At 61.2% G+C, this 67,377-nt stretch overlaps 2 protein-coding genes across 8 annotated transcripts; one reads left to right on the plus strand and one right to left on the minus strand.

The window, feature by feature from the left end:
- Positions 1-5,103: 5,103 nt before the first annotated feature.
- Positions 5,104-39,162, minus strand: NADSYN1 (NAD synthetase 1). 4 transcript variants are annotated; one of them, XM_080817653.1, is made up of 22 exons: positions 39,031-39,078; positions 37,277-37,337; positions 35,024-35,748; positions 34,496-34,612; positions 32,872-32,925; positions 32,388-32,477; positions 27,280-27,331; positions 24,324-24,412; positions 24,090-24,207; positions 23,323-23,454; positions 20,272-20,346; positions 19,492-19,616; positions 18,926-18,974; positions 18,451-18,553; positions 17,869-18,037; positions 17,386-17,521; positions 16,624-16,730; positions 10,851-10,982; positions 10,288-10,357; positions 7,334-7,462; positions 6,733-6,893; positions 5,104-5,696 (listed from the first exon to the last, which is right to left on the minus strand). In XM_080817653.1, coding segments are annotated over exons 4-22 (2,289 nt in total). In that variant the 5' UTR covers positions 34,498-34,612; positions 35,024-35,748; positions 37,277-37,337; positions 39,031-39,078; the 3' UTR covers positions 5,104-5,200. The 4 variants fall into 4 exon arrangements, with proteins under 4 accessions (XP_080673779.1, XP_080673778.1, XP_080673781.1 ...); XM_080817655.1 differs by having other exon boundaries at positions 5,447-5,696; positions 6,717-6,893; positions 39,031-39,068; XM_080817652.1 differs by lacking the exon at positions 35,024-35,748 and having other exon boundaries at positions 39,031-39,161.
- A 94-nt stretch (positions 39,163-39,256) lies between these two features.
- Positions 39,257-57,311, plus strand: DHCR7 (7-dehydrocholesterol reductase). 4 transcript variants are annotated; one of them, XM_080814954.1, is made up of 9 exons: positions 39,257-39,562; positions 45,128-45,257; positions 48,375-48,478; positions 49,017-49,239; positions 50,556-50,646; positions 51,414-51,627; positions 53,251-53,455; positions 54,182-54,313; positions 55,997-57,311. In XM_080814954.1, the coding sequence occupies exons 3-9, from the start codon at positions 48,381-48,383 to the stop codon at positions 56,459-56,461; spliced, it is 1,428 nt and encodes a 475-aa protein (XP_080671080.1). In that variant the 5' UTR covers positions 39,257-39,562; positions 45,128-45,257; positions 48,375-48,380; the 3' UTR covers positions 56,462-57,311. The 4 variants fall into 4 exon arrangements, with proteins under 4 accessions (XP_080671080.1, XP_080671081.1, XP_080671083.1 ...); XM_080814955.1 differs by lacking the exon at positions 39,257-39,562 and adding an exon at positions 41,082-41,149; XM_080814957.1 differs by lacking the exon at positions 39,257-39,562 and adding an exon at positions 41,500-41,850.
- Positions 57,312-67,377: the final 10,066 nt, after the last annotated feature.

The following is a 67,377-nucleotide window of genomic DNA, read 5'->3' on the forward strand; positions in this document are numbered from 1 at the left end:
AAGCAAGCATGAACGCGGGAAACAGCAGAGGGAGAGGGAGAAGCAGGCTCCCCGCTGAGCAGGGGTCCCGATGTGGGACTCGATCCCAGGACCCTGGGATCCTTACTGGACCCAAGAGGCAGACGCTTACCCAACTGAGCCACCCAGCTGGGGCACAAAATCATTATTTTCATGGCTGAGTAATATTCCATTGTGTGTGTATCTATATCTCCCCCTCGTCTTCTTTATTCATTCCCCTCTTGATGGACATCTGGGCGCTTTCCATCGTTTGCATATTGTGGACACGGCTGCTGTCGCACGTGTGCGTGTCCCTTTCCAGCACCACGTCTCTATCCTTCAGGTGAATACCGAGTAGTGCATGGGTGGGTTGAAGGGTAGCTCTGTAGTTCCTCTCCTTCTGAGGAGCTGCCATCCTGTCTTCCAGAGTGCCTGCCCCAGAGAACCTTCCCACCAATGGAGTAGGAGGGTCCCCTTTCTCCGCATCCTCTCCAACATTTCTTGATTCCTGACTTGATTCCTGCTGCTGATGCCCCGAGGCCTGTCCCGCCGAGGAGGGGTGGCAGCAGATGGCGGCGGCAAGCCCGGCTGCGTGGTCTCCGGCAGTAGCCGGAGCCACACACCAGGTGGCCAAACCGGGTCCTACAAGGAGAGGACTCACCGTCGGGACACGTAGGAACGTGTTTGGCTGTGGATGAAGACGGCGGCTGAATATAAGGGAACAAAGAAATGAAGCGGTTGGTCTCAAAGAAGCGAGGCTGCTGGGCGTCCGCAGGCATCAGGAGAGGGTCTGGCAGAGTACATCCCCCGTGCGGAGGCACTGTGCAGGAGCTGCTGTTGCCAACTGCGCCACGTGTCGGGAGTGGAGGGCTCAGGGGATGTAGTGGGAGAGACTAGGAAAAGGGTCCTTTGCCCACACCGGCACGCACAGTCCGAGACCTTCTGTTGTCTGTGGAGTACGAGGGTTAGACCAGCCGAAGGACTGAAAAGACAAAGAGGGAGGAAAGGGGGAGGAGGGGAAGTCCCTCACCCGTTTGGGCAAAGGCAGTCCGTGGGGCTCCCTGTGGACCTCTGGATGGTCTCAAGGAACAGTCCCAGCTGGAGTTCGTCACCAAGGGAAACTCCCACAAAATTCTTAACCTGGGGATACAGTGTCAGAGCAAAGTGGCCCCCATGAAGGCCACCAAACACGGGGCGGCCTGATCCCGTGGAGCTGGTGGCGTGGGTGGGGAAAGAATTCAGACCGAGGAGATAGAAGTTTAGTGAAGACACCACAGGGGAGCAGCACGCAGGACAGCGGAGGAGAGTGTCTGCCACGAGGTGGTGCCGAGGGGCGAGAATCGGGGGGACTGTGAGGGAGTGTGTGATCCTATGGACGTTGCCCTGTTTTGGTAACTGGGCCTGGTTGGAAGAGGTCTGCTGGGTGCTTAGGGCCTCTGGCCATTTCCGGGTAGTCACTTCACGAGCCGGTCAGCACCCAGCTGTGGTCACTGTGGGCCGTTCGCTTTGATGCTTATCTTTCCGTTGCTCCAGCTGATTGCTGGAAAGCGGCCCCTACGTTACGTCCCCCCCCTTCTGTTCAGGTCACCCGGGGCTCTGTTACCGTCCGTCTCTCAGGGCTCCTCTTTCTGGCGCCCTTCTGCTGGCATTCTGGGCACTGGGGTACATGGTCGAGGCCCTGCTGATGTCCGTGACTCTTCAGGAACTGGAGCTCCTCTCACGCACCACGTGTGCCGGGCCCCTGGGCCCTGTGTCCGTGCTCACTGTCCCCCGAGCCCAGGGACAGGGTGGTGTGTGCCTCTGCCGGGATCGGGGGGGCTGCGCTAGGCTCCTTGGCCTCGGGGCCCCCCAGCGAGAGCAGCCCTGACATCCCGCCTCCAGTTCTTGGGGCTGACGAGGCAGTAATCGTCTTTGGGCAAGTCAGGGATGCGTTGTCTGGTTTTTCGTTCTTTACCATAAAACGTCCTCAGATCCGCTCATTTTCAGTACAGATAGGCTATATTTGGGTGTATGTACGTCCGTATGAGCTGTCGCCATCGCCCTCCGCTTCGGGGTCCCAGCCCTTCCCGTCACCGAGGGCGCTGCCGTGGACGTGTTCGCGTGTTGTCACTTCCCGCACGGGTGTGACGGGGGTCCTAGGAGTGGGATGCAGTTCCCCGCGTGTCGCCCCCGCACCCTCGCACACACACAGGTGAGGAGGGAGCGTTGCTGCCACAGGACATGTGGATGTTCCAGGACGCGGTGGTCTTTGAGGATGTGGCTGTGAACTTCACCCGGGGACAGTGGGCTTTGCTGGACCGTGGTCAAGGCGGCTCTACAGGGACGTGCTGCTGGGGACCCGCAGGAACCTGCCCTCCCTGGGAAGCGCGGCTCCGCCCCGTCTCTGGGGTTGTAGGGAACGAGTGTTCCGTACAAGTGTCTGATCTTCCTGGGGCCGAGGCCTGGGAATACGATGGAGAAGAGACCGACGTGGTCCAAGCCTGGTGTCCCGAACTGCTCTTCCCGGGCCGACCACACTCAGAGCTCTGCCCTTGGAGGCGACTTGCCCCCCATACCTTGGACCCTTCCTCGGGTGGTTTCTGTGTTTCGTGCCTCCCTTCTCCTAACAACTCTGTCTTTACCACATTTTAAAAAAGATTTTATTTACTTACTTGACAGATCACAAGTAGGCAGGGAGGCAGGCGGGTGGGGGAAAGCAGGCTCCCTGCTGAGCAGGGAGCCCGAAGCGGGGCTCAGTCCCAGGACCCTGAGACCATGACCTGAGCCGAAGGCAGAAGCTTCACCCACTCAACCACCCAGGTGCCCCCATACCTTCTATGTCTTTAACTCACGTGGTGGCCCTTTCTTTCTGCTGAGTCCCAGAGCTCTATCCTACGATCTCATAAGCTGTGGATACCCAAGGTTCCTAGAGGGCAGAGACTGGGTCTCCCCAACTCCCACCACGTCTGCGTTCAGCTCAGAGCCTGACCCAGAGGGGACATCCAGCAAATCAGTTTGCGGGAGGCAGACAGGAGTGAGCCATGCGGATGCTCACGGGGCCCAGCCCAGGAGGGTGAGGAGGAGAGGACGAGATAAAGTCTCCTCTTCTGTCCCCTGCCTAGAGCCAAGAACAGCAGGAGGCCGCTCACTGGGGACATTGGTGGGTGGGGCTGTGGCAGGGGGTGGACTAGAGGGAAGGGGAAGGCGGAGACAGAGGGAGGGGCCAGGAGGAGCGAGGCACCTGGTTACCGGCCTGAGACTGCATTTCTGCCTTTGCCTGCCCAGGGGTGCCCAGAACCCACCAGTGAGGGAGCACGGCAGGACCCTCCTGAGCTCAGTCCTCCCAGCACCACCTGTGCTGAAACGATGCCAGCAGTGACATCCCAGGGATGGCCCCGTGAGTGGACACTGCTAGCCACCCGCTCTTCCCCTCCATCATGGCGGTCACGGCCCCTTGTGGGTTGGTGGGAAACCGCGTCGTCATCTGGCTTGTCCGTTTGTCCATCAGGAAAAACTCCTGTGTCTCTAACCTCAGTCTCTCCACGGCGGACCTCGTGCTCTCGGGCTTGCCGACCGCGTTCCGCGTGGGACGGATCCGCAGGCCTTCCCTCCAGCGCTGCTCTCGTCCCTCTGGGATCCGGACGACGCTGAGCTTCTCCTGTTTCACTGGGCTGGGTATCACGACGGCCATCAGCTTCCAGCATTGTCTGTCTGTCCTCTTCCCTATCTGGTACCGGTGCCATTGTCCCAAGCACCATTGTCCCAAGCACCAGCCATGGCGAGCGTCGTCCTCTGGCTCCTGACCTTTGGGATGAGTATTCTGCAAGGCTACGCCTGCCGTCAGCCGTCCCCCCACACAGCTGGTTTCTGCTCTGCAATTGCTGCCATCCCCAGCGTGTGGACTGTCCTCTCAGTCACGGGCGTGTCTAGCCTAATGCTGTTCTTCCACGTCCAGCTGCTGGACCCCATGCTCACATCTCCTGGATCTCATCTGTCGTGACCCCCGCGGGCCCTAAGCTGGGGGGCTGCCAACGGGGTCAGGGACAGCACCTCTGGCGTGGCCAGAAACCATCCCTAGTGGAGAAGGACCGCCCTGGGCACCCCAGGGTCACATCGGCTCACAGAGCAGCTGGGACTGTCGGGTCTTTATCTCTGGACCCCCAGGTGGGGAATCGAATTCTCCTCCAAGAGTGAACCGCTTCTTGGCTTTAGGAACGGGCCCTGGCAGTGTCTCAGAAGCACCGGGAATGAGTCGGGGGTCCGGAGCTGGGCAGGGGGAGACCGGGGCGCTGGCGTGCGCAGGTGGGGCCCTGGGAGGGGCTCTCTGGGGCCTCTTTCATAGGCCACAAAGCCCGCTCCTGGGGGCGCCCCCTGAGGCCCCACCTCCTCACGCTGTCCCCTTGGGGTCAGCATTTTTTGGGGGGGACTCAGACATTCAGACCACAGCAACGGGCGTCTGGGGGTCTCTGGGGCTAAAGCTTTTTGGGAAAGAGCAGTAAAATGGCTTTGCTTCCTGTGGAAAAGGCCATCTTCAGGGTGGCTTGGGTCAGGAAATAACAGGCCTCTGGGGCTGGGGGACGAGAAGTGGTTTTGCTCCTGGCTTGGGGGGGGGCGGTCCTGGACTCCAGGGATGGACACCATCTTGTGGGGGCAGCCTTTGGGGAAGGAGAGAAAGGTGTCCCTCCGCTTGGGCCCACATCTTGGGCGCAACCCGATTCATGTTTTGGGGGCTTTGCTGTCACTGTGGGAAGCTGAGGGGAAGGTGGAGCACAGGCTTCGCCGGCCCAGAGCCTGTCGCTGCACCCTGAGGAGAGTCTGCCTGGGACGGGAGGGCGGAGCCCTCCCAGAGCCCGGGCCTGGACCAGGGCATGCGGGAGGGCTGTGTGTTGCTTGGGGACTCACCATCCGCTCTTCCTGCCTCTCAAACACCTCCTGGTCCTCTGTGGGGGGCCCCCGGGCTGCAGCTAACTGGTTCAGGGATGGGCGTTATGACCCAGCAAGGAAACACAGGCACTGATTTAAACCAGGGAGTTGGCAAGGCTGAGGCCACAGGGCCCTGACGTGGAGCAGGAAGGGAGCCAGCAGAGGCAGAGGAGCGGAGCAGGGCAGGGGGAGGAGAGGACCAAGTTCTAAGGACACGGGCATACCCTGGATCCAGCCAGACCTGAAGCCAGGCAGAGCCCTGTACTACCCTCCATGTTAACCAATAAATTCCTCTCCTTGCTTACAAGTTTCTTTTCTTAGGGAAGGCTTCTGGCCAGGGAGAGCAGCAGAGACCCCCGACTGCCCCCTCCCCAGCACTTGGGGGGAATGTGAGTGTGTGTGGCCCACCCCATCTCAGCTTCACTCTGCAGCAGGGAGGCTGTGATCCCCTGGGGCTTAGGGCCCAGAGAGAGGATTCGGGGAACCGAGGGGGACTTGGAGGGGGTGGACGAGGCGGGCTCTTCGTCCCACCACATACGCAGATTCTGCTCCCAGAAACCACATTCTCTTTATTTGAGCCTTTCTTGAAGGCACTAGAAGGGACAGATCCCTCTCCCGTGAGATATGAAACAAGAGGCTGGTGTGGTCTTCCAGCCTGGGGGGCTGGGTCTCCACTCACAGGCCCCGGCGAGGCCCATCTAGCACACGGCAGCCTCGCGGGAGGGGTCCTCTGTGCAGGAGCGGCGTCAGTCCACCCCGTCCAGGTCCTGCTGGCCTCTGCTCTCAAGCTGGACAACCTAGACGGAGAGGTCTCGTGAGTGTCCACGGGACTGAAACCCAGCGGTTTGCCCTGAATGAGGTTGCGGTCACGGGACTGGACAAGCAGCCTTGAGCCGTCCCCACGATGCGCGAGGATGCGGGAAGGACACAGAGCATGTGTGCTGGACGAGTCTGGGTGACGGTCCCTGCCGCAGGAAACCACAATGGACCGTATCTCTGCCCACGTGTGTCTTCTGAGGGGTCGACACCTGCATGGCCTCTGAACCCCACTCCTGATTTGGGGGAACCCATCGGGGCCATCCTGGGCACTTTTGGAAGCCAGTGGCGTCCCCGCACTCTGCCCACCAGAGGCCAGTGACACAGACAACCCCCCAGGCGTGATCCCCGGAAATGTCTCCAGACAAGGCCTGCTATCCCCCGGCGTGACCCCGCCCCCGAGAACTGCAGGCTAGACATGCAGTCTGACTCGGGGTGACTCCTCTGGATCCACGTCGTCTACGCAGACGCCTCCCTCGACCACCAGACAGATGGTACGTCCACTGAGCCCGTTGCGATCGCTGGCGCAACACGGCCCTCGCACCAGCTCATCCTGGTCGGTGTATCGGGGCTCCCCGCAGGCCAGCCTCCCTCCCACGGGCTACAACTACCTGTACCAGGGGGTGCGGCCCACGGGCACCGGGCTCCAGCACTGGGCTTGGAAAGGGCAGGCGGGCCTTGCCTTGTAAGCTGGTCTCACTAATCCCTCCTTCGCCACATAATCACTAACCAGAAAAGGAACGGCGAGGCCGGGTAGCTTACAAGACGCGAGCCCAGCTGGATGCTGCAGCGGCCTGGAAGCGACAGCGAGGGCCCCGTCCCCATGGTTGCTCCCGTGAGTAACATGGCGGGAACAGCACATGCCTGACGCTCGTTCCTTGGCGGACACGAGGACAGTCACGACAGCGCCGCCCACGGAAAGCTTTCCAGCCCTCAGCGGGAGCCAGCTGGCATCTCCGGGACGGACGCCAGACGTGGGGAAGCTCCCGCGTCCAACTCACCGCATCCTCCACGCACCGAAACTGCCAGGGCCAGCCGGCGCGGTACAGGAACGGCCGCAGGTCAAACCTGTTGTCGTCGGGGCTGTAGCTCTCCGCGTGGTACGCGGGCGTCAGCGTGGTCATTTTGTGTCTGTTTGCTGCGTACTTGGAGAAGAAGCGCCGCACCCTGTCAGCCACCTGGTGGGCGAGGACAGACGGGGCCACGGGTCGCGGGGCGTAGGGACCCAGGCCGGGACTCCTGCTCACCTCACATCGTACACACTAGCACCCCCCGCATGCCAGCCGCCCCCCCCGGCAGCCACAGACGAATGTCCCCGTCCCAGGGCGGCTGGGGGGCTGTCCCAGGTGGGCTCCTGCCCCAGGACACCGTGTCCGTGGAGCTGAGCAGGGCACACGGGAAGACAGGTGGCGAGAGGATTCCAGGCGACTCCGTGGGGACCACCACGTGAGCCAGACAGCGGGCAGTGGCCCTACGCAGAGGACCCGACAACTGGGCGCTGGTGTCACGGGCGACAGAGCGCCACCGTTCCAGGCTACGCAGGCCGACTCGCTGCCCCCAGCCAGACCATCCCCGCGGGGACCGAGTCTGCGGCTCCCTCTGCGGACTGCCGCCGTACCTGCCGCGGGGAGCACACATCCTTCCACATGGTGACGAGCCTGCAGAACATGCTGTAGGGCCCGGCCTTCGCGACCTTCCGGAGCCGGCCGTAGACGGACAGCTCCGCGTACGTCATGCCCATGTCTTCCTGCCGAGGAGGGAGAGGCAGCGGGCTGGTGCTGGAGGCGAGCTTGGGGTCCCCGCGGCTGGTGGGCCTGGGGCCGGGGGAGGGGCAGGTCCCCACGGGGCCACGAGCAGACGTGCGGTCTCACTCCCCCTCACTGCCCGGTGCCACGGAGCCGGCGTTTGGAGAAAGGACCGGCCTGGTTCTGAGGGCTGAGGGACTGAGGTCTGTCCATGCTCCAAGCCCCAGAACCTGCAAACTGTGGGTTTATTTGGGAAAATAAAGGTTTCTGTAGATGTAATGGAGTGAAGGAGCTTGAGATGAGCTGGCCCTGGACGTGGGGAGCCTTTGTACGAGATGGAACGGGACGCACGGGGAGAAGCTGCATGAAGACAGGATGGGGGATGCAGCCGCAGCCCAGGAAGCCCCGGGAGCTGGACGAAGGACCCCCCCCCCCACCCCTTGGAGTCTCCCGGCAGGAAGCAGGGCCTGCAGATGACCTGATTTTGGCCTCCAGCACAATGAGAAAGTTCCGGTCCATCGTTTAAGCCGCTGGCCTGGGTGTTTGGCTCCAGCAGCCCCAGGAGGCTGATGCCAGGACCAAGGTCAGGCAGGGCAGCCCGACAGACCAGCCCTGCGCCCTGCCTCAGGGATCCTGCTGTCCCTAAGGATGGACGGCTCAGCACAGACTCCTGGGTCATGCTGGCCATGGGACGCCCCTCGCACGGTTCAAAAGAGCCAGCCTCACACGGAGGCATTTCCGAGTATTTGCTCTAATCCCCCCTCAACTCCCACTGTGCCCCAGAATATACAACCAGAGCCGACGACAGACCGACGGTGGCACTGGCCTTTCCGGGGAAGAGCAGGACAGCCCTCACCTCCATCCAGGGTCTGCAGGACCCTCAGTGACCAGGCCCTCCTTCCTGCTCCCCACCGCCCACCTGGTCTTCCTCAGGCCTCAGCCCCAATGTCACCTCCTTGGGGAGGCCTGTCCTGCCCCCATCCCAGGGACACAGTCACCTTCGGGGCACCCAGGTCCATGTGTGGGCAATACCAGGAGACACCTGGGGCCCTCATGGTTACCTCCCACTCATCTGTCCCGGAGACTCACACAGATGGCAGGACCAGCTAGCTCAATGCCGAGCCCCAGGGCCCAGCAGGTCCCGCCAGGCACCTCCGTCAGCACCCGCTTCTGCGTGAATGTTTTCCAGTGCGACACTTGAATTCTCTAGATTCAACAGTAGCACTTGGAAGCTTTAACATCCTTTTCAGTGACGCACAGAACTGAACCAGCAAACCAACAAGGAGATGGAAAACTCGAACCCTACAAACAACGAACCCTAAGCGACCTCTCTAGAACATTCCGCCCAGGACCGCAGAGCACACGTTCTCCTCGAGGCACACGGGACGTTCTCCAGGACAGACCAGATGCCAGACCATAAAACTGGCCTCCATGAATTTCAGAACACTGGAAAAGCCCACTTCCCAACCGTAAAGGAAAAGGGCGACAGACTCGGGGACACATGGAAATTTCAGAAACCCCCAAATACGCAGGACTCCAACCGCATGCTCTCGAGTAGCCGACAGGTGAGAAGAAATCACGAGGGAAGTCAGACCTCGCCCGGAGGTGCATGAAAATGACGAGGCATAGCACAGCGCCCAGGGTGCAGGGGCGCGGTGGTAAGGGGGGATTTATTCAGAGAGAAGCCCTCACTTCGCTCCTCGTGCCCCATGGGGAGAAGTGCGAGGTGACTGTGAAGCACGCGGTGGAAGACGAGAAAGAGAAGACAGAAAGGGGCTGGAGGACGTCAGGTGCTTCCCGACACCGGAGATGAGCCAGCGGCTCAGGAAACCCAGAAAACAATTCCGTTCACGGGAGAACGAAGGAGAAAACGTGCTTAGAAACGAATAACGAAATAAGTGCACGTTCACGCTCTGAAAACTGCAAGACGTTGAGGCCGTAAGAAGCCCAGACCGAGGAGGGAGACTCGCCACACCAGGCCTCAGAGGCCGCGTTCTCCGGGGGCGACACCCACCAAGCCCAGCTGTGTTCTTGGCACGCCTGCCGTGGAGACCCAAGCTGGCGCCACGTGTGCGGCAGAAGACGGACACTCAAATGGGCATCCAGGGGGCCCAGGGCAGCTGGAATATGTTGAAAGAGAGGGACAAAACGGGAGGACTCCCACTTGCCGACTTCAGAACTTCCTGCCAAGCTGTGGTGGCCGAGGGGGCGCGGCCCTGGGGGGGACGGACACGCGGGTCAGCGGAGTCTGGAACTGGATCCACACACAGACCCGATTTCCACCCGGATGCCGAGACGCTTGCGCGAGAAAGACCGTCCTGGCAGCAAACAGCGCCGGGTGCCAGACGATCAAGTGTGATCCCTTCCTCACACCACACACTAAGACGAACCAACCAGGTCACGGACTTCAAAATGCGAGCACACGACAAACTCTCGGGAGGAGCACAGGTAACTCTCGGTGGCCACAGGCACTGGCGGCAGGACAGTCAGTTGTGACAGACTCTGCAACGGCCCACGGCCACGGAAGCGGCACCCCGCTGCTGATGGCCCCGACTGCCCCTCCTGCCTCACAGGCCAGCTTCGAATGGAGGGGACAAGACCGGTTCTGAGCTCGCACCCCTCCCACCTGCGAGAGACCTTCCCCACTCTCCCCTCCTCCAGGGCGTCAGCCTCAAGAAGGCCGGACCGAAATGTCAAAGCAGCAGTGGGACAGGCACCGAGCCCTGGGCTCCCTGGTTGCCCGGGCAGTAAGGAGGCCGTGGGGGAGCCCAGCTCGGACTCGAGGATGCAGGGACATGGGGAACGGGGACAGAGCCACCAGCACTACCTCGTCCGTCTGGGACACCTGGCCGTCAGTCAAGGGCTCCAGCTCTGCGGTGGCCGGTGCTGCCAGGATGCTGTGGCCAAGACGCACAGGTCAGTCGTCATGGCTGCCACAGTGCTTGTGGGCACAGGGAGATGACCCCCACACCAACTGCCCCACGCTCAAGGGCCAGCCTCCTGCAACTCCCCTGTTGACCCTGAGCGGGCTGGTTGGGCTGGGCTTTCCTGGGGAGACGGACGTGGATGTTGGGGGGCTTCACAACCTGGGGCAGGAGCTGCCGGCAGAGGCTACCCCGTGGGGTTTCTCCGCCCCGGCACCATCCACATTCAGGGCAGGTCATGCGTCCTTGCGGGGCCGTCCTGGTGGCATCTTCCCACTAGGTGCCAGGGGCGCACTCAGTCGCCATCACCAACAAGGTCTCCAGACATCGCCCAGTGTCCCCAGGGGCCACCTGGTCACGGCACCCCACGTGCCCACTGAAGGGCGGAGCTGTTTCCATCAGGCAGGAGGGAGCTGCGGAATGGGGTGATGGTGGGGCACGGCCCCGTCCCGCGGGAGGCACTCACGCCTGCAGGGCAGGAAGCTGGAAGTGTTCCACGCAGAACTGGACAAAGGCCTTCAGGTCCGTCTTGCTGATGCCACCGATGGGGTTGATGTCTGCACTGGAGCAGTCGTACTTGGTCAGGTAGCCGAGGAGGCTGCGGGAGTGAGCACGGGGTTTTCCATGGGGCTGACCTGAGGGGCCACAGATCCCGCCTGGGCTCCGGCCCCTCGTCCACGCCCAGAGCCAGAGCTCGGCCGCTCAGAGCCGTCCGCAAATGGGCAGAGCCAGCAGATGACCGCAGGGCGGTACTCGGCAGCCCCGAGAAGGCGTGGGGGCCGGGAGACAGGCCTGGGAATGCTGAGACCCGGCTGGGAGCTGCGAGTCTGAAGGGGGAGCGGCAGAACGGGAGGGCGTGGGGAGGAGCTGAGGGCTGAGTCCTTAGGAGCCCGTGAGGGCCGGGCCGGCTCTCCACGCCCGTCAGCACCCCCCCTGCACAGCCCCCCCCTCCCCCCGCGTCAGATACCTCCTGCGGGGCAGGGCGGTCCCGAAACACACCCTCATCCTCTGCCCAGAACCTGTGAACTTGGGACCCCAAGGGCATCAGGGACTCAGCTGATAACCGCAAGTGAGGTCCTTATCCTGCACTTTCTGGGGGGCCCAAGTGCACTCACAAGCATCCTTACAGGTCTAGCACGGAGGTGGGGGGCAGAGCTGGGAGCTGAGAGGAAGGTGGAGATGCTGCCCTGCCGACACCTTGAGTTTAGTCCGGTGAGATCTGCACTGAACTAGGGCCCCACGGATCGGCGAGAGGGCACTGCGGGCTTGATCCAGGGACTCCTAGTTAGTCGTGACCCACGGCCTCCAGAGCACGCCTCCCTCTGCAACCACGTCTGGATGGCAGGTCTCCACCCTATCCCCAGATCCCCCACCGCCCCTACCCCCACCCCACAAAGTGTTTCCTAACCCCGCCACATGCCCCGGGACCTCCTTGCTGGTGGCCTTCCGGGCCCGGCCTCTGCCTGTATCGCCCGAGCTCACAGTTCAACTCTAGCACGGACACAGCCGCTGGCCCTGCCTGACCGTCCTGCATCTGGTCTGGCCGCAAACACAGCTGTCCCACGAGCACGGGGTTCCTCCACCCACACATCTGAGCCTCTCCTGCTGCTCAAGAGAAAAACCCAGCTCTCATTCCTCCAGACTCCTCCCGGGGAGCAGGGCCTCGGGTGTAAGAGCCCCAGGGCACCAAGCAGAGGGGCGGGTAAAACCTGGTGCCTCCTTGAATGGGGCTCCCCCTGACCCCGAGGTGTTCCCTGTCCTGTTGAAGGGTGGCTGAATGGGGACAGGGTCTTCTGGCCAAAGGGACAGTGGGCTCCATTCCACCACCTCTGCTGGCCCGCTCCGAAACACACTGGGAGGTGACCGTGTCGGGGACAGACCCTGCAGGTGAGACCCCCTCGGGGCAAGGCTCTGGCCTGGTCTGGGTCTCAGCCGGGAAGCCTGGAGGTAAGTCCCGTTAGCGCACAGGCTAGACCTCAGGATGGCTTTGCTCAAGGAGGCCCTGTCCTGGGCTGAACGTCTGGGTTCCCCCCAAAGTCACAGGCTGAAGCCCCACCCCTCACTGTGACCATCTGGACGTGGGTGTTCGGGAGGTCGTGCGGTTAACGGAGGTCACAAGGGTGAGGCCCAGATCCCCTAGGCCCGGCGTCCTCACCAGGAGGGACGTCAGGCCTCTCCCAGGCTGCCGCGTCCGCAGGCCGGGGAGGTGGCCCTGCCAGGGACGGAGTGGGGGCGCGCTGAGGGCCGGCTGCTGCCTCGGGGGGCCGGGCTCTCACCCCAGCTCACTGTCCCGCTGTGGCGCCCGCGGGCGGGGACAGCCCACTAACAGGTGGGTTCACAAGCTCCAACAACCCACGCCTTGCACGCCCGTGAGCCTGGGTACCGCCCTACGGCCCCCGCCTTCCCGCTCTCCCCTGCCCCCCAGGCCGCATCTGCTGGGCCCACATCTGGTCCCCTCCGGCTCGGGCTCGAGCCTTCGCCGCCAGCTCCCTGCCCTGGCCTCCCCGCACCCGAGCAACACGCAGAGCAGCCCCTCCGCCCGCTCCGGGCGCCTGTCCTCTCGGTTCTGCAGCCCCGGCGGGCGGTTCCCCCTCGTGCCGGGCACCTGGGCCCCCCACCCACTCCCTTCTCCGTCCACGTTCAGCCCCATGGCCCAGCTGCTCCCGTACCTTAAACGGCATTTTGCCGTCTACCGGTTTCCAGATGTGGGGGTGCGGCTCGCCCCTGGACTCCAGAGTCCTGTCTAACTGCTGACCACACACGTCCACGGGAGCGTCTGGAGAAGTGTCAAAGCCGACATTCCCCACACGGGACCCTGACCTCCCCACCCGCTTCCTGCGCCAAATGCTGGTCCAGCCTCCCAGGGGCTCCGGTCGGCACGGCATCCTCCCCCCACGTCTGGTCCACCACCAAATCCTGTCGGCTCCGTCTGATGCCAAAACATACTAGGAGCCAAGCCTGTCTGGCCGCCAGCCCACGCCAGGCCGCAGGAACCGGATGGACAGGAGGCGCACCTACAGTGCCCGTGCATCCCCGACCGGCACCTCCAACAGGGCAGACCGCCCTCCCCGTGAGGCCTCCGGACTCCCCCAGCCGCTCTTGTGCACCCATCTATCACTTCCACCCTGCCGCTGGCCCACCAAGGCCCTGACCTCCCCTCAGCCTCCTGCGAGGGGGACAGAAACCCCCAGAGACCTCAGTGCCTCCTGTGGGCCGTGCTCTGTGTGGAGAAGCGTGCGCACTGCGTCCTGGGTGGGGGGGGGGCCTGCTTGCACCACCGGACGTGGCTGGCACCCAGATTTGGGGAGTGTCCCCACCCGTCCCCTGACAAGAAACAGGGTCTCCCTGTTTGGAACGTCTTTGTTCAAACACTGGTGTGTGCTGCCCACTGCTCTCCTTCTGGGAGCGGAAGCTCGGTTTGCACCAGGGGAAGGCACCTGGGGGACCAGCTCCGGGCACTGAGCCTCTGACACACCTCCCTGTCGTCACAGGTGTTGCTGGGGAAGGACGCCCGTCAGGGACGCCCCCATGGGAGACAATCTGGAAGCCTGGGCCTGGTTTTCCCCACGTGCCTTCTGCTCTGCGTCCTTGGCTGGACTCGACCACAGCCATGAGTACCACCCGAGGCTCCGTCTGTCTCCCAGCGAGCACAGGGCACGGGGCTGGCAGCTCACGGCACCAGGACCCGGAGTCTGCGGGTCATCTGTCCTCTGCCTCGTGCTCACCCCTCATCACCTCTCCTTGCAGCTCCCCGGCTCTCACGTCCCTCTCTGCCACCGTCGCCTGGCCCCCGGCTCCACACAAGGACGCAGCTGGGCACGGCTGGCAGGAGAGCGTGACTCCACCTCTGGTGCGGCCTTGGCACTGGGGCTCCCGGCCTGGCTCCCTGACCCGTCTTGCTCGCTCGTCACCGCTCCCCTCAAACATCCGACGCCTGTCCTGCACCCTCTCTCGGCGGGTGACCACCTCCTGTCTCGCCAAGGACGGTCACGGCCCCGACCCTGTGCCACCCCCACCCGCGTCTGTGCCGTCTTCTCTGCAGCCTCCCGTTGCTCTGTGGACCCACGAACCAGGCTCCCAGGAAAGCCACCCCCACTCGGCCACCTGCTCTCACCTCCCGTGACACCGAACAGCTGTCCGCCCAGTCCCCCTTCCTCATCAGTCACTCTGTTCCCTCCCTGCTAGACCTCTCTCGCCATCCCTGCTAGACCTCTCTCATCGTACCTTAAGAAAACACCCTCCCCTTCTCACTGCTCCTGCCAGCTACCACCCGACACCTCCCCTCTCTGGCAGTGTGAAACTTCTAGAAAGAGCTGACCCCCGGTCCCCTCACCCACCACTCTCCAACCTGCCCCGACTGAGCTCCCAGTACCTCCCTCAGACAAGACGGGCTGTGCAGAGAAGTGACGATCGCTCTCTGTTCTGGTGGGCTCTCACCACAGGACATTTGCACAGGCCGTTCTCCTGACTGCATTTCCCTTCCTCCTTTATAAACCAACTTCTCAGAGAGGCCTTCCCTGGCCACCCTGCTTAGAAGCCCAAATTCCCAAACTGCCCCGTGCCTACCCTGGTTTTCTCTGTAGACTTTCCACTTCCTACACACAGGATTAGTTTTCCTGTTCCCTGCCTCCATCCGCTAGAGTAAAACGGGAGTGACTCTTCTGTTCTGTTCACGGCACCAAGAAGAGCGCCTGACAGGTGACCCACGTTTCATCAATTCCTCGAAGAGTGAGCAAATCGGAACGTAATGGAACCGAAGTTAGGATGAAAAGTCACACTTAACGGAAAACCCACACGGCAGAGACTGTATACCGGAGGTCCCCCCCAGGATGCGAGCAACGGGGAGATCATAGATGGGGACACAGCGAGGGACAGTCGTCGCAGCGGGGACAGGAAACAAACGACAGAGGAAGGACAACTGAAACGTTTCTGTGGCTGTAGACAGACTTCTACGACCTGCAGGGGCCCGGCAGCAAAAAGGGATGAAAACAGATAAATATGTAAATAGGCACCATGGAGAACCTTTAAGCCCCTAGAAGCCCACCCCCCCACCCTCCCGGAAAGAAATCACTGTTGTTGTTTGCTTTGATATTAAATCCCAGAAAACAACGGTAAGCGCTGTGACAGGGAATGTGCAATAAAATCATTACAGCGGCAGCAGCACCATATTAACGATGACAAGTCAAACCCATGTGCAAAGGCCAACAGAGCAAAACACGCCACCGTTCCCCAAGCCGCGGGGTTCAGCACATGCACCAGCTGTCCACCCCTCCTGAAACATCACTTCCTGACAGAAGCACTGATGGTAACAGAAAAGCAATGAAAATTGACAAAATGTGCCTGAGAACGGTGAGAATATGTTTTACCAGCTAGAGGGTGCTAATCTCCGTTTGTCGTAATTAGGAAACAGGATCAAAAAAGTTCAAAGTAATGTTTAACGGAGAACACATCTGTGGACATTCAAGGACGTAGGAAGATTTAAGACCTTCACGCCACAGATAGGAAGAGGGATGGATGAGCAGGTGAGTGGACAGATGGGCAGATGGACGGACGGATGGACGGACGGACAGATGGGTGGGCGGATGGACAGATGGACTGATACACAGAGGAACAGACGAATAAATGACAGAGAAAGTTCCTGACGTCCTCTGCTAACAAGGAGCAGTGAGAACACCTGAGTGAGGCCCCGCCTGAGAGAAACGGAGAGACGAGGCTGGAGCAGTGCTCCCGGCCTCCGCCGCGCACACGAAGGTTCAGCTGAAATTTATCTGAAGAACAACAGGGAGCCTCTGAGTGTTTCTGAGCAGCAAACGATAGGAGAAGTATGTCAGGTCCCCGTCAGAGATGAGCTGTCTGCCTGGGAGTGGGAACTGGACACAGCAAGGACCTAGCACATGCCGGAACCGCCCAGGAAGAGAGACGGGTGAGACCCAGCAAGGTGGGGCGGGGAGACTGATTCCAGACCCAGAGCAAAGGGCCCCAAGCCGGGTGCAGGGCCGGGCCGGTGGGCAGGGAGCCAGAGGGAGACAGTGTGGACCTGTCTCTACACCCGAGTCGTCGGGAAGCGCTAGAGCAATGACGGCCCGTGGGTACCAGACGTGGCCTGTGCCGTGGGGTGATGTGACCCCCACACCATGCATCTCACAGACTCAGTGAGAACAGGCAGGGGCCTGGAAACACCATCCTGGGGAGCGCGCACCCTCGGAAATCTGGGGCACTCGGGGGTCGGGCGCACGCACCTCTCATCCACGTTGGCCGATCCGAGCACCAGCAGTCCTCCGCGAGCACCCCGGGCCCAGAGGCTCAGCTGAGCGAACAGATACGCCACGACCATCCTTAGCCGAGCCTGGGGGACACGACGGGAAATGTCACCCTGTGCTGGACATGGCGGGGGCACGCTGGCTCCCCCCTGCCCCTGTACAGCTCCAGGGAAAGGGGCTCCAAGTAGCGTAGACGCGTTCTAGCGTGCAGAGGAAGCAGAGTCCTCTGGGCCTGACCACCGCCACGTCACTCACGCAGGCGCGACGGGTGAGATGGACAGAGCCGGAGCCCGAGCCAGGGAGCCGAGAGCGCTCGGGGTGGGATGGGCCCCCTGTCACACCCCCTTCACAGCTGGCACGCAGGAGGAGGGAAGGCCGCTGTGGCCAGAAGGAAGGGACAGAGATGGAATAGAGTGCGGCAGCTACAGCCAGGGACCCTCCACCAACCGCCCGGCCGGGCCCCCGGAAGCAGCCCAGGAGGGGACGCGGGGGCCACTCCCTGGAGATGCAGGAAACACACGCACGTGCGCGCCACGTCTCACCAACTCACACGCACACGCTTGTGCATTTGCACACACACACGCACACGCGTCCGCCCAGGCAGCCCTCACGGACAACCCCGCGGCCTCCTGCTCTCGCACATGCACACACGGGGGCAGGTGCAACCTCGGCCGGGGGCACGAGGTCCCCGTGCTCCCTGCGGCTCCCACGTGGGGACGAGCACCCGGCCGGGAGGCTCACCTGCACGTTCTGCAGGGCCAGGTTCTCCCTGCTGCTCCCCCCGTGAGCTGCGAACAGAGGCCTTCGACCCGTCACCAGGCTAAAGATGCCCACGACGGCCGTCACCGCGGGCTCGATGTTGAGACCAATGTGGTGGCTGCCAGGGAAAGGACAGGGGTGCGTGGGGCATGCGCGCGCGCACGTAACACACGCAAGCCTGGATTCACCGTCCAACCAGGTGAAAGTGTGCGCTCCGCGGGCAAGCTCTTGGGGCTGCATCCAGTTCCAGAATGCGCCGCGCCCGGGACACAAGGATGACGGGAAGGAGACACAGCGAGGGTCTGGGGGATCTGAAATAGTCTCCCTAAGCCCTGGCTCAGGGAGACCCTAGGAACCTGTTCAAGCCCGGATGCGCGTCTAGCCAGGAGCGTGGGCTTGGCTGAGGCTTCCGGTGGCCCTGGTCCCGCCCCAGAGCCCCCACCCCACGCCCGCCGCCTCCTGTACCTGCCGATCTGCTGGGCCAGCTCCCTGGCTCTGCCACACGTCTCCTGGGACGAGTTCTCACTGGCCATGTAGCAGGTGGTCAGCACGCGCCCGCAGAGGTCCCGGGGGTCCTGGGGGGTGTAGCTGAGCTCGTCCACGATGGTCCGGATGTCAGCCAGCACTTCCTGGTCTGAAAACCGCCAGATGACGGGAAGCAGGTGGCGGCCCCCCACTGCGCAGTGCTCAGAGCCCAGTCCCTCCCTTCGCCCGGGCAACGTCTCCCCATGTGGAGCTTCCCCCTCGTGTTTCCGGCGTGCTCGTTAAGGGGATGGTCGACGCAGGGTGCACAGGGGAGGATCTCGACCCGGGTCTGCCTGAGCCCAAGGCCCAGGCCACACGGCCAGTGCCCAGCGGGCTTGATGGACACGGCCACGTGGATCCGAGCCCCAGGGAGGGGCTCTAATGGCCTGCTGTCCCCAGGTCCTGTTGTGCCACCCGAGCACGTCTGCAGAGCCCCCTTCACCCACGATGGCCAGGACCCGAGGTCCCCCTCAGCCCAGTCCCCACCCCAGAGCCTCGCTCGGGCCACAGGATGCTACCTACTTCCCTGCTTCACGGCCTCGCAGACCTGGCGGCACATGGAGTAGACGAGGCAGGCGGTGGCCGCGCTGTCCACCCCACCACTCAGGGGCAAGAAGAACCCGGCCTGGAACGGGCCAACCAGGGGTGAGCAGAGCCTTGGCAGGGGCCGCGCACCCCAAATTTAGCCTCGTGCCACCCACAGACACGGGGGGCAGAAAGGCACACGTTTCAGACAGATCTTCTAGAGGGAAGGGACCTCTCAGTGTGACGGGCACGTGGGACTCGTCCTCCGCAGGCAGACGGCAGACCCACGGAACCACTGGGAGATGCTGTCCTGTCACGCTCAGTGTCACCAGACAGGACCCCAAAGATGGAACCGAACCTCCACAGGCCCTTTGGCCTTTGCCCCACGTAGACTAAGCAGCTGACGGAGGCAGCGGGAAGGACAGAAGCCCCAGCCTGCCACAGACTCGGACACAAACACTGAAAAGCTTACCTGGCGGCTGCGTCTCAGGAAGTCCCAGAGCCAGCACGCGGGTCCGAGGCTGCGGAGCAAAGGGGCGCGTGAGGTCGGGAGCCACTGACCCGGTCGGCAGTTCACCTGGGCCATGGGCCGAGGTAGGAGCAGCGCCGGGGGGGACTGCCGGGGGGGAGGGGCTCCCGATTCACCGAGTCTCTGTGTTAAGCACTTCATGGGAATTAACGCATTTTTCTCTCCAAACTGCCTTGGGAAGTAGATGATTATCTTTTGGCCCCATTTTCAAACAGAAAAACTGAGACACAAAAAGGAAAGGCCAGGCAGGGCGTCTGTGCCCAAGGCCCCGGCACGAGGAAGCGGCCCGGATGGGCGAGGAAGCCAGGCCGTCTGGCTGTGCCCCCACGCCCTCCACCCCGACGCCGCACGGCCTCCTCGCGGAGCGGTCACCCTGGGCACGGTCTGGGAACCAGGAGCCCACACGGCTCCGGCCCCCGCCCCCCTGCAGGGTGCAAACCACTACAGCGGGTGAGGGGGGTGCCCTGGGACCAGCACCCCCCCCCCCCGAGCTCACACGCGCGGCCCACCTGATCTCCTCCTCGGGACTATGGTACTTCCACTCGATGGGCTCTGACGGCGGCTCTAAAAGGTCCTCGCGGCACGAGAGGGCGAAGTCCACCTTCACACGGGGGTAGGGGCTCACCTTGCTGGCCTGCGGATGGACATTCACGACAAGGTGACGCCGGTGTGGCACCAGGCCCGCGGGAGTGCGTGTCAGATCTCGGCCGAGCCTTCGCTCCCAGCGGGACGGCCGGAGTTGAAAGCAGTCGGGACTGGCCGGCGTTGGAACCCTCGTGCGTCGAGGGGCCGCTGCTACGGACAGTCTGGAGGTCCCGCAAAGACGAAGGCACGGAGTGACCACGCGGCCCAGCAGCTCCCTGCCCGAGCGCAGGCCCAAGAGAAGCTGCTCGCACAGAAACCCGTACACATGTTCACGGAGCGTCCGTTCATCAGACAGAAGGCAACACGGGCCACGTGCCCTCCGCAGGGGCCGGGTCATCACCGCAGACACATTCTCTGGACGTGCTGCTCCGTGACACAAGCCAGACACGATCCCATCCATGCGCCACGCCCACAACGGGCAAACCCAGAGGCCGAAAGCAGGCTGGTGGCTGTGCGGGGCGGAGGGGGCGCAGAGGGAGCCTCGCGGCTGCACGTCTGTGCTGCTGCGCCGAGCCGAGGGCTGCGCCTCCCTGCGAACACGCCAGAAGCCCCACGGCACGGTGCGGCACGGCGACAGCTCAGTCACCCGCTCAGGAAGAGTCCCTGGGGCGTCGCGGAGCACCCGTGGGTCTCCGTGGACTCACCGCCAGGTTGCGAGACGAGATCTCCGCCCTGTGGCTTCGGACGTCCTCCAAATCCAACGTGGCGGTGAGGACCTCCTGGAGAAGGGTTCAAAGAGGAAGCGTGATCCCTGCTCCTCCCACTCGCGCGGCGGACTTGGCCGTGCCCACAGGTGCGCCACATCGCACACGAGAGTCACACCGTCCAAGGCGGGGACGTTCCCGGGGGCCCAGGGAAAGGGGACGGCCAGTCCTGCAACTGACCCAACGCCCTTCCCTCTCACTGTTGCCACCACAGCCTCCAGTGAACTGAGACACGCGGCAGCGGTGCCTCAGTCACGGCACAGGACCGCGTCTGCCACGTCTGCCACGTCCGCCACAGACTTCTGAGATGCTCAGGAGCGAGGGTTCCTTCCCTGCTTCCCACGGGCTGCGCCGCAAGGAGACGGCTGGAGCTGCTGCCGCCGCCCCACGACCAGGAGGAGAGGCAGCCCCAGATCCAAGCCCACACAGAGGAAGCCAGGCTGGAGGACGGCGGGGAGCTGGACCAGAGCCCCGGCGAGCCACGCGCGGGGCCTGGAGGTGCTGCCTGTGTGATCGTGGTGACGTGTCCCTGGCCTCAAACCCAGATGAGACAAGAGTGTTAAGAATACAAAAATATTGGGGCACCTGGGTGGCTCAGTGGGTTAAGGCCTCTGCCTTCGGCTCAGGTCATGATCTCAGGGTCCTGGGATCGAGCCCCGCATCGGGCTCTCTGCTCAGTGGGGAGCCTACTTCTCTCCCGGCCTCTCTGCCTGCTTGTGATCTCTGTCTGTCAAATAAATAAATAAAATCTTTAAAAAAAAAAAGTTAAAAAAAATACAAAAATACCACAAAATAGAAAAAGAATAAAATTTCAAAAAACAGCTAAAAAAAAAAGATTTTGATTCATTTATGTCTTTCTTTATGAAAAACACCTCCTAGTCAAATTGCATCACTGGAACATGGTCACTGCACAGAAGCCGGGGCAGCGAGAGCCAGTCCTGCGTGCCGCATGACACGGGGGGCTGTGGCCCCCCCACACTCGTGTGAACGGGGCTGTGGGCAGCTGCTGTCGTCAACACCAGGCCTGACCCCAGCTGGACACACCCACAGAGAGAAAGAGAAAATGGAGCGCATGTGTCCTTTGGTCCCCCTGTCATTTCCCAAAGTGATGGGCCACCAAAGCCACCGGGATCTCCACAGGACAGAGCCAAGGGAAGTGTGAGGCCACAGAAAACAGAGGCCAGATGATGTGAACGTTTTCGTGAGAAGCAGCCTCCAGTCCACCTTCCCCAGGACGGGTCAGCGTCCACCGAAACGCCTGAGGGAGGCGTCCAAGGAGCTAGCCAGCCCGCGAGGTTCAGAAGAGCCTGAGAAGCGCGTCCTGGGGAGGGGTCAGCAGCTCTGCCGCTCTGTGCGATGGCCCTGTGTGCCACTCAATTTTTTCTGATCATTTTAGTGGATCACGGAGGAAGTGGCAGGACTGCACGGCCTTTGGTCCGAGGACCGCAATGCCCTCTCTCCCTGCACACTTGAACAGAATCAGAGAATTCCAGCCCGAGAGCCCCCTTGGGGAGACAGGAGGCAACGGCCCTCGGGTTCTTGTGTGTTTACGAATCAGCTGGGCGTGTGCTTAAAACACAGGTCCCCAGGGTCCAACCGTGAGGCCTGGCTGAGGCTCAGAGCCCGCAGGGACCCGCACACCTGGTGTTCCTGGTGCCGGTGACCCCCCGGGCGCTGCCAGTCAGTCCCGGGTCAGGTGCCCGCGGCTCTGATGTGCGGCCCAGCGTGTTGGCCACGTTGACCTGGCCTGAAGACAGCTGGGCATGCCGGTGGGACAGAAGAAGACGCGCTGCCTTCTGTGAGAACTTGACCTTCCTGCCAAACCCTCCCGTCTCCATTGTGACTGATGCAGACACCTGCAGGCCTCTGGGGGCAGTGTCACACAGCAAGCGCGGCCCGAGGGTCAGCTGGGAGGCAGGGAGCATCCCTGCTGCCGAACTCCGGCCCTGCACCGGCCAGGAGGCGTCGTGGGGTCGCCGGCTCCGCTCTGAAGCCCAGAGCGGTTTTATAAGCACGGCCCTGCCGGCGACCCCAGCAAGGCCGCGGAGGTACCAGACATCACCTCCCCGATGCGAGCCCCAGCAGGGCTGCGGCAGTTTCCGCTGTGAGCTCACACGCGCTGCCGCCCCCGCCTCTGAATCAGTGTCTGCCCCCCCCCCGCCCCCGTCCCCACAGGTAGGCAGGCAGGTGGCTTCCGAGTGAAGATGGCAGGCGCCGTGGGAGGGCCCGCCGGGAACCCGGGGCTGACGATCCGGGCCTGCGGCGGGACCCGCACTTGTGTCTGTTTCTGGCAATAATAGCCATTTCCTTTTGTTTTGAATTTAAAAGCAAAAAACCAAAACCAAAAGCAAGAGCAAACAATTCTCCACAAGGACCTTCTCTCAGCCGCCTCCACTGCGAAGGACATTCACGTCCAACGTGGCCGGACGGGCTAGCGGGACAGACGGCGCCCAGACCCACGTCCTCTGGAGGAGGGCGAGTGTCCACCAGCTCCGTATGGGCCCACTTGGCTCGCCCCTCCCTGGTCCCTGTGTCCCCGGACTGCGGTGACGCCCCTCTGAGCGCACCCACGGCTCCCGTGCAGACACGCCCGCCCACGGCCGGCTGGCTGCGTCCACTGAGACCACACAGCCCCACGGTGACAGGACCCCTGGAGGAGCATCGGGGCTCCCAGGACGTGGGGGCAGGGGGACACGGGGGCCGGATGGCATCGGGCCTACAGCTAGCACAGACACAAGCGTACCTGGCCATGTGGGGAACAGTGAGCGGGTCTCAAGCTCCCCGCCGAGCTCCCCTGTGCTCCGCTCCTGAGACGCGGGACCTGCCAACGACCCCCCTCGCTGTGGGGACCAGGGCCGACGCCTGCTTATTCCCGTGGAGGCTCCGGTTCCACATCCTCCCAGGGGCCCCAGGGTTCCCGCTCTGCTGTCAGCACAGCTGCCTCCCTGCCCCAGTGCGGTCACCCCCAGGGACACACACGAGCTTGCTTACCACGTCGTCCAGGGAGAACTGGGACCCCTGTGCGAAAATGCAGCCGTTCATGGCGATCAGGGCGCAGCCGTCATAGTAGAGCCGGTCCCCGTCACAGCCCTTCTGGTTGGCCAGCAAGTAGATCCCACCATTCTGGAGGACACGCGCAGCAGTGGGACCTCACCTCCCCGTCCTCAGCCCTCCCGCCACGCCACAGAGAGCACCCCTGCAGGGAAACCGCACGCACGTCGTGGGCCCTTCCAACGCCCGTCACCACCCCCGGCCCCCAGCCCCCCAGCGCCCTCACATGACCGGAGGAGGTGGGAGTCCAGGGAAGACAAACCCCACACGGCAAAGCCGACACCCGAAGCTGGCTTCGCTGACCCCAAGCCTATCCCGTGACTGTGCCCTGCTGCCCAGCGAGAGAGGCCACCTCGAGGGCACTCCCCGTGCTCTGGCTCGGCGCCAACGAGCCCGCGGCACTCCTGCAGCCAGCGTCGCGACCCTGGGGACAGGTCCGGATGCTGCGGAGTGAGCCTGCGGCCGCTGGACGCCACGAGCCGGGTGTCCTGGCAGCGCCTGCCTCCCTGCTTGCTGGAGTTCAACGAGGTCTGACGGGTGGGGCCCCGGGAGAGCAGTCCGCGCACAGCTGCCGAGCCCTGGCTGTAACCACGGGCACTGGCACCCGCCGTGCAGGCCTTGTCTGCCTGGGCTCCGGGGGCTCAGGCATGGGGGACGCAGCACCGGCCCACAGTGAGCACACCCCGGCATCGCGGCCTAGTGCCTACCTTGGCGGTGGCCATGGTCACCAGATCAACCCTGGTGTGGGCTTTGCGCAGCACGTGGTGGCTGCCCGAGGCGTTGGTGAAGATCTCCACGCCATCCAGGCCCATGTCCACGTGTGGGCTGCGGGCAGAGGCGGTTGACAGGAAGAGACGGGCTGGACGCCCGCCCCGCCCCCCCCAGCCCGAAGGTCTCCAGGCCACACCGCCAGGGCTGCCACGTGCGGGGCCGGGCCTGACCTGCGGGGTGTCCAGAGCTCCTCACAGATCTCGCTCCCGATGCAGGTGTCCCAGGTGGCCAGCACTGCGTCTCCAAAGGGCACGGTCTCCTGCAGCCGGAGGACAGGGCCCATGAGACCCCTTGGCCGTGTCCCGTCTGGGCTGTGTCCTGACCTCACCGCCCTTTTCCTCCCCGTCCCAGTGTGCAGCAGTCCCAGCCCAGGCGGCCTGGCACCAGTGGGCATCTCACTAGCTGGGGGCTGAGCCCTTCGTGGCCACAGGGCTCACTTGTCACTCTGCACTTGAAGCTTCCGTTGGCACAAATCCTCACAGTCATCCTCGTTATTAAGAATAAAGGGTCTCATTTAGCAAGGGCCACTCTACGCCAGCCGTGGCACCATGCACCTTTCTGCATCACCCACGCTCTCGCCGGTCTGACTCGGTGGTCCCACCCCTGTGCCCAGAAGGACCCGAGGGTCATTCAAGAAGCCTGAGAAAGATCGCCCAGAGCCCAAGGGGCAGGGCCGGAGGGCCAGTGTGTCCGTCACCAAGAACCACATTCACCAGCCACGCATGGCAGGAGCTCCCCAGGAAGGCGCAGAGCCTCCCCTGGGCTACCAGATGGGGGCATGGAGGTCCTGAGCCCCCCACATGCTGACTGGTCATGCCGACGCCACCGCTACATGCCGACATGGGTCCCACTTGGCTACCACCCGTAATCCCAAAGTTACAGAAGAGGTGTTACTTTGTTCAGCCAAGAAATGATCCCGAGGCCTGGAGCACATCCTAGAACACCTGGCCGGGCTCCTTGATCTGTGTGTGCGTGTGTGTGTGTGTGTGTGTGTGAGAGAGAGAGAGAGAGAGAGAGAGAGAGTTCAACACCCATACTGCCCACGGCAAGAGTCACAGTGTAAACCTGGCCCTTTCTTCTCTGATGCCTCATGCCACGGACAAGGTCACTATTCACTGTGGCTGTGAGGACAGCCCTCACCCAGGACCCCTGCTGGCGGCCGTGGGACCACTGTGCCCCTGCACGACGGCTGCGTGGCAAACGTGAGCACGTGGACACAGCTGGAATCCGCACCCCATGGTGAGAAGGCCAGGCTCAGAGCGACAGCTGGTGAACCACGTATCCAAAGCCGGGCTCACGGACCGCCCCTCCTCCGGGGGCCTGCACTGTCCACGGAGAGCAGGTCCTGGGCAGTCCTCACCCCGTTCCTGGACATGTCCCTCAACCTTAACCCACAGTTACTGAAGCCAATTCATGGAACCACCTTCAAGCATCTACCCCCCAAATCCTTCCAATGGCAGACTCTGCCCCATGTCAGCCCCGTGTGTCTCCCCTGGGATGGATTTTAGGATATACCATGATCCCATAAGAATGAAATGGGGAGCATCCCACTGTCCAGATTGTAGTAGACACGTCTGTTTCAGACACAGACACACGGAAACACGCAAACACCCACAGAGTCTGCTCTGGGTCACCATGACTTTAGAACGTGCTCACTGCCGCAGTTCGGGGTCAAAGGAGTGTCCAGGTCACTTGGGAGGTGACCAGACCTGCCCTAACCTCAACCATGCTCGTCCCTGCCTGTCCGTGCAGAAGGCACTGAGCCCAAGCCGGCCCCTAGAAGGGCCTCGCTCAGGAATCAAAGCCCGTGCCAGAGGCGTAGTCCGGCTCCCGGGTGGAGGTAACCTCCATCCGGGATCCAGGGCGGCCACTGTCCTCCAGGGACAAGGCAGAGGAAGCCACTGATGGCGAAGAGGCCAGCGGAGGCGGAACCTCGTGGGAATAGGGGAGAGGGACCCCGCTCTGGCTCAAGTCCGTCCCTGAGATCCCGACGAATCCCGGCCAAGCCGTCCGCTGGAGGGAGTCCGTGAACGGCCATGAGCCACCTGGAGTGTAGTCATCGGGGTACAGAGAACTCAGTGTTATAAGCTAAACTGTGCCTGTTGGAGCGCTGAACCCGCCCCCCGCGCTTCAGAACCTGACCGTATCTGGAGCGGGGGCCTTGGAGGACGTGGTTAAGGTAACATGAGGTCACCGGGGTGGCCCTGATCCAGGGTGACCGGGGTCCTCATAGGAAGAAGGAATCAGGACACAGACGTGCACGAGGGACGACGCCGTGAGGACCCAGGGAGAGCATGGCCGTCCACACACAAGGAGAGAGGCCTCGGGAGGACGCGCCCTGCCTACCCCTGCCTCCCGGGCATTGGCCTCCAGGGCCGAGAGGCAAGCATCTCTCATTCAGCACCGTCCCCTCCATCTATGGTGCTGTCTTATGGCAGCCGGAGCCAAGTGATAGCCCTGGCAAGCAGAATGGGACCGCAGGCAGAACCCTGAGAAGGCAGGGCCCCCCGCAGCACCCTCTGTGTCCTGGCTTCCGACCACCTCTGGGAAGTGGACAGAACAGGGTTCCAGCCATCACCCCAGCCGCTTCCCATAGGAAGAGGGTGGACGCAGCCCCCGGATCAGATCGGACGATCCCAGCTCGGAAGGCCAGGCCGGCCAGGTCCAAGAGACACGACAGATGCCAGATGCTGGGTCGTCACACACTGAACAGGCAGCCTCGTAAAGTCTTCCTTGAGTTTTGCAACTAGAACCCTCCTTCCCCAACCCCAGACTTGGCTGCTTCGGTGGTCCCTTGACCCAAGCAGCAGCCCCAGCAAGAAGGAGCCCACTGAGGTGGGGTGGGGACCCCTCCCCCAGCTCCCCTGGCACCCCAGCTCCCCTGGTACCCCGGCAGGTGAGCCAGAGGAGAGGGGGAGGCACAAACGGGCAGAGCATCACTGACGTAAGAGAAAGGAGGTGCCCAGCACCCCCGGGGCTCCAGCCTCCTGGCTCGTACAGTAATCTCTCCCCATGTTTGGTTTTGTTCCTCCACCCATCAGGGCGGGTTAGGGTCCTGGCCCACGTGGTGCGCGTTAGCCTAGAACAGGGACATCTGGCTGGAAAATGAGATCTAGTCACACTCACCTGCTTCGTCACGTCCTGTATCATCCGGGGGAGAAAATACTCCTCTGTCTGCCTGGGGAGGGAAGCACCACAGACCTGAGGACGAGCATCTCAGGAAGCAAGACGACAGCATCCCAGCGTGAGCAAACACCTGCCCGGACCTTCGAACCCACGGCTCAGCAGAGAGCTGTCAGCTGCGCACGCGCCTTAACCGTCCCCGTCGGGGGAAGAGAAGCATGTAGGGTGAACAGAGGAAACTCTGGTGCGTTTTCCTTATGGACACCACGGTGCCCGGGGGCTCCGACCGACTCGGCTTCCCTGCACCTTGTGGTCCAGCACTACTGAGACACATGTCACGGCCATTCTCTGCAGAGCCGTCACGCTCCCCCCGGGAGAAATCCAGCTGGACGTCCTGATCGGTCTCTGAGCCCAGAACAGCACACCGCAGCAGCCCACACGACTGCGAACCCGTGTCATCACCGAGAAGACGGAACGGTCTCCCAGCGGGACGAGACGGACAGTCTAACACAGAACGTGGGTGAGAGGCCTCCCCAGGGGCTATGCGGAGAGCTGGAATGCAAAAAATAGTTCACAGATCCAACCCCAAATGGGCTGTTACAAGACATACCACAAAGACACGGAATTATGTATATTTCTTTTTTCTGAGAATTCACAAGAACCTTCTGGGATGACGGCAGCAGCTTTTACTTAAGTAAATCGTAACACTGGGAAACTGGAGGGTGCTGCCTTCTATCCCGCGCTAAGGATGGGGACAGGGACACGCGACCCTGCTGACCTCTGAGACGCCCTGCCGTCCCACAGCGAGCTCTCTATCCACCACGGGCAAGTCTGATGATGGCGATGTCACTGCGTCAAAACGCTCATTAAAGGGAAGAGTCGCCCCACCCCCAGGTTTGCCCCTTCCCCTCCTTCCCCGCCACCCCCACCAGGACCCACTGAGGACGAGACCAAAGCAAACCACCGGGAGGCGGTATACGGTCACCGCCACGCTCAGTCTCTGCTCCCAGGCCAGCGATCACCTTGTATCTCGTGGGTGAAACTCGCCGGGCTTCATCCAGAGCAGACATCACGAGTACAGGCCTTGCACTGCAGCCTGTCCTCCAGAGCCCGGCTCAGGCTGGCCCGACCTCCTCCCACAGACCCCACACCTGACTCCTCTGCACGGCCTATGCCCTTCTCTGGCTGGACACCCTTTCCTCCCAGCCAACACCCTCTGGAAAAACCTAGTTGCGGACTCCTGCCAAGAAACCCGTTTTGGTCATGCCGCCATAAGCCTTCTCTGCCCCGAGCAGCTACAGAGCCCCGTGACGCCTGCCTCACCGCGCTTAAATCTGGGGGCGCAACCGAGAACATAACGGAAACGAGCTGCAAAAAAAAAAAAAAAAATCTGCTGCTCAAAACGAGCTGCAGATTCTCAAATTCTCTGCGGTCAAGAACTGGATTATTTTTTCCTATTTTCTCAGGCCTGAAGCTGTCACGCGGTCATCACTATGGTAGGGACACAGGGACGTGCCCAATCATCGAGACCATTTTGGCACTGCACCCAGGGGTAAAAACCTCCGTCGTTTCAATGGTGCTGAAGAGTGAGCGGCGGCTGTAGCTCGGTGTCTGCTGCGACCCCGCCACGGGCATCATCACGCGAGCGCCTGTCTGTGTTGGGGTTGATTCCACGTTAAAACCTGTTAAACCCCTAGGGCCTGCCGGGGCCTACTTAGCCAAAGTGACTCCATGTTGCCTAGGTAGACATTTTGTTGTTTAATAAATGCCTCAACAGTTATTGGTATCAGTTCCAGGTAACCGCTACTAAAACACACAGGGAGGAGACATCCAATCCGCAAAGCCACATATGGAGAGGTCTGCGTTGCGCCCTATATAACCAGCCTGTGAGACCAAGGGGGGTCGCTCTCTTCGGAAGCGGCCCTGGCCGGTCAGTCTGACGTCCAATGCTTGGCATAGAATAAGGCTTTGCTTAACTTTCACTTTGTCTCAGTCTTGTCCTTTGATAACGGACCCAACAGTCTGAAGGAGCCACCGCGAGACCCGCACGTCCACACGACAGGGACACATGACACCAGACTCCCAGGAAATCCAGAGACAACACGCCCCAGGAACAGACCTCAGAGTAGAGATGATCAGGCGGCGGAAGAAGACAGGAGAGCCTGTGCGCGATGAAAAGGGTCTGAAAAACTGGGACCTGCACAGATGTGAAGCACAGTCTCCCGCCGGGCACAGCACAGAGGATGGGGTTAGAGGAATGAGCCCCGAGAGAAAATACAGGTACGGGGACGGAGAGCGGACCGAAGACCCAGACTCGTGGTACCCGACAGCGAAGGCAACAGAACGAAAGCATCCGAGAGCGGGAAATAGAAAATGTTCCCCAGATCACAGCCCCGACAGCAGGGGGCCGGGGGGCTCAGTGGGTGAAGCGTCTGCTTTGGCTCAGGTCATGGTCTCAGGGCCCTGGGATCGAGTCCCACATCAGGCTCTCTGCTTAGTGGGGAGCCTGCTTGCCCCCTGCCCATCCCCAGCTCGTGCTCTCTCACTCTCTCTCAAATGAACAAATAATCAAATGAACAAATAAATCTTTAAAAAAAATTAAAGTCCCGACGGTCATGTCAACACTGCTGGGTGCACACGGGGAGGGCAGGAGGGGCCCGACAGCTGGAAGCTCAGCCCTCGAGGCACGGCTGTGCCGACAGCTGTGCGCCCTGCCGGCTGCCGGCCGGTGCACCTGCTCCCGGCCTCGACGTGCCTCACACGGTCCCCGCTGTCCCCAGCCTGCGGTTCCCTGTGGGCGTCCTGCCTCATCCCCGCGAGGTGCCCACAGGTTCACAGCACGGGGTGGGGGGGCTGCCCCCCAACCAGGCCATGCCCAATGCTTCTGCAAAGTCGCCCTTGGTCTGGCGCCCTTGCCGGGACGTGGTGCGTCCCAACTTTCTAATTTTACCGCTCAGGGGGCGCAGAGAGAACCCTCAAGGTGCCGCCGGCTCACATCGGCCGGAGTTCTCGCACCTCTGGCATCGGCTCGCCTGTCCGTCGCTTCTGTCAAATTTCTCCATTGTTCTTTGTACCTTTAGTTGCCCGTTGGAGTTTCTCGGATTGAGAACTTTTTCCGTTTTTTATTGATTCAGGAGTCCCTGATACACCCTGAGCAGCAACCTTCGGGCATTCGGCAAATACTGCTGGGTCCCCACCCCCCGCCGGCGCCCTTCTCAGAGCTAAGGAAACCACGAGGACAGGGACAGGCCACGCTGACACCGGCCACACGCTGCGCTCAGCGCCTCACACGCCGACTCGCGTCAGCCCCACAACCACAGCCCTGCGGGGTCACCACCGTGACGGGCCCCAAGGTGCACAGAGGTCGGGTCGCTTTCCTGGCCCCAAGTGGCCCAGCCAAGTGGCAGAGGCGGGGTTCGACCTCCCACCGCCAGAGACGCCTGCTCTGTAAGAGCCGCACACAAGCCCTCCGTGCGGCTCGGATCCAAAAAGGGGCTTCACCAAAGCAAGCTCGAGACGACGAGAAAGCGCCCTCGGAAGACGGCCACGCGTGGATTCCAGCAGAGATGGACGGAATCTTCTGGAATGTGGGAAATCAGAGCTAAGACCACCAGAGAAGATGGCCCAGGAAATCGGATCCCCAATCAAGACACGTTCCAGAAACAGAACCCGGAATGGAAACTCGCCCAGAAAGGACGACCTTTCCCGAAGCCAAGGGTCACGGGCCACAGAGGGCCTCACACAAGGGCCCAAAGACCCACACCAAGGCCCATAGAAGAAAACATTAAAAGATCAAAGACAACGAGAAGCTTCTCCACCGGCCCTGGAGAGAAATAAATAACCACGTGGAGCCAAGAAAACTCGGAGTAGCGGCAGGCTTCTCCCCAGCGAGGGCACAAGCCAGACAATCCTTCAAGGGACACATTTAAAACTATGCCAAAAAGTTATGTTTAACCTAGGGTTTTTTTAAATTCTGCAAAACTATTCATCACACATAAGAGCCCAATAAAGACATCTGCAGGCAGGCAAGGTATCAGAAACCCCCCTCAGTGATCCTTGCTTAGAAAGTTGGAATTTACCGTGGGAAATGGGCTCGGTCTTCCCAGCACTGAGCTGGCCCTAAAGATGTTTTTATGTTAATGGTGTCAGTGGGAAAGGCCCGCTGGTTGCCGGGGGCCAACCCAGGAATTGGAGCTTTCGGACCCACCTCCAGGACTGGGGAGGGACCACTGGCTGGGGGTGGACTTCCATGGCCAAAGGCCAATGATTCCATCAATCATGCCTTGTCACGAAGCCTCCAGAACACCACGGAGAACAAGGAGGTTCGGGGAGCTCTCGGGTTGGCGACTGCGTGGAGATCTGGGGAGAGCGGTGCACCCCCAGACCCAGCCCCGTGCATCTCTCCCACCTGGCTGTCCTGATCACATCCTCTTAGAGCAAATCATGGTCCAGAAGTCAACCCCAGGAGGGGTGGTGGGAACCTCTGGAACCTACTAGAAGCCACGTGCCTACAAATGAGCAACGCTTCAGAGACAGTGACACGTGGGTCGGCCCAGGACAGGGAGGAGAAGTCCCCCAGAGCTGTGCGGGGGGTGTATGCCAAAAATACACAAAACCCCAAAGTCTTCCTACATAAGACTATGGAGCATTCGAAGATACGTCACTGGAAGTTCGGCCTGCAGCAGCAGCAGCGCCCCGGCGAGAACACTGGCGGGGGGGGGGGTCTCTCAGCCCGGGGGTGACCGCGCCCCCCAGGGCACACCTGGCAAAGTCAGGAGACATCCGAGGCTGTCACAAACGGACTGCCTGTGGGGGAGGCCGGGGCTGCTGCCACACCGTGCGCCGTGCAAAGGACAGCCCGAAGCCTCGGGCTGGGACCCCCAGACACCAGATGCTCGAGGGGCCACGGTCGATGAGCTTTCTGTACTAAACCAGCCATTCTGTAACCAGCAGCCTCAAGAGTGTTGTGCCCAAAATGGCAGGAACGTGCCCCAGGTCCTCACGCACCTCCCCCAGGATGCGGACTGCGGCTCTGCCCAGGGAAGACATGACACGAGCATCCACGGAGTGGCCACGACCTGCGCGTCCCTGCTCGGGGCACCAGGACTCACCGGCTCCGGGACCACGGGGTGAACCAGCGCAGCTCCCGGTAGTTGCCCTCATTGGCCAAGGCCATTTTGGGTCTGATGAGCAGGATCTTCCTGCGGGCAGGAGAAGAGGACGGCTCCTGAGATGAACGTCTGGCAGCAAGGGGCGGCCCGCGGGTTTGCCCTCCCCCGACAATGGACGAGGACCGAGTCGGCAAGACCCAGCAGGTGCTGTGCGGGCAGCTGAAGTCCAGTGTCTGCCGGGGAAACAGGCGCACCACCCTCCCTCGAACAACTTCCAGCCAGCGGCCCCACCCCACGGTCTCTCTCCTCATACCCGAAGGGTCTACGGTGGGCAGAGACCAGAAGCAGTGACATTAAGGACCGGGCGTTTCTGGAAGCGGCTGCCCAGCACACGGCTCCCACGGACCGTGCGGTGCCAGGGACCACCCGGTTCCCGGGGGCATGCCCGGGGCAGCAGAGCCTGGGGGAGGCGGCTGCCACTTACCCATTGAGAAATATCACCCTGCAGTTGTAGCGGACATTTTTGTGCATGACAGGCCTGTGGAGGGAGGGGACAGACGGGTGTCTGTGAACAGTAAAACCCCCCGTCCGCTTCCGTACGAAGCGTCCTCGGGCCTGGGAGGGAGGCACGAGGCTCCGCGGCGGCTTCTGCAGGGGGCGCCTCTTCTAACGGAGCGCAGTCATTCCCTCTCCGACTCTCCCTCTCTCCTGGAACGTTCTCAGACCTTCCACGGGCTGCCCCCCCACCTGCACACAGCCCTATCACCGTGTCACCTCTCCGTCCCCGACTGGCCTCAGGCACCAGCCCCTGTGCCTTCCCGGCTCTCCTTCAGCACACCTCCTGGCCTGCGGCCTGTGCCCCTTCCAGGAGGCGGGCCTTCTAGGGGCCGGGGGTGCTGAGCACACGTGTCCCCGCTCTGCCTGGACCCGTCCCACAGACATGGCACTTCCAGTCCCCCCCCCCCCCGACCGTGTCCTCCCCCTCCGCAGGAAGCCATGTGCTCTGCTAGGGCAGAGCTGGGCAGGCACCAAGGACGTCAGAATATAATTATTGTTGTGTTCAGAAGCTTATAGGCCCAGATAAATGCTGGATCTGAAAAGAAGATATCTTTATAAATATGATTGTTAGCGTTTTAAGAATAAAAAGTAGAAAAATAAAAATAGGATTATGGGGCGCCTGGGTGGCTTAGTCCATTGAGTGTCTGGCACTTGATTTCGGTCTGGGTCATGATCTCAGGCCCCACATTCGACTCCCTGCTTCTCTCCCACTCCCTCTGCCCCCTCCCTGCTCTCTCCCTCAAATAAATAAATAAATCTTTAAAAAAATAGGATTATAGACTCCAAGCCCACAGAAGAAAACGGAGCACAGGAGAGCTACCAAAGACAAGGGCAAACCAGGGGGAGACAACAGGACCAGAGCAGGACCGAGCCCCGTGAGGGCTGAATCAGGGCATGCAGGAACGTCCAGGTCTTAATTTCTGGAGCCTGTGAACTGACCACCTTACATAGCGAGAGGGGCTTTGCAGACGTGATGACTAAGCTACAGACCCTGAGATGGGGAGACTATCCCGGACTACCTGGGGCCGCGCAATAAAGTCACCAAGTCCTTACAGGAGGGAGGAGGGGATCAGAGCAGGAGCTGTGAGCAAGGGAGCAGAGACGCAGGGGACCACCACATACCCGAGTGAATACACCTGTGTCTCTGGACCCCGCCCCCTACATACCCGCACCGTATACACCTGCACCTATGGAACCATGGGGTCCGCGCACCGGCGTGGAGTGACGTGGCATCATCCCAGAACTTACCATTAAGTGAAGAAAGTGCCATGTGTGTCTGCGTGCGACAGGGAGAACGCTGTGCCCCACCGCGCACCGTGCGCTCCCACACGCACAGAAGCTTCTGGGGGAACCTGCAAAACTGCTTCCTAGAGCTGCCTCCGAGGGGGACTTAGGGGTCTACAGGCTGGGGAGGGAACAAAACCCACTTTCAACAGAAGGCCTTTTGTACCTGGCATGTGCTGACTCCACACCCTCCTGTAGGAGAGCTCGCACCCTGAACCTTTCTTATTTGCTGAGTCTGCCTGCCCGACGCTCGCGTTGGCACTTACATTCCCACGTCACAGATGATATCCCGAGTGACCGGAGATTCCAGAAGGGCAGCCAGGACTTGGAGCGAATGCAAGAGGGTGTCCGACTCGTAATAATGATCCCAACACCCGTAGCCACTGCAGAGGAAGGGAGCAGGCGGGTGAGCCCGGAGATGCCCCAGGGGAGGGGAGGAGGGGGGCAGGGGAGCCCGGGAGACACTGAGGGGGGCAGCAGGGGCCCACAGGCCATCGGGGTCAGACGTGCGGGAGTGCAGCCCAAGACTGCACTCTCTAACCCGAGCTAGGATCATTGCCACAACAGAGGATGTGTTTCCCCAGAAATGAAGAAACCTGTGGCCCCAGGCTCTTTCTTCTAGCTTTAAATTACAGTGAGAAATTCTCACTTGTGTCCACATGTCTACCTTCGGGTTTGTTTGTTTTTTTTAAACTCTTAATGTAGCCAAAATCACACGGATCTACAGAGCCGGACCCACAGGAACACGCTCCCCAGGCAAGGGGCATCGTTAACCTCCTCCCATTACCACTCACGGAGCGACTCCTAGCTCCGGCTGTAGGTCATGCTGGTAGCAGGCCGGATGGCGTCCCCGAGACGGCGTCCCCCAGAAACCTGCGTCCCCCTCCTACCCTCCAGAGCCCGTGAACATGACCGCACTTGGGGGAAGGGTCTCTACGGAGCTAATTAAGGATCTAGGAGGAGAGGAGCCTGAATGACTTGGGCAGGTCTGAATCCAACAGCAGGAGGACACGACATGGAGAGGAGGGCACCCCGGAGAGGAGGGCACCCTGGAGAGGAGGGCACGGGAAGGCGGAGACGGGAGGCATGTGGCCGCAGGACAAGGGACTGGGAGTGACAGCTGGACGAGACTGGACGGGCCCTCCCCTGGAGCTTCTGGAGGAAGCAGGGCCCCGTCAACACCCTGATTTGGGGATTCTGGCCTCCAGAACCAGCTGCTTGAAGTCACCCAGCCTGTGGGACTGTGTTTCTAGCAGCCCCAGGAAACTCAGAGCTCCAGGACGCCATGAAACGTGAAGACGGGCTTGCGGGCCGTCTCCTGGCCCGTGTGTGCTGGGAACAAAGCAGAGAGCGCTGGTAAACTACTTTCAGATCTTCAAGAACATTTCCTTCCTCCTGTGCAGCGGCCTGGGAGCGACGTCGCAGGTGCCGAGCAAAGCTTGTGCAGGCGGACGCAGACCTCCACAAACGGGCATTTGCATGTTTAACGTCTAGAAGGCCGGCCTCTCGGCCTTGGGTTCTGAGAAGGAAAGTCCAGGTTCTCAGAGGAAAATGAGATCAAGAAGACGCCCCCAGAAGGGCTCAAGACCCGTGCTGGCCTTTCCCCTCCTGGACAGAGTCCTGTTCCGGGGGTCTCGTGCCCTAGTGGCTCCCGCGCCACATGGGATGCCGAACGGTAACTCACGCCGAACGTGCAGCCATCAGCGGGCCCCTTGCCCCTTGGGCTGTCCAACAGCTGGAGGGGCATTTTGTAACAGGGGCTGTAAGTGCCACCCGCCCAGTTTAGGGAGCAATCTTCCATCCGCAAAGTCTACCAAATTGGCCCGAAGAACAGACAGCCTTTCTGGCAAAGGACCTCTAGGTCCACAAGCCAGCCTGTGTCAGTGGCACTGGCCCGTCATTGTCCTTCCAAGTGCCACTTTTGGGGCGGGAGCTGGAGCCCTGACCAGCAGGAGCAGGAAGTGGGCGTGTTCTGTGAACAGGCTTGGCTCACCTCTTGCCCCAGCTTCCTCTCTGCAAACTGTTGCAAATAATAAAGGGGGGCCTGCTCAGCGGGCTAAAAATGACACAATACAACTATACCGTCCTGGCATCCCGTAGCTAAAATCCTCCATCTTTTAAAATGACAGGTCCAGATTTGGGGGCCAGGCGTGGGGAGACCACAGGACAAAGAAAGGGGCAAGGCCCTAACCCGGAAGTGTTGGGGCCACGATAACTCTGGGGGACTGGGCTACTGAGGGCAGCCCTGCAGTGGGAAGGACAGACGAAATATACAGACACAGCCAGGACCCCGGGGGTAGAGGTCACATAGACACACCAGGACCCCAGGGCCCGAGGCGTGTCTCGAAGACCACGTTAAGTGGGGGTACAAATGCCTTGGCGACGATGGGACACACAGCCCGAGCTGAAGCCGGGATGCCAAGCACAGAAGTCCAGCTCACGAGGAGAAGGACAGGAGTGGCCTTAAGGACAGATACAAAGACACAGGCCAAGAAACGCTTTCTGTTTACACGAAGCCCAGAAACCGAGGTGGGGACATGGCCCGCGAGGGGGGACTTCTGATCCCACGAATGGCCAGGACTTGCACACGTGGGAACCCAGAGGGCTGCTGACATCTGTCACAAAACCACCGTAGTTCGTAAGACACTTAAACGCGACCACCGCTTGCTTATTTCTGAATAAGGGACAAGGAGGAACCGGCTTCCCGATCGCTGCGAGAAGGCAGAGCGGAAATGACCACTCACACTCGCTTGTGGAGAGATGCCGAGACCAGGGAGTGACGTGCTTACGGCCACACGTGAAAGGGAGGGCCCGGGGAAGGGTGGTGGGCTCGGCCATCAGCCCGGCTGCCGGGTCTCCGTGCCTCTAGTGACCCGACACGGGACTCCAGGCGACCAGCAGGCCCACTCGCCAGCTTCCGGCGCCCCTCAGCAGCCCGCACGGCCGCACCTCTCTGTGCCCACCCACCTCCGCCGCGTTTCCACCACAGGGAGCTGACGCCGACCCCTCCGCCTCCCTGCCCTGTGGGGTCTGTGCTCGGCTCTCACCATATCTCCAGTTCCGGTCCCAGCCTGTATCTTGCTCCTCTCCGTTTGGCAATTTCAACACCTGAGAAAGAGAGAGAGAGAAAAGCAGTTTCAGGACTTACACCGCGGTCGGAGGCAGATGAAACCTGCGGCATCAGGTGGGATAAGAAACCAGACCAGGAACCGGAGCGCTCAGCGATCTCCCGGACCCCGCCCCACGCGGCCAAGGAGCGGCTGTCCCACAGAGCCTGCTTCCACCGGCAGCAAACAAGACACAGGGCCTGCAGGACTGACCCTTAGCATGGGGGAGGAGGAGGAAACCACACCCCGGGTCGCTCATTAACGGGCCGGTGTGGAAGACGGAGCGCCGTGAGAGGGCGGGATTCGAAGGACGGCAGCCTACAGCGGCACCAGCACTGGGCACCAGCAGCTCTGGTTTGGGACAGCGGGCCCAGTGCCCACCTGCCGGGGAAAGGCCACCGGAACAGAGACTCAGCTCCGGCCACTGACTGCCTGGCTCTAACTAACGACTGCTCTGCGCTCGATGAGATGAAAGCAGGTTGAGGTTGAAGGTCGAGGGCACGTTGCTGAAAAGATGCCCTCGTGTGCACCTCCTGTTCTTACTGCTCTTGGCAAACCCTCTTGCAAGGAGTGGCTCTGAGCACTCCCAGGCTCCCAGGCTCGCCCCTTACTCGCTCCCCCCAGGCACCAGACACAGGCACAGCACTCCCTCCTGTCTTGAAGGCCGACTTGCTTCAAGCTCACGTGCTCCTCGCTTGCTGACCTAAGTGCCTGGATCTGCCGCAGAGCCAACCTGCTCTCCTTGAGATCGTCAGACCACTGGCCTCCCAGGGTGAGGGACCTGGCTCTCCCAGATGATGCGCCCTGACCGCATTCGAGAACAGCTCAGGGGGCTGGGGGATGCCAGTGAGTGCATTCAGGGTCACAGCCACATCCGACTGCCGCCTGGGCACCTGCTCCTCCCGCACACAGCCCCCCTCCCTCTTCCAGAACCTTCCCCTTTGAAACCCTCGGGCTCCCCCTGGACAGGGGTTAGATGGCCTTTGACACGTTAGTCCACCGTCTTCCCAGACTGCCTGGTTCCTGAATAAAGCAACTTTCTCCTTAATCCACCCCCATCACCGGTTGCTCGAGTGTGGACGGCAAGCTGCGGGGCCGGAGTTGGGAACCAGTTCTCTGGTTACAAAACCATGTTTCCTGGGACACTTCTTCACAACGTCCTCGCTGGTGGTTGGCCACGCTCTCCCCTTAAATGCCTCTAAACATGGGCAACTCAGCACCTCTCAGGCAGCTGGGCCCTAGCTGAGCCACACTCGACCCCAGAGGTATGAGGACAGGTAAGCCTCAGCCTTTCATCGCGTCTCTGCCTCGGCAGCCAGGCCTTCCCTACCAGGCGTGTACACCAAGGGTCCCCCAGGCCCGGTAAGCCACCCCCAATTCAGGAGCGGCCCGCGAGGGGGGCGGTCATTATGCATCATCTCCTCTGCCCTCAGGTGGGCTGCGACCTTCCAAAGAGCAGGGAGGGACGTGTGTGCATCACAGGCAAGCAGGGGCCGGCCTGGACCTCGGCCCGCCCCCACCCCGTCACCCCACCACCCCGCCCCACCCCGTCCCTCCGCTCCCCCAGCACCTGTGCCCGCCGCACCCCGTCCCCCCTCGCACCTGTCCCGCCTCGGACCCCGGCTCCCCGCTACCCGGGACCACCCCCCGCCCCCGTCCTCCCACTCCCCCCACCCCGCCGCCCCCAGACTCACTCTTTAAAATCCTCTGCAAATTGCCCTCGAAGTCCAGGGCCCATTGGTTGAGCGCGCAGGTGGCCACGGTCACCTTCCGGCCCATCCTGAGCGCAGCGGCTCTTCCGGGTCGCCCCGCGGATCCTGCCGGCCGTGGACAGCCCAGCCGCGGCGACGGGCCCCGCCCACGCCCCGCCCACGCCCCGCCCCGCCCGCCTGCGGAGCTCGCGGCCGCGCCTGCGCAGGAGGGAGGCCCGGCCCCCCGCCCCACCGCGAGCGCGGACCCCGGAGCTCTGCGCGCCGCCCCTCTGCTGTGAGCCCCGCCTCCGCACGAGCTGCCCCCGGGGCGCCTCCGCGCCGGACTGCTTCCCTCGCCGTCTAAGACGCGTCGTGTTCATTCTTTTCCGCTGCGGCGGCCGCACGGGGGCACGAGAGCCCCGGCGAGCGTCCCTCCCGCGGCGGCCAGCGGTCAGCGGTCAGCGGTCGGCGGGCGGCCGGGCCTGCTCGGTGCCGCCGCTGTCGCCCGGAGCGCTGGGGACGAGCCACTGAGCAGGTTTTCACATTCCCTTAGCCCAGGCCGTTCCTCGCGCGTTTGGGGGAGGACCCGGCGCCTGCCGCGGACCGGACAGTCCGTCGCCCCCCCCCCCGACCCGCGGTGCTGCTCCCGTCACGCGCACGTTCCCCCCTGACGAACCTCCCCGTCCCTAGAGCGGCCCTGGCGCGTGGCGGACCCTGGAACAGGAAGGGCGGGAGGAGAAAGGGCGGGACGGGAGGGACGCGGGCTGCGGAGCCCTGGCGCGGGGCGGCGCGGCCCCCTGACCGCGGCCTGACGTGTGACGAGCGGCCGTAAACGGCGGGAGTGGGATGAGCGGGGGAAACGGAATGCGGACGATGTCGCGTCGATGCGGAACGTCCCGAGGGTGACGCGCTCGTCTCGGTAGCGTAAGCGGCGGCTGCCCTAGTGTTTAGGAAGAAGGCGTCACCCGCCGCTGATGAGTGGTTCGGGGGAAAAGTGGGGGGTGGACGCAGTGGGAGAGAAAGGAATTAAACGTGGCAAACTGTTGGCAGCTGCTGGCTCTAGGTGTGCGGGAGCTCGTTTACTATGGGTTCGACCCGCTTGTGTGTTCGACAGTTTCAAAAACAGAAAACTGCAGGGAAAATGTCCCGGCGAGGGACACGGAGCTGTGCCAGCCAGGCCCCCGTGCAAACAAGAGCTCTGTCCGAACGCGGGGACTGGGGCCGGCAGACACCGCCCGCTGCCCTCCCCTCCAGGGCCCGCTCGGTTGGCGCGGCCCTGCCCGGCCCTGCCTCCGCCCGGGTGGCGCTGACCAGCGGCTGACCTCCGGAGGCAGGGGTCCGTGGGTGCCTTGGGCATCCCTGGCAAGCGGGACGACTGTCGTGGGTTGTTATCAGCGGATCTGCCCACGCTGGCCTGGCAGTTCAACCTCCCCGTCTTTCCAGCGCGGCCGCTCCGTTCCCTCTCCGGCTGCACGGCGCCCCCCGCCCCCGAAGCTTCTGGGGGAAGCGGGCCTCCCGGGCCCCCCGGCAGAGCCCTCCCTGACACCCCCAAGTCAAGCCGCTCCTCGCGCGCTCACCCTCCCCCTGCCCGCTCCGGTCTTCCGCGCAGCGCCCTCACCCTCTGAGCCTGTTGGGTGACGGCTCGTTGATGCTGCTCCCCTGCCCCGCCCCCAACAGACCCGACCCCCGGGAGCACTGGGGCTTGCGGTGCACCCGGCGCCGGACGCATCGGACGCTCAGCGAGGGGCTGCTGCGCGCCCCGGAGGCCGCACCCGCGGAACGAGGGAAGGGGCGCGGGGGGTGCGGCTCGCCGGCGGCCACGGGGCGGGGCTCGGCGGGCGTGCGGGGTCGCGCTCCCGCAGCCCCGGTCCGCGGGGCGGGCCTTCGCGGTCCGTCTCGCGCCCCAGCCCGGCGCAGTGGCGGGGTTGGCGGCCCGGAGTCAGCTCAGGGGGTGGGGCGAGGCGCGCGGCCAATCGCGGGGCGCGGGGATGCCGGCCGCGCAGGGCCCGCCGCCGATTGGTCGTCTGTCGCCGCGCGTCCCTCGGGGGCGGCCCCTCTGGGCGGCGGGGTGGGCTCGGGGCCTGCAGGCGGAGACCCGGCGGCGGCGGCGGCGGGCGCGCAGGTGAGCGGGCGCGGCGCGCGCGGGGGGCGCCCGGGTGAGCGGGCGGGGCTCGTCTCCTCCGCGAAGCCTGGCGCCGGGGTCCGAGGCCCGCGCGCCCTCCCGGGCCCACCTGAGCCCTTCCTGCGGCTGCGGCGGCCACGGAGCCGGGCCCTGCCGCGCGCCACGCCCGGTGCGCGGACTGGACACCGGCCGCGAGGCGCCGCGGAAAAGACCTTTCGTGTCCTCCTGGAGGAGCGGACGGTGCCCCTTCTTTCGGAGCGCGGTTTGGCTCGTTCCTTTTGAACGAAAGGTTGAGAATCTTGTGGATTGTCTCCCAAAGCCTGTGCGGACGGCTGGGGAGGGAGCCGGGCCCGAGGGTCGGAAGGAAGAGAGAGAGAGAGGAACGCGGGTCTTGTCCTGTTCCTGCGGCCGACCGCTCCCGTCCGGGCTGTGATGGCGACGGCTGGTCCCTCTCGGGGCTGCGCCGAGTTCTGCCCGGCCGGGAAGCATCTCTCGGAACCTTACCGGATCGGCCGGGGGCCTGGCTTGGGAATGGGGGTCCAAGAGTCGCCGGGACCCAAGAACACAGACGAGCCCGTCGCAGCCGAGATGAGGAGGAGGGACTTGAACTTCGGAGTCCGGGCGGGGTGGGCAGCTGCTCTCCTCGCTGTGCAGACGTCGGAGAAGACCTCCTGTGGGACTTTATCCCGGGACACAGGCAGGTGCGAGAACGCCATTAGGACGCGCTGTATGTACTTGCAAAACCCAGGAACAGCCTATGACTTGTCCGTGAGAAGATCAGATAAATCATGACACTTACACAGTTTGCGGCAGCCGGTAAAACCCATGAGCTCGGCGTGGAAAAGGGGTCCCTGGTGTGTCACAGCCCAAGGGGCAGGAGGGAGACCGATAGTCCGTCGTTAAAAAGGCGGCTTGAAAACCCGTCCACCCAAACCTTAGACGGGTGCGAATGCAAGTGTTCTTTCCCTCTTTCCCAGGAAACAGACTTATGTAGTAAAATAACCGAGCCCCGACGAAGAGTGTTTAAGCAGCTCGTGGAGTCCCAAGAGCCACAACTCTGGGAACTATTGTGGCTCTGACGGGGGTCAGGGAGGTCACCTGTGCGTCCCCCCACCATTCCCAGGGCATGGTGGGACTGATCTTTGGGGTGATTCCTGGTTTACCTGCAGCTTCTCTACAACCCAGCCCCGCCCGCTGACCCTGGGCCCTCTGCAGTGGCCACTCCCTCAAAGCACAGGTACAGTTCACAAGCCTCATTTCCCAACACAGGGGCTCCTCTGCAGATGTGTGGCCCCTCCAAGGTCTTGGCACTGGGAAGCTCCACCCTGGCTTGCCTTGAGAGGACTGACGGCACAGCGGGGTCCCGGGAGAGCTGCTCCTGGGGCGCTTTCCGAGGGCTTCCGAAATAGGCATGTGCCCTGGGTGGAAAGTCGTGCCCAGAGACGCTGAGCCCTGATTCTAAGGGTAAGCCGCGGCTTTGACCATGGCTCCAGGCTTCCGCTCTCCAAAAGCCGCAAATATACGCTCACTGTAATGCAAGTGTAGAAGGCAAAGGTAGAGGTCCTTTCCTTTCTTGTTCCTCCAGTCCACCCCAGGAGACTTTACCCTCCATCCGCACAGGCCTGAGTGAGTAGAGGACGCCGACCTCCTCATCTGTAAGATGGACGTCGTGATGCCAGCCCTCTGGGGTCGGTGTGAGAACCCAGTAGGATATTGGACGCTTGGAACTATGGACATGCTCAGTGAATAGCCGGTGTCTGTAAAGGCTGAATCGTCCAGGGATGGCCTCAACAGTCCCTTGTGTTCTTCTAATATCTTGCAATTCCCACATCAAGGTCTGGAGCCTGATTCCCTTCCCCGTGGAAGGAGGTGGACTCGGGACTCCCTGTAACAGACAGAATGTGCTGGAAGTGTTGTCAGGTGTCTTCTCAGACCCTCAGAAGGGACGGTACAACTCTGCCAGAGCCCCTGCTGGTTCCCAGAGCCTCTTCCCATGGCGCTGAGCCCCCAGGCTGTGAGGACACCCCCGCTGGCCACACGGGGAGGCCATGTGAAGACAGGTGTTCCGGTACACCCCAGCTGCCCCCCAGTCTCCCCAGATCCCTGACCACAGAAGCCGTGAGAAAGGAGGAAAGACTGTTGTTTTAAGCCACCAGGTAGCAGTGTGGTTTGGTACAAGGGTAGCCAGAATGCTCTGGGGCCGGCTTTGGGGATGCATGGCTGTTTGAGCTCTGCTAGTCTGAAGCTCGCTCGCCCTGATCGCCTGCGTGAGCCAGCCGAGCCCTCCTGAGGCCTGAGGGCGCTGAGGATCATTTCGGCCAGAGCTGGCTCTCTTTTAGGTGAACTCTGATGGGGTCAGGGAGGGCTCTGTGCCCTTGGTGCCATGACCTCGTATCCTTGAGCACCCGGTGACCGCTGCGTGTGGGTGAGAAGGCTGAGGCCTAGCAGGTGGTCCCACAACTTGGGTCCCAAGTGGGCAGCAGGAATCGGCCCCACTGAGAACTCGGGGCCTTGATCGTGACCTCCAGGACGTTCCTGGTGCCAGCCCCCAGACGTCTCTGCCACGTTCCTGGACGTCTAGTGCCTCCCCAAACTTCTACACTTTCAAGGTGCCAAAAAGCTGCCATGGGGCATATGTCACCTGTTGTGGTGGTCTCAGCCTGTAGATAGTGATACTGTGGGCTGGGAATGCCTGACGTACCCTCCTGGGCTCGTATTATGGGGGCAGGCCCCTCCCACTCCCCCAGTTTCCCTCCCATCGTAGCTGGCCCGACCCTAGTGGGCCTCAGGATTGCAGGACACACCTCAGCGACAATCCTGGAGCTCCGACGTGCAAGGTTTATTCCTCACAGGTCCTGGGGGGCACACAGAATGCTCAGAGCCACAGTAAGGTCATGGGAGAGAGAGAGAGGAGGTGCGGGCCTGGGGCTCTGCCTTCATGGGGTCGGGTGGGGGCCTGGGGGTCATGGATCCACTCTTTATCGGCCGGTTCAAAGCATGAGAGTGGGAATGAGGGCATGAGAAGGGAGATGCGGCAGTGGCCAGCTCTCTTGGTTACCTAGGGCTTTCTGGAAGGAGACTCATGGGTGGGAGTGGCCTGGTTCCTTCTCTGGCTGTTTGGCTGGCGGTAGCTAGGTCCAGCAGCTGGCGGTATGTTTATCTGAGATGGACGTCTTTGCCATGAATGCCTTGGCAATCAGAAGCTTAGGGCCAGGCACTTGTACTACATAATCCTCAAACCCTCGGGGGCCACGTCCCTTCAGCTTTGCCCCATGGAACTCAGACCAGCCGAGGCTGCTGATGAGGCTGCCAGAAAGCCCCATCCCCTTACTGGGCTGGTCTTTATCCCTAGGTGTGGGACACTAACTCTCCTTCACCCAACTTTAACCACGATGGCATGTCCTCACACGTGTGGGCATTCATGACCCAAGACACTCAGGAAGGTCACCGGGTGCCGCGAGTCTGCAGAGAGCCAGATCACTCCCATGTTCTTAGGCTCTCACTGGCTCCTGGAATGTGCCAGCGGAACGTGCTCACTCCAGAGGGCTTGATTCGGGCTGGTGACACCAACAAGCTTCTAGAAATGTTTCAGGTGCATGTGTGGCTGCTTGGTGTACGTCCTCAAAGACAACGCCTTTCTGTTCATTGGGACTCGTCGGGGTCTGCACCCGCCTATGCTAAGGCTCATGGCCAAAGCGGCACCGCCATGAAGACATCCTTTCAATCCCGCCGTTATCATTAAGTGCTTCCAATGTGCCAGACCCTGTCTGTGCCAGGCAGAAAGCTGGGTGGTTATGTTCCCTCCCCTCTCCCGTCCCCCATGGGATGTCTTCCACTTTTGAACCCCCAAGCACTGACCGCGCGCGTCTCACTTGGTTCCAGCAGCGGGCCTCGAGTAAATGCCGTTTAGGTCCTTATCTGCCTCAGTCCTGAAATGTCAGCTCCCTGAGTGTCTTCCTCATCGTTGTGTCCCCGCAGGACTTTGTTCAGTGGGTTGAGAAGGATCAAGTGGGCCTTTGGAATCCAGGGAGACTGGGGATTTTAGAGTGGCCCATTCAAGAAGAAACACTTCCATTCTGCTGTGAGACGCTGGGACAGAACACTGGAGGTAAGCCTGTCTTATGTCTTAGCACTGTTGTTTATGGGCATGAACAGTGACTTTTTAGCTTTGGAAAAGTAAAGAGGGCTGGTATATTAATTTCTATCTGTCCGTCTTAGGAATATATTAAAATATACCCTGAACACCTCCCTCTCCCCTATTTCTGGCTACCTGTTTCCGAAGATATAACTTACACATTTATTGCAAGGTTCAGTGCTCATGACAGAGAAGACTCCTGGGTGAATGAACTCTGTCCTCTCAAAATATTTATTTGGGCTTCTTTGAATCCGGAGAAGATACACTTTCCTTTCGGCGGCATTTTCTCTTTGGCTTTTTCACACTTAGTTCGGAGCCTGTCCGTTTCTGGCCCTTTCGCAGTTTTCTGCGGTGTTCGATGAGTGCGCCTGCCACACACCAAGCTCCGGATTCTGTTTTGGAGCTGTAGGGACGGCTGGTCCATAAGGAGCTCCTCATCCTGCCTTGGACATCATAGACATTCTGTAAACTCACCTGTGAAAATTAAATCAAGCGATGTGGCTGCAGTTCCCACGTTGCACATGAAAATGCCTTTTGTCACTGAAAATTTTTTAATGAATGTACATTTGTGTTAAAGTAAGTCATGTTCACATTTTTAAACAAGTGACTGGCTTTTAAGGCTTATAGATAGAGTAAAGAGTTCCCTGCTTCACCCCATAGTCTCAGTTCCCAGAACCAAATATTTTTCATTCTATTAGTTACTTTGGTGTTGCTAGGTTTTGTTTTGTTTTGTTTTTTCTTAAGATTTGTACTGTTGTTTTTACCTGCTTATTTTTAAATAATTTGCTTTTGTCACTCTCAACTTATACATATCCAGCAGTCAGTGTATACCCCAATATTACATTATTAAGACAAAATTGTTATTATTTACTGTTCAGCTAAGTAATGTACTACAATTACTGTTTGTTTTTTTTTCCCCCTTGTATGATTTTTTATTGTTCCTGGAGTTAGTGGTTGCCTCACTTTTTCCATTTACTAAGGTTTCTTTCTTTCTCTTTTTCCTATTTACTAAGGTTTCTATATCTCTTTCACTATTTTTTTTCTGAATGCTCTAATAGAACTGTCAGACTGTCAATAATTTTTCACACTCTAATGCAGTAAAATTCATCATTTCTATTCTCTCTCCTACTATAGCTGTTCACTTAGTACCAGTGTGGACTGGTTACTGACTGGTGCACTGCACAGTTTTCATCCCCTTGTCCTTTCACTGGGCTTTCTTTTAGCAGCTCTCGTGGATCCTGTGTTGTCTCCTCCGAATGATAGTTGATCTGGGAGTGGAATTCTAGGTTGCAAAACAGTTTCCCTCAGAGTTTTTAAAATTTTCCGTCATCGTCTTCTAGAATCCAACTTGCTGCTAGTATGATTCTTAACTCTGGATTTTTCTCTAAAATCTTTTAAAATCGTGTTTTCTTATCCTTGATATTTTGAAAACTTCACAATTAGAGCTTGTTCTGAAAGCGTAGATGTCATTGCTTCCCCCAGAGACAAGTTCAGTTCCTCCACCCTTTCTGGTAGAGGGATTGTTTTTTGATACACTATGTCTACCAGACTGTGTGTTAGGACTTGGTAGTAGAGCAGTGAATAGGACACATGATTCCTGCCCCTGGGAAGCTTATATTCTCATGAAATATGTTCTTATATTCTGAAGATAGACAATAGACATGCACTGAAATTTTTCTTAAAAAAAGCATTCTGCGGGGGCACCTGGGTGGCTCAGTGGGTTAAGCCTCTGCCTTCGGCTCAGGTCGTGATCCCAGGGTCCTGGGATCGAGCCCCACATCGGGCTCTCTGCTCAGCAGGGAGCCTGCTTCTCCCTTCCTATCTGCCTGCCTCTCTGCCTACTTGTGATTTCTCTCTCTGTAAAATAAAAAATTAAATAATTTAAAAAAAAAAAAAAAAGCATTCTACGTCATGAGAAGAGTTATTAAGAAAATAAAGTAGCAGGGAGGGGTGCCTGGGTGGCTCCGTGGGTTAAAGCCTCTGCCTTCAGCTCGGGTCATGATCCCAGGGTCCTGGGATTGAGCCCCGCGTCAGGCTCTCCGCTCCGTGGAGAGCCTGCTTTCTCCTCTCTCTGCCTGCCTCTCTGCCTACTTGTGATCTCTGTCTGTCAAATAAATAAATAAAATCTTAAAAAAAAAAAAAAAGAGGGGCGCCTGGGTGGCTCAGTGGGTTAAGCCGCTGCCTTCGGCTCGGGTCATGATCTCAGGGTCCTGGGATCGAGTCCCGCATCGGGCTCTCTGCTCGGCAGGGAGCCTGCTTCCCTCTCTCTCTCTCTGCCTCTGCCTGCCTCTGTCTACTGGGATCTCTCTCTGTCAAATAAATAAATAAAAATCTTTATAAAAAAAAAAAGAAAGAAAAGAAAGTAGCAGGGAGAGTGACTTGGCGGGGGTCAGGGTGCAGGCGATGTAGACTAGCTGATTGGCTTGTACATTGGTTCAAGATGAATGGTTATGGAGGAGAGGGAGAATGGAAATGATAAACTTCATTGTGTTAGGATGTCTAGAAAAGGCGCTGAGATATACGATAGCTCTGAAAAAAAAACTAGTGACAGGCATAGAAACCTTAGCAAATGGAAAAAGTGGGGCAATAATTAACTCCAGGAAAAATAAAAAGTCATACTGAGGTGGGGACCTTTTGAAAAGACCTGAACAAGACCCACACGTTCTGAGCGGAAGTAACAGGGACCCGGAATGAAATGAACCACATTCACGGATCATTAAAGACCTCGTGCGTCTGGATTGGAAGGCGTGAGAGAGAGTGGGGAGGGTAGGAGGCGGGAGCAGATCCCCAGAGGTTTCTGAGACGCGGGGGGCCTGGTGCACGTGGTGAGGGGGCATTCTGCGTCCCTCTGGAGACTGAACCGAGAGGAACAGGAGGGCCAGGTGGGAGCTTCCTGCAGATTTCAGGCAGGATGGACTGAAGCACAATCCATCGTCTCTTCCTCGCCCGGAACCTGCTGTTCGGGAGGAGGCGGCGGCCCGTGAGTGAGAGCCAGGCCCGCCGAGTCTATGCGCGGCAGCGGATTGGGCGGGAGATGTGGTGGCTTTTCTTCATGGGACCATCTGAGCAGGTTGTGTCTTCTTCCCTCAGGGCCCGATGGCTACAAAGTCCCTACGTGACGCCCCCAAAACCAGGAGTCCGGGCAGCATCGCCAGCAGCAGGGCCGAGACTCAAGGGCAGTGGGGCCGGGCCTGGTAAGGATCTTGCTGGTCTTCCCGGCTAGAAAATAAAGTGAGGCCTTGGTGAGGGGCTGCCGGCCTCTGGGATCTTAGGCACCTATTAAACACAATTTTTCTTATCATACTAATGATGGGCAAGCCATTTTCCATTTTATAAAGTAAGGAACTGAAGGAGAAAGGAAACACTGACTAGAGCAGGCGGGTCTTAGCTGTGTGGCTCCGTGTCGTCTCTGCTCTCCCTGGGCCAGAGAGAGTGGGGACTGGGGAGGGGTGCCCAGAACTGGGAAGCCGCTGGCCTTGTGGGTGAGAGAAGGCCTCCCGGCTCTGGGCTTTCCGGGGGTGCCCGTGCGTCCGTCAGCCTCCCTGCAGCTCGCTGTGGAGCACACGTGGAGCGGTTCTTCCGGGCGGCGGGGAGGCCTCCGTGCTGACAGCCGGCAGCTGTCCCTGAGGCCCGGGCCCGTTTGAACAACGGGACCCGCACAGATGCACAAAGCCTTGTGCGCGAGGTCCTGGGCCGGGCAGCCCGGGTGAGCGTCCGCGTCCGCTGTCGCAGGGAGGCGGACCGGCTCTCGCTGGCGGGCATCATCTGTCTGCTGCTGTCGGCGCCCCTCCTCGTGTACTTCTTCGTCATGGCGTGTGACCAGTACAGCTGCTCTCTGACGGCCCCCGTGCTGGACGTCGCCACCGGGCGCACTCGGCTCTCGGACATCTGGGCCAGGACGCCATCCGTGACAAAGGAAGCAGCCCAGCTCTACACCCTCTGGGTCACATTCCAGGTTAGCTCTCCCTGGCCGCGGCCGTCGGGGAACAGCGGGTGCCAAGGGTCCCTCTTGCTGGGATGGCCGTCCATGCAGGGACTGGAGCCTGACCTGCTTAGCGCTGTCCTCCGGTAGAAGGCGCCTGGCGGCATCGTGGTGTCTGACCCACGTGCGGGGCGAGCCTCCCGCAGTTGCACGCACAGCCCTGTAGGCGCGAGACGCTGCGGGAGGCCGTGAGGCAGGGCCGGCCCAGAGAAGACCCGTCCGCCACCCGGAGCTTTGCTGCCCCCGCAGGGATGCTCTGTTACAGGAGACACCACTTGGCAAAGCCGGGGCCCGTGTTGCCAGCAGGTGGCTGCACGCTCCTGGCCCAGGACGTCCTCAGCTCTGTTGTGACCCCGCTGGCGTTTGAGACCAGAGGAGTTCACCGGGAAGGGGCCGTTTGCACACAGAACCCGGCGAACAGGCAGGGTTGTTCGTTATCTGAATCCAGGGAGACAGAGCCGGGAGAAGGCTCCCCCCGCACCCCGCGTTTTCTCCCTGGAGGAAGGCTCCCACCCTTAGAAGCCATTCCTTCTCAGGGTCCCAGCTTCTGGGCTCCAGGGTCCCTCTCATTTCCTGTCCCTCGGTCCCTTTGGGTGGAAAACGAGAAGGGACAGCATGAGTCACGATAGCTCAGGAGTAGAAACGTCAGGGGACGAGTGGCTAAACCAAAACGCGCTCCGTCGCTGCAGCGGAACGCTGGGCAGCGAGGACAAGGGCGGGGGCCTCCCGTGTGCTCGGGCGGCCGGACCTTGGGAATTGGCAGAGTGAAGGAAGCCACGCCCGGAAGGCCACGTGGCGCATGACGCCGTTTATATGAAGTGCCTGGAATGGAAAACATAGAAAGTGGCTTAATGGTTGTCGGGGGCAGTGGGGGAGGGGGAGAGGGAGTGAGGCTCCCTTTGTGCGCGGGGACTCCGTTTGGGGCTGGATGGTGGCGGCGGTGGCACAATCTTGTGAAATCGCTCAGTGACCCGGGAAGGGTCTAAAAGGGCAAAGTGTACGGCGCGTGAATCTCTCACTTTTTTAAGTGGCCCCAGACACGTGAGTGGCGAGGACCCGTGGACTCTCCCGGGGGAGACGGCTTCTGGCCCTCAGAGCCCCACCAGGCCTGCGGCCAGGGCTCCCAGAGCCACGAGCTCCCCGGGAAGGACCAAGTGGCCAAAACACGGGATTCCTGCCCCCCCCCGCACGGTGCTGGTGCGTGAGTGATGTCCGTGAGCAGAGGCAAGGTTGTGTGGAAGAGCCAGGCCCTCCCGGCGGGGGGTCACACACCTTGTTCTCCGCTGCAGGTGCTTTTGTATGTGGCCCTTCCTGACTTCTGCCACAAGTTCCTGCCGGGCTACGTGGGAGGCGTCCAGGAGGGCGCCGTGACCCCCGCAGGTAACTCGAGCCCACGCGCCTCCCTTCCCTGCTCCCTGCCTCCCCTGCCTCGTCGCTTCACGGGGCATGGCCTGCCCCGTGCTCCTTCCACCCCCGGGTGTGCGCCCCGACAGAACGAAAGTGAACTTTGCTCGGGCATCACCGCTGCCCCAGGCTCTGCGGGTGTCCCGGGCAGCCCAGGGCCGAGCTGGCCTGGAGGCTAGAGATCACGTTCTCCAGGGACCAGGGGGCGGAGCGGCCCTTGACCCCACAGCTGTTGACATCACCGGGCTGCTGGAGCTTCTCCCCACGGAGAACGCTGCCACAGCCACTTGCATCCAGGTGGGGGACCTGGGCGGGGGGGCAGTGCTGCCCATGGTCACTAAGAAGCTAGGAAGAGCCCTGCAGGCGGAACGGGCCCTGTCCCTGCCTGCAGGGGGTCCCCGGGGCAGCGGGGAGGCTTCCGGACAGGTAGCTGGGGGGCGTCCTCACTCTAGCAGATGGCAGGCTGGTGACCCGGCCTGTGCTTGGCCGAGGAGAGTCAGAACTGGAGGACTGGTCCGCAAGCTTTGCCTCCTCCCAGGACCCCGAAAGCAGGAGCGGTTAACCCCGGGGCTAACCACATCACTGTGCTATCGGCATTTTGACCTGGGGGCCCAGGTTAGAGCAGGAGGGGCCCAGCTTCCGGACTGCGGCCTAGGTGTCCCCAGAGAGGCCCGGAGCAGGCAGGGCCCAGGCCAGCTGTTTGCGTCGGGGAAACACTTGGTCCTTGCGCCTTCCCTCCGCAGGCGTGGTCAACAAGTACGAGATCAACGGCCTGCAGGCGTGGCTCATCACGCACCTTGTCTGGTTCGCAAACGCGCACTTCCTGTCCTGGTTCTCTCCCACCATCATCTTCGACAACTGGATACCGCTGCTGTGGTGCGCCAACGGCCTCGGCTACGCCGTTTCCACCTTCGCCATGATCAAGGGCTACTTCTTCCCCACCTGTGCCGAAGACTGGTATGCCCCCCGGCCGTGGCCAAGCCCAAGGCACAACGTGGGTCTTGTGTCCGTCGCTGTTCCTCCGCAGAGTCCGAGGACTGGGGATCCTGGGCGGGGATGCCTGACGCATCTTGTCTCATTCTGGGGAACTTCCTTTCTGGGTGTCTGGGGGCTTCTCCGGCCTTAGGGAGCATGCAGCGGAAGATGCCACGCCCATCTCTGGCCGGGTCACCGCCCGTTGGGCCGCCGTGGGAGCCGGGAGGGGGGAAGGGAGCCCGTCGCCTCTATCTCTGGAATATGAGTGAGGCCTGAAGTGATCTAGGGACGGTCCTGTCACCTCGGTGGCTTTAATGTAAGAGCTTCCCAGGGAGCCTGCCTGGTTGGCGCCTTCTCAGGGTCGCTTTGCGGTGGATAGTTGTGAGCCCCCCAGCCGGCTCTGTCCTCATCTAGCTCTTTATCCGTCCACCCACCCACCCATCCTTCTGTCCACCCATCTACACGGTCGTCCACCCACCCGCTCCCCCATCCATCTAACCCGCCCGTCCACCCGTCCGTCCTTCCGTCTGACCCACTCATCTTCCCACCCCCCCATTCGACCGATCCAGTCCATTCATCCCACCTTCCCACCCCGTCCTTCCTTCCTGCCTCCCTCAATCCCTCCATCCGTCTCTCCCTCCAGCGACAGATGCTGGTTGCGTTCCTCCTCTAGACGGGTGTGAGCCGTCCGAATGAGGTCCTTGTGCTTGCTTGCGTGCCCACGTTTTAGTGCCGGATGCATTCAGAAGCCTGGATCAAGACAACGTGTTTCCTTTAGCTCTTGCTCTTGGGAAATATCATTGGATGATGGTGCTTTGTGGTTTGTGTGGCAATTAGGTAGTGGGGCCAGCCTTCTGTGGTCCTCTGAGTCATTTTCCGTGCTTTATAATTAATCACCTGTCCTAGACTTTGTATATTTTGCCTTTTTTGTACTTACTCTAATTGAGGGAAACGGACGTGAAAGTGTTTTCCTCACGAGCGCAGAAATCCGTGCGTCTACCAGTTCTCCCTGAGGAAGGTCTCCCCATCAGTCATCTTGGCTGATTCTCAGGTCCCCTCTGGAGAGAGCTGTGGGGTCCAGACCCAGGGGAGTGAGTGTCCAGCAAGGGTCCGTGGTGGGCCCTGGAGCTGGACCCCTGGCTCTGAGCACACAGCTTTTCCTCACTCCTTACCTAGTCATGATTTACAATTTCACTCACGTATGGGGGCCGAGCCCCCCCCCCCCCCCCCCGGGAGTCACCTCCCCTCCTGTGGACTGCGAACAAAGCTCTTCATGTGGCCGAACCAGTTTGTGTAGCTCTCCTGGGCCATGCCTTGAGGCGACCGGGAGGAGGGTGGGGAGAGCCTGGCCATTCAAGGGAAGACTCCCCACCTAGCCTGGGAGGCAGCAGGCAGCTCGGGCGTCTGTTTGTCTGGGTGACTTTGCCGAGCTGGAGCTGAGTGCCCAGGGAGAGCTGGGGAGGCCGTGGGAATCGGGGGGCCCCGGCATGCTGGCCGCCGGCCCTCTGCAGCTGAGGCCAGGCCCCCTCCCCCTCCCCCCCCCCCCCCCCGCCACGGGTGAGATGCACTCCCTGGCTAAACGGACGCACTGTTTCTGTTTTCAAGCAAATTCACAGGCAATTTCTTTTACAACTACATGATGGGCGTTGAGTTCAACCCCCGAATTGGGAAGTGGTTTGACTTCAAGCTGTTCTTCAACGGACGCCCTGGGATCGTGGCCTGGACCCTCATCAACCTGTCGTTCGCGGCCAAGCAGCGGGAGCTACACGGCCAGGTGACCAACGCCATGGTCCTGGTCAACGTCCTGCAGGTAGCCAGTCTGCGGCCACGGGGGGGGGGGGGCGGGCAGTGGCACCGACGGGGGCTGGGGAGACCTGGAGGCCGGATGGCTCCTGAGGCCGCTGAGCCCGCTCTCTTTGGAAGGGAGCTGGTCCCCAACCCAGGCCGCCCTAGGGACTCATTGGGCCCAGGGCCTCTTTCCCAGGGCACGCGTGTTAACTACTCTGGCCGGCCTGTGCTCCTGGCTGTGTTCACAGTTCGCGGTGTCTGAAGTGTCGGCCCCGCATGGTCCCTGTGGCTCTCAGGCAGGGACAAGGAATGAGGATTCATCTGCTCGTCTCCCCATTGATGTAGATGGACACTGGTCACTGGCCGTGCCAGCCGCACTGTGTCCCGGAGCTGCAGGGACAGCTGGCGGGGACTGTGGAGTGCGGGGCTCCTTCCCCATGGGCTGTCCCGGGCCCTTCTGCCAGGAGCACCCTCACTCTTCTCGGAACCCCACAGCCTGGGCATCGCCTCCTGGGGCTTTGCCGGGTACCCTCCTCCCGTAGACTCTCACAGATAAGGGCCCCCTTCCCTGCAAACCCCCCCCCCCGCCGTGTCCCAGGCATGGCAGGAACCTGGGAGCCACCCAGCGGAGCAGGTCACCCAGGAGCACAGAGACACCCTTGGTGCCTCCTCCTCCCGGACGACTGCCTGGTTTTCCTGTGGGCCCCACGGACGCCCCCCACCCACACACGGCCCTCCTGTTCTACAGGCCATCTACGTGCTGGACTTCTTCTGGAACGAAGCCTGGTACCTGAAGACCATCGACATCTGCCACGACCACTTCGGGTGGTACTTGGGCTGGGGGGACTGCGTGTGGCTGCCCTATCTCTACACGCTGCAGGTGAGGGCCAGGCGGCCGGCCCCTCCGCACGTGGAACGTGCCCCTACAGAGCGCTTGGCCGATTGGTCCCCAGGCAGGTCGTGGGTGCCCTCAGGAGACACAGCCGAGCACATGCTGAGCTCCGCACGAGGGGTGTGCCGGAGGGGCCCTGGGGGCTGAGGGATCGTGCCCTGTTTCCAGGAGGGAGGGAAGGCTTGATGTATTAGTCAGCTGGGGCTCCGTGACAGATACAACAGACAGGGAGGGGAGCTGGGACAACAGACGTTCTCCCCGGCCTAGAGGCCGATGCCCGGGATGCAGCTGCGGGCAGGCCGGGTCCTCCCGAGGCCTCTGTCAAGTGCGGACGGCCGTGTTCTCCCTGGGTCCCCACAAGGTCGTCCGTCTGTGCACATCCGTGTCCCGATCCCCTCTTCCTGTAAGGACCCCGGTCACACAGGATCAGGGCTACCCTGGTGACCCTGTGTTACCTTGATTGCCCTCTAAAGACCCCATCTCCAGATACAGATCCATTCTGGGGTCATGAGGGTTAAGGCTCTAATATATGAATTTGGGGAACACGGCTCAGCATGGGACACTTAAAGAAAAGAGGTCGTGGGGTGGAGTTTGGGTAGAAAGGAGTGATTTGCCTGAACTGGGTGGATGGAGGGCGGTGTTTATGCTCACAGCAAATCGTAACGGTTGAAGGATGAGAGGTTTTCTTTCTCCCCTTTATCCCTTAAAGACTTGGTGAGGGTCTGCGGGGCACCAGGCTCGTGCAGGAGATTAGAACAGAGGAGACATGCGTGGGCTCGGCTCCCGGCTGTAGGGAAAGCCCAGGGAACAGGCGACCTGGTGTGGGGTAGGAGGGTTCTGGGGGTGGATAGTGGGAGTCCCAGCTCCCGAGAGGGGGCCCAGGAGGAGCCCCCACCTGCCTGGGTGGCTGGCAAATGCCTCCAGAAATAACCACAGCCGAGCTGAGGGCAGAGTGGCGAGGCTGGGGGTGAGAACATTCCAGACAGACAGGTGGACAGGCCCCTGCTAAGTCTTACTGGTGAGAAAACTCAGGATGGGAGGACGACCGGCCAGACGGGGAGGCTCAGGAGGGGCGCCGAGTCCTCAGGAGAGCCCCAGCCCCGTGGGGTTCAGGTGTTGAAGTGCCGGCCGGGGGAGCATAGGGGCCTGGGTTCACACCAGTTAGGGGAGGCGGCCTTGAGCACGAGCGCAGACATCTCTGGAAAACAAGGGCAGCACCCCTCAGTCCGGACTGGGCAGAGCCGCGGCAGTACCAGAGCTCGGGCCCATGCTGTCGGCAACTACAGGCCTCAGGTGCTCCGCGGGATGAGGGGCAGCCGGTGGGGGTGCAGCGGGGTCGGACCCCAGGCGGTGCTCCCGTCTCCCCACGGCACACGGGGTTGGGGGGTGGCCGGTGGGGTCGTAGCAGGGTCGCACTCCGGCCGCGCTCCCGTCTCCCTGCAGCACACAGGGTCGGGGGTGGCTGGGCGGGACAGAGCGGGGTCGGACCCCAGGCAGTGCTCCTGTCTCCCCACGGCACACAGGGGGGGGGACAGCCGGTTGGGGCAGAGCGGGGTCGCACCCCAGGCTGTGCGACCATCTCCCATCTCCCTGCGGCACGTGGGGGCAGGGGGGCGGCCGGACGGGGCGGAGCAGGGTCTCACCCCAGGTCGTGCTTCCATCTTCCCACAGGGCCTGTACCTGGTCTACCACCCGGTGCAGCTGTCCACCCCCTACGCCGCGGGCGTCCTGCTGCTCGGCCTGCTCGGCTACTACGTCTTCCGGATGGCCAACCATCAGAAGGACCTGTTCCGCCGCACGGACGGCCGCTGCCTGATCTGGGGCAGGAAGCCCAAGGTCATCGAGTGCGTGTACACGTCGGCCGACGGGCAGAAGCACCACAGCAAGCTGCTGGTGTCGGGCTTCTGGGGCGTGGCCCGCCACCTCAACTACACGGGCGACCTGATGGGCAGCCTGGCGTACTGCCTGGCCTGCGGCGGCGGCCACCTGCTGCCCTACTTCTACATCATCTACATGGCCATCCTGCTGACGCACCGCTGCCTCCGGGATGAGCACCGCTGTGCCAACAAGTACGGCGGTGACTGGGAGCGCTACACCGCCGCCGTGCCCTACCGCCTGCTGCCCGGGGTCTTCTGAGCCCCGGCCCCCGGGAGAAGCCCCAGGGGGCACGAAGAGCCCGCCAGCCGGCTCTGCTGGGGCCCCCGGGAGCCTCTGGGCCCTTGTTGGAAATGGCAAGAGCCTGGCGCTCGGCGTGTCCTCCTCTCCTCTCGCCCCCAGGGGCGGCCCAAGGCTCGACGCCAACAGCCCGTGATGACCGCGTCTCTCCTGTGTTGGGGGCCCGAGCGGCCACACTGCCCAGACGCACCGGTGTCCGTCACGGCGCAGACCTCTTCTGCTCGCTGCCACTTATCCTCACGACGCAAGGGGGGCCGCGGACACGAGCGGAGCTGCAGGTAGCCGTTTCTTGGCTTTGGGCTGCAGACGCGCTGTTCCTCTTCCTCACCCGCCCTGCCACAGCGGCCGGACCCCGCAGACGTCTCTCCTCGGCTGCGAGCCTGCTGTTAAGTTTGAAGGACTCTGCACGGAGGAGGGGGCCTCTTTGTCCAGTTTCAGTGACGCTGCATTCCCTGCTGCTCGTGGCTGCGGGGGTGCCGTGAGGGGCAGCCCCGACCGTGGCTCCCGGTGTCCGACCCCGGGAGATCCAGCCGCCGGCCGGCCTGGGCCTGCCCGCCCTCTGCAAGGGTTTCCTCCTGTTCGCTTGGTGACCACCCACCTCGGCTCCGGCGGCCCAGCACACTTGTGCGCCCTCTGGGGGGCCATCTCCAACAAGGTCTAAATCCCAGCCTGGGGGAGGAGATGCCTCTCAACTGAATTTCATTATACTGGGCATTTGTCCTCTGCCCTAGGATTTTCTTGAAAGCTCTCTTTAAACATCACTGCCTTAGTAGATTTAATCGTTGTTTATACTAAACCTTCCCTGTTCAAACTTCTGTGTGGTTTCTGTCTCCCGATCAGACCTGATGATCCGTAAGGGTTCGGTTTCTGGTACACAGAAGGGGGGCCCAAGACGCGTTGATGAGCTGCTGGACCCTGCTTCAGAGCTGTGCGTGCTCCCCCGGGGGGCTTGGGGAGCTGGTGCCAGCCTTGCCCCGCCATCAGCCCTCTGGGGGACCTTTCCTCACACCGGGAGCAGGCGTCTGTTCTGTTCGCCCAAGGAAGAAATCCCAGCCTGGCTGCCGGCACATGGCAGGGAGCCGAGATCCCGCACAGCACGGGCCTGCCTTGCCTTCCGCCTGGAGAAACCGGAAAGGAAGGAACTGCGGTGCGGGCAGGGTGGGGCGGCGCTGGGCAGGGTCTCCCCTGCTTCCAGTAGGCACTGGCTGAACAGGCAGGTGACCTCCTGAACAGCCCAGGGGATGAGGGCACGGACCCCACCCAGGCCGGCTTGCAGGGCGGTTTCCCAGGCTGCCACCGCCTCTGCCCATTCATTCCAGCCTCCAGGCTGACGGGGTCCCGGGCACAAGTCGCATGACTGATGTGAACACCAGCCTGCCTGGGGAGCCACTGTCCCGGCGGGCCCTGAGTGGGGTGGACCCCGCCTTCTCTCAGGCAGAGAACACATTTCAATCAGGCCAGACGTGCCGGTGGTAAGCCTCGGCCCTCGAACAACTGTGTGACCTGGATCAGGTGACGGGCCCTCCTTGTGCCTTGGCTTTCCCGTTTGGAAAGTAGGGGCAGTGATTATGTCCCTGCCTTGCTTTGAGAGGGCTTCTCAGGCTGCATTTTAGGAGAGTCCAGGTTCAGACCTTGGGCCTGTCTCCGCCCAGGAGCTCAGGGCTGTGTGTGTGTGTCAGCCCTTCCGAGTGGGGCCGCGGGTTGATCCCCGCACAAATGCGAGGCCAGGCTTGCCCCCACTGGATGCAGAAGAGGCCGAGCTCTGAACAGGCCAGGATAAGCCCGGGTGCCCCACCATGCGTGGTGAGACCGGACATGGGGGCCTCTGTGAGGCGCTGGTTGCAGAGCCCGGGAAATGCTCAGGGAAGGGTGAAGCCACAGACCCTGGGCCTCAGGGAACACGGCCTGCCTTCTGCCTCCTCCGCAGAAGAGGGGCCACTTGGACCCCCGAGCCGGGTGGGCTGGACCGGGCCCCAGGGGCCAGGAGAGCAGAGATGGTGAAGGCTCACGGCCGGTGTCGAGCAGGGAGGTGGTGCCACTCTGGAAAAGTCTCCTTCTGTCCCTCAGGCCCACCCTGGTGTCCACCATCCCCAGGACAGGGCTGTTGCAGGAACTCGTGACCACGTTCAGAGGGGCCATTGTCCAGTGGGAGCTGAAGCGGGGCACACCCCCCTCCCCACAGGGCCTTGGAAGACAAGAGCCCCTCTCCCAGAGCCGACCCTACTGGCTCCGCTGTGGTTCCAGGAATCTCTAAGTTTCTGATCTTCGGCCAGAGACCGTGGACCTGTAAGCACTCGCTCTGCCCCCTGAGGGCTGGCTGGCTGCTGGCCCAGTTTCGGGAGGCTGATCCTGCCAAGAAACGGGATCAGGGTTTAAGCAACTCATCCCCCGTGACACACCCGGCAAGAGGTAGAGGCCACATTCAAAGCCAGGGGTGCTCCCTTGCAGTCCTGCCGTCACCAGTGGCCGCACGCTGGGGGGTCGACACCACCAACGGTTTATTTTCTCACGGTTCCAGAGTGAAGAATTCAAAATGAGTCTTAGGAGACTCAAGGCGTCAGTCAGCAGGGCCGTGCTCCCCGGGGACGCTGTTGGGGGGCGGGGAGGGGTCCTGCCACTTCCTCCAACTCCTGGTGCTCCCGGCGTCCCTAGGATCCTGGCCCGATCCCTCCAGCCCCTGCCTGCTCTCCTGCAGCCCCATGAGTCCTACTTCACGTGGCCATCCGTGATCTCTGGCCACCGGGTCATTGATGTCATCACGCTGCCCTTGTGCCTTTGCTCCGTGAGGAGGCATTCCCGGGTTCTGCAGGTCAGGACACGGCCATCTTAGGGGTCCTGTACTCAGACACCCCACCCTCCGTCATGTCTGCTCACTTTCTCTCCTTTACTCCTAAAGCAATAATCCTGTTGTGAAATTAAACCCCATCCCCCAAAGGAAACACAGATGTCTAAGGAAGAGGTCTCCCTACGTGCTCGTCGGACCAAGGCTCGCGGCCTCTAACAGCTGAGATGACAGAGGCGTTCCCAGACGCAAAGCTGAGCACCCCAGCCCGAATGGCAGCTACGAAGAAGTGCGGGGGCCCAGGAAGCTCCAAGAGTCGCTGTTCCTAGTGATTCAGGGAGTAAAAGCTGACACCGTGCCATACTCTTGTCATTTTAGTCCCATGGGTGGATTTCAGCCAAACATGGGTCCCGGGGGCCAAGACTGCCTTGGAGGGGCGTCTGCTGAAGCGGGCAGGTTGGACGGGACAGGTCTGCAGGGGAACGGCATGGTAAGACGAGCAGTGCTGGCAAGGGAGACAGACGGGCTCATAGCTGGCACCTGCCGGCACCCGCCGTGGGGAAGGCGGATGAGATGGTGCTGACGGCCACACTTCTGCTCCTAGAGAAAGTTCCCCCAGCTCCCTGCGCCCCCGGCACATGTCCAAAAATGAGTCGGTAAATAGATGTCCTTTCAGCCGCCTGTCTCTGTGCAGGGTCTTGGACTGACTGACAAAGGACCTTGGCACTATGGGGCTGGGGTCTTACATTCCTGGAGCCCTCCGGCTCTCCCAGAGGGAAGTCTCACTGATTTTCAAAGCCAGGCGTTACGGGGGCTCATATCCCCGTGCAGATCCGCAGAGGGGTGCCCAGAGCGGGGCTTGAACCCTTAGAGGGAGGACCTCGATGCTGAGACATCCCTCTGCCCGCGGGTCCCCGTGCTGCGGGTCTGGTTGCTACGAGCTCACGTCTGTGCCCCTGCTGTGCTCCTGGAAGTGGCCGCCTCTGCATCTCTTTCGCTGTGGCCGAGCTGCTCTGCTGGCGCTCAGGCCCCTCCCGGAGAGACTGGCCCTGCGTGCGGAGCTGCTGCAGGCTTGGTGCCTCGCGGGAGGAGGGGAGCTCCGCGCCGTTCTCCTCCACCGCCCTCCCATTCGGCCTGGAGCTTACAAGTACGATTCATAAGTAGGTTTTCAATGAAACGCGTGCTGGAAAGCCGTCGCTGCGGCCCCGTGAGAAGCTGCTGAGAGCCGTGTGTCTGGGTCGGTGAGGCCCCGGACGGGTCTCATCGTCGTTCTCTCCATGTCTGTATCCAAGATCAGTTTTCAGGACGCCCTCGACAGGGTTGCGTTACAGATGAGGAATGCCGCATGTGGCAGGGACAGAGAGGAAAGGGAATTCGGGGAGAGGGGCTGGTTTCCACTCTGGAGACGGGCACCCGGCAGCCACGGGGCTTGGCTTCCGTGCTGCCGTGCCCGGGGAGAAAGTGGCTCCGGGAGGGACGGAGGCCCAGGCGTGGGTTCGTCGGGAACTCGGGGACCCCCATCTGGCCCATCCCCAGGGGCCCGCAGGGAGCCCTGCCCACCTCAGACAGCTCCCCATCACCCCGGAATGCGGGTGGGGTTGGAGGTTTGCCCTGGGGTTGGTCTGACCCCCTGGATAAACAGGGCTTCTTCCAAAGGGCTCTCGGTGACAAGCAGGTAACCAAGTGGCCTCACCCGTCTCGAGGTTTTTTAATTATCTCCCAAACATTGGCAACTCCACGGGCCCCTCTCCTGACACCACTTGGGCCTGAGTCCTGTCCCCACGTCCAGATGCATCCTCTGTACTCATCTGGGAGTCGGGAAGGCGTCTCCAACCCTACGTCAGCAGCTCCTGTTATCTCCCCTGGAATTTGCCCCCTGGGGATGGCAAGTCTGTACTCGAGTTCCCTGGACCCAGACACGGAATCCTCCCTGACTCCCTTTCCCCATCCACACCCGGTTGGAGGGAAGTCCTACGGGCTATGCCTGCAGACTGCGTCCGTCCGGGGGTCTGAGCGCCCTGCCCCACGCCCCCTGGCCGCAGCGCCAGCCGCCGGAGGCCCGCCCGCCTCTGGTCTCCCCGGCCGCACCCAGTGTGCTCTTAGCACGACAGCCAGACTCATCCCGTGACAGCAGAGTCCCATCAGGTCACCGCCTCTCAGAATAAAAGCCAAGGTCACTGGGAGGGGCTGCATGGACATCTGCGGTGCCCCGGCTGCCTCGCTGCTCCTCCGCCGCCCCGGACCTGTGCGCCCTCGGCCGGCAGCCCGGCCCAGACACCCCCGGGGCCCTAGAGGGGAGGCCTCCCTGGCACGCTCATCTCAGGGCTCCCTGCCCTACATTTCCTTGTGGAACTGACGTGCCAGGCACAGAATATCCATCAGCGCCGCCCACTGTTCACCTGCCGCCCACTGTTCACCCGCCGCCCACACAGCCTGGAGCACAAGCAGGGGGAGGGTGAAACTCGGAGGCCACAGCCCCCCCGGTCCGTCCCCAGCCCCAGGACCTGGGCTGCCGCCCATCAGCCGCCAACTCCTGCGCTCCCAGCGTGAGGATCTGCTGACACAGGTCACGTCCCTGCGACCGTGCCTGGTGACCTTTGGGCCTGCCCTTACCAGCTTTGGGGCGGGACACGGAGGTGCGGATCAGCCGTGGGACACACCCGAGGTTCCGGCTCCTCAGCTGCGGCGCCGGGAGCCCAGATCTGTGCGCTGAACCCCCGCTCTCTGGAGCCCGGTCTGGTGGGCGCTCGGGGGACCCTGAAGTCACCGGGAAGGGAAGGCCGCGTCGTGACGCGGGGGTGGGCCAGACGGAAAGCTTTGCAACGTGCTTCCCGCACGACGGAGGGCAGCCCACCTGTGGGTCAGAAAGTCACCCCAGAAGGGCAGGGCCTTGAATCGGCTTCCACTGGGGCACAGGTTCCCCCCAAACCGCGTGGCTTACACCACTGAGAAATACGCCCTTGCACCATCGCTGAACGTCAGCAGGGCGGAGGCCGCGGGGGCTTCTGGCTCTCTCCTGAGGTCGCCCTCGCCACGTCGGCAGGGGCTGCACTCCCCGGGGTGCAGCCTTTGCTCCCCAGCACTCCTCACGTCTGGAGAGCTGGCGCGGGCGCCCACAAGAGACCTCCGTGCCCACCCCCCCGGACAGGGCCGGCGGGGGGCACTGCGGGAGCGCCCTCACCACAGGGCAGCGGCCTCCCCTCGGAAGGCAGAGTCGGGAGGCTCCCTGACCCCGGGAGCCCTGCTCTATCGTCCCCGCGACCTCCAGCTGGTTACACGGTCAGCATGGGAGGGGGCGACCCACGATGCAAGCCCAGGACACATGCAAGGTGGGGGATCTGGCTGGCAGGAGAGTTCTGCCACGAGGCAAGCACGTCGTGAGTCTCATCACCCTCCACGGGCCGAGTCCTTTGCTTTGGGGTCCAGATCCGGGTCTGTCGCTGCTGGGAGCTCGGCCTGGCCTCTGCCCTCCGGCCTGAGGGCTAGGCAGCTCTGGGCCCGTGTTGCTCCACGAGCCAGAGACAAGGAAGCAGCCTGGGGACAAGCAGTTGGTGGGCGCAGTGTAAACACGGGAGGAGGTCACAGTGACCCGCGGGCACACCGGGGCCGTCCCCCGCCTACCTGATGATGAAGACACAGCGAGGTGCCCACATGAGGAGGAACTCGGCAAATCCTCCAACGTGAGTCAGGGCGAGAGATGCTCAGGATAATGTGTGTGACAGAGTCTATGGGGGAGGCAGGCTGGGCATGGAGGGGAGGGAGGCAGGGCTGCAGCCCCCTACCCCCCCACCCCGCCCGAGCCCCTCCTCCAGGCAGGACACGTGAGGGCATCCTGTCTGGTTTCTGCAAGGCCCTCTTTTCCATTATTAATGCTTTAAAATCGACAGTATGGGACGCCTGGGTGGCTCAGTGGGTTAAAGCCTCTGCCTTCGGCTCAGGTCCTGTTTGGGATCGAGCCCCGCATCGGGCTCTCTGCTCAGCAGGGAGCCTGCTTCCCTTCCTCTCTCTGCCTCTGCCTACTTGTGATCTCTGTCTGTCAAATAAATACATAAAATCTTTAAAATAAAATAAAATAAAATCGACAGTATGCTCGGCACTGTGCACTCCTGGACATTTATCCCAGAGAAATAAAAGTTAACATTCTCATAGAAGCTTGTACACAAGTGTCGACGACAGCTTTATTCATAATTGTCAAACATCAGCAGTAACTCCGAGGTCTTTCCACAGCGAACGGGTAAACGAACGGGTCCTTCCACTCTAGTACCAAGGACCGAACACCTGTGTTTGCCCCAAATCCCCGTATTGAAACCCTAACCCTCACTGGGATGGCACGTGGATGTGGGGGCTCCAGAAGGGGTGTGGGTTGGAAGAGAGCGCGAGGGTTCCGTAGCCGGACTGCGGGGTGGACGCGGGAGCGTGCCCTGAGACACAATCACAGAGTCACACCCACGCACGCACACGCAGGAGGAATCCGGGCAGGACTGGCGGACTGGGTCAATGTCCAATCCTGGCTTGCAAGGTGTTTCCATGGGAGAAACGGGCTCGAGGGCACGGGGTCCTTCTGTATGATTTCTTACAACTGTATGTGGATGTGCAAATATCCCAAAAGAAAAAGCGAATGTAAAAACCAGGAAATATGCGCATGGCCCCCCCAGCCCCAGCCACCTCGCACCCCTCTGCTGCATGGCCCTCCGGGGGTGCTCTGGGAGTATCCAGGCATAGCGGTCGGGTCTGTTTTTTGGAAACACACGTGGTGGCTTACCAGACACTCTGTCCTACATCGTCCTCGCTCCCTTGCACAAGCGTCTCTAGCGTTCCTCACCAGTTAACTGCTGTCTTCTTTCTCGGGAGCCTCCTGCGGATCTCCGGGAGCGCTGTCCTGCGCTGTCCTCAGGCTCCTTCTGCCGCACAACCTTGAACTTGCAGCCGCGTGCATGGGCGGGGCGCCGTCCGGTCAGCCGTCCTGGGCTCCCCCGCGCACAGCATCCCTGTGTGCCCTGAGGTGCAGAGGGTCGTGGCCCCCGACGCAGCATCTCACTGCATCCCCCTTCCCCACATCCCCCCGGGAAGAAATAGCACGGGGCTCCTGAAATCGCCCTGCTGCCCTCCCTCCAAGACTCGGGGAAAACAGCTGTTTTCATCCCAGCTCCCACTCTGCAGCCGCGCTGCCGAACCCACGGTTGTGTCTGTGACGCAGGGTTAGGGAAGAGACAGGGACCCCCAGCTGCGATGCCTCCCCCCTCCCCTCCCACGCCCAGGTCTGAAGGGGAGGCCCACGGGAGCACCGAGGACAGCAAGGCCAGAATCAGAGCTGCCCAGCAGCCGTCCCGTGACCGCGTCCTCTCCGGCAAAGCCCGGTGTCCGAGGCCCTGGTGGCTCCGGCTGTGGAGATGCCCCACGTCGACAGAGCTAACCGGGCTTCCACGCGCTGGGGGCTGCTCGGGGCGTGGGAGGTCAGCGGTGCTGTGGGACGTTTGCGGGCCTCGCAGGATGGGCCCCAGAGATGACAGGAGACACAGGAGGACCGCAGAGCAGGCGCACGGGTCTCACCGAGCGCAGAGACGCTGGCCTCCCCAGACCAGCGGGCTGAGCGGAGACACGGGGTCGGAGTCACTGCAGGGGACAAGCCCCTGACTGCTCAGGGCTCGACCCTCCCGTCAGAAGCCTGTGACCGGACTCCAGGACCACGTGGCCCTCGTGCTCCGAGCCTGCCAGGCCTGTCCCTACGCGAGGGACACAGACTCCAGCAGAGCTTAGTTCTGGGCTATGAAAGACTCATTTTCCACACGAGGACAACTTCGGATGTACTGGCCCAGGGCTCTCCCAGCCCTGACCTCAGACCTCGAGAGAGTCTGCTCGCGCTCTCCGGCCCCCCAGGAGAGGAGCGAACGCCTGGCCCCGCTGAGGTGACGTGAGTCAAACGCCAGCTCTGTCCTTGGCGCTGAATCACGGGCTGCGGAATGTTCCGGGATCGTCGACCAGAATCCGCAGGGCAAGGAATCAGGACAGAGAGCCAGAAAGACCCCCATCCTTCCCTGCCCTTCCCCCTCCACCACCAAATCAAGCCAAGTGACTCCTGGCAGCCGGCGGCTCGGGGAAGGAAGCTCCTTTCCACGAGCTCAAAGTCGCCGTAGCAAACGAGAAATGTCACAGCCGGCAGCCGGGCACCCAGCGCTTGTAGGGCACAAAGGAGCACAAGGAGCACAAAGGAGCACTAGAGCGGACGGAGGGCCCCAGGGGTGGTGGTTTACGGCTAAAGCTGCACACACTTGGCCACAGCATCCTTTGAGGAGGGCAGGTGTGGAGGACACAGGGCTCCTGGCATGGGGAGCCCCAGAGCTTCCCCTGGCTTCCAGAAGGATGTTCTGCTTCTCCGCTAGTTCTTACTCCCTCAGGAAAGGAAAAGCAAAAGTAAGTTCTGGTTGACTTGAAATAATGAAAAAAAAAAAAAAAAAAAGCCCGGACAACACATACGTCGGTGGCTTTTGGACACCAGGAGGAGCAGAGAGGACAGAAGTCCCCAAAAGAAAGGACGCGCAGGTGCCCCAGCTCACGGCCAGGTGCTGGCGACTCACAGGGAAAATTGTATGTTCTTTGAGAAACATAATTTACCAAAGGGGGCCTAAGAAGACACCAAAAATTTGACAAGCTTCTCTATCTGTTAAAGAAATTGGATTCTTAACTTGAAAATATTCTGGCAAAGAAAACACCAGATCCAGGCAGGCTGATTGGCAAAATCTGTCAAACTTTTTAAAGGGATGATACGTCTACTACACAAATCTCTCACACCGCAGGGGCGGAGGCTCTACAACTCACCTCCAGAGCTGTGACCCTCAGGAAAAAAACTTGACCGGGGCATGACAGAGGCAACAAAGAAAATTATAGTCCAGAATCTGATACAATGTGTCCTCTGCTCGAGGTTTGGGAACCAAACCCAGAAACGCTCCCAGAGGCTAAGGCATTGTGACCAAGCCGGGGTTATTCCAGGTCTGCAAAATGGGTTTAACAGTCAAAAACCAATCCGTGTAATTCATCACATTAACAGAATAAAGAAGAAAAAGCATTTGATCCTCTCAATATACAGAGGGGAAACAGTAGACCAAATGGGACCCCAGTTCATGAGAAAAACTCCCAACAAGCGGGGAATAGATGAGACCTGGGAGGAACCGACAGCCCGTGTCAGGGCTATGGGGCGCTCCGGAACCCTTTCCCCGTGAGGTCAGGGACAAGGACAGAATGGCTCAGGCCCCTCTTCTATCGGCCATCATACTAGAGATCCTAGAGATTACAATACGGCAAGAAAAAAATAAATGCAGGGACGTGTAGATTGGAAAAGGTGAAGTGAAGGAGCGCGATTCACAAGATCCTTGTGGCGCAAGAGTTGCCGTGGCAACCTGGGAGCCCCCCCCGCCGAAAGCCTGCTGCAGGGGTGGTGGGAGAGGAGAGCGGCCTCTGGGACTCAGCTTCTGGCAGGGCTCCCGGCGCTCTGGCAAGAGGGGCCACACCTAAACTTCGGTACAATTAAATATGGGTTTTGCTAAACCCATTTCCTTCCAGAAGTCTGGGACTCTGGCACGTGTCAAGCAAAAACACAGGACCCGGTGTCCCCCTCGAGCTTCCCTGGGCGGCAGCCCCCCCACGGGTGTCGCCGTGACTCGGTGCTCGCAGGGTCAGCTTGCTCCCCCGGGAGGACGCTCACACCTGGTCTCCCCTGGTCTCCCCTACACTCCATGTGTCTCTTATTTCGCTGATTTTGATTTGCACACGTTGACTCTAATGGGCTGGTTGCCGTGAGTCCTCCCGGTGAGTCCTGGAACCTGAGAGTGATCTTGGGGCCCCCGCGACACAACCTTGCGTGCAGAAAATCCAATGGAATCTGCAAAACCAGCTATGAGAACTTTAGCAAAATTGCAGTTTAGCAGGTCCATAGGCAAAAACCTATTGTATTCCGATCCTAGCCAAAAAAACAGGGGAAATAAAGATTTTTGATACCCATGACTAAAGCATCTAAAATCACAAAACACTTAGGATAAAATCTGATTGGAGAACATAAAAGACTTTCTATATACTAAAAAATAGAAAATATTTCTGAGAG

The sequence above is a fragment of the Martes martes genome, assembly GCF_963455335.1.
Source record: "Martes martes genome assembly, chromosome: 10".
Lineage (NCBI taxonomy): Eukaryota > Metazoa > Chordata > Mammalia > Carnivora > Mustelidae > Martes > Martes martes.

Excerpts from the sequence above, each read along its gene's own strand:
- DHCR7 (XM_080814954.1), top strand. The coding sequence starts at position 48,381 with ATGGCTACAAAGTCCCTACGTGACGCCCCCAAAACCAGGAGTCCGGGC. Across the intron at positions 49,240-50,555 it reads CCCTCTGGGTCACATTCCAG|GTGCTTTTGTATGTGGCCCT; the intron begins GTTAGCTCTCCC and ends TCTCCGCTGCAG. Across the intron at positions 51,628-53,250 it reads CCCACCTGTGCCGAAGACTG|CAAATTCACAGGCAATTTCT; the intron begins GTATGCCCCCCG and ends TCTGTTTTCAAG.
- NADSYN1 (XM_080817652.1), bottom strand. The coding sequence starts at position 39,115 with ATGGGCCGGAAGGTGACCGTGGCCACCTGCGCGCTCAACCAATGGGCC. Across the intron at positions 10,358-10,850 it reads CAGCTTCCTGCCCTGCAGGC|CATCCTGGCAGCACCGGCCA; the intron begins GTGAGTGCCTCC and ends TCTTGGCCACAG. Across the intron at positions 5,697-6,732 it reads GGCTGGCCCTGGCAGTTTCG|GTTGTCCAGCTTGAGAGCAG; the intron begins GTGCGTGGAGGA and ends CTCTCCGTCTAG.